The following is a 72,089-nucleotide window of genomic DNA, read 5'->3' on the forward strand; positions in this document are numbered from 1 at the left end:
GCTCCAATGAACTCCGATTTCTGACAGAATTCCTTGATTGCTGCTTCTATTTCCTCATCAGTTAACCCTTGGCTACTGATCAAATCACACCATGTAGCAGCTTTGACGTCAGCCTGCTCATAAACATCTAACGCTTGGAGTTTCTCCTGCAATAGTTCGGTCTCAAGAAAATCTTGGACAAGGGGGTCAATCACATCAACATAACACAAATTTTCAGAATCAATCGGTTTCTTCATGGCTTCATTGATATCAAAAGTGAATTTCTCTCCATGAAAATCAATGCAAATTGTCCCCTCGGCCATGTCCACTATTGTCTTAGCCGTTCTAAAAAATGGCCTTCCTAACAACACTCCACTAGATTCCCTAGCTTCATGCTCACTCATTTTGATCACATAAAAATCAGCAGGATGGGTAAAATCATGCACTCTTACTAACACGTTTTCTAAAACTCCCTCAGGACTTATGCACGACCTATCAGCCAGTTGGATCAACACCCTAGTATTCGACAATCTAACTCCCTTCAATCGGTTATAGATAGACAATGGCATGACATTTATGGATGCCCCCAAATCACACATTGCATGTTTGACCTTCACATCTCCTATAGCTATAGGCAGAGTGAACATACCTGGATCGGCTCTCTTGGGTGGCAACTTCTCTTGCACTATTGCTGACGCTATCCCTTCCACCATAATCTTGCCATCCTTCTGGGCTCTCCCGGCTATGAAGTCCTTTATGAATTTCCCAAGAGGGGGTAGCTTCACGGCTTGGAGGAATGGTATGGTGACATCCAACTTCCCAAAAATCGACAAGTAGTCAACCGGGTTCTCTTTCTTCCTCTTTGTAACAAATCGGAATGGGAATGGTTTCTCCCCTTTTTTCTCCTCTATTGGTTCCTCAGCAACCTTCTTGGAGTTTTTCTTGGGTAGTCCTGGGTCTGAGCCTCCATTATGGGCTCTACCTCTTGAGGAGGTTCCTTCCTGGTCAGTAGGGTGTCGGGTTCACCTCGTACACTTGGTGTATCATCCAAGAAGAATGGATCTTTCATCCGAGGCATAGTTCTCCCTAATTCTTCCGCTGAAATGGTATCACCTCCTATCTTCGTTCCATTGGATCCTCCACCAGGTTGTTTCGGTTGAGGCGCGTCATAAGTGGTTCCTGACCTCAACGTAACCTTACTCACATTTGCCTTTTCGGGCATTTGGACTGTAGATGGGAGTTTCCCTGCATTTCCCTTCAAATCACCCACCGAACTGGCCAGTTGAGCTAACTGCCTATTCATCATATCCATGTTCGCCTTATGTTCCTTCTGGGCGTTTTGCATCCCCTGCACGACCTCATTATGGGATTGCAATTCTCCTTTGATGCTCTGTTGTGACGCTAGCATTTCACCCATCATGTCTTCAACGGATCTCCTTGACCTGTTCGGGTTTTGGAAATGACTTGGCCCTTGGTGTTGATAGTTCTGGGAGTTTTGCTGGCCTTGATTAGGCGGGTACTGGTTATACTGGGCAAGATGGGTGTACTGATCTTGAGGATATTGATTCTGGTGCTGGCCTTGGAATTGATTTTGGTTCTGATGGTGTTGGGGTCCTGGGTTCGGCTGATTTTGGAAATTTTGGAAGTTTCTCTGGTGGGGTGGCACATAGACAGGGTTCGGGTTCTGGTTTTGTGGGTTTTGGTTTTGGGAATGTTGGTTTCTTCCTGACCAGTTGGGCTGGTAGTCTGGGTTTGCTGGTCCACGGTTAGGGTTTTGGTTCGGATGAGGGTTATACTGGTTCTGACCTTGGTTCTGATTTAGGCTCCCGTCACCCCATCGGAAGTTTGGATGATCCCTCCATGGTGCATCCCGTTGCCTACCTTGAATCCAATGCCCACTAGAATTGAAGTACCCCGCAGCATTAACTTGCTCCATATTCCCGAAGTCAGTAGGCTGATCATAGTTTGGTCCTTGATTTCCCTGCTCTGCACCCTTGTAATTCCCAGTTGGGGGGGGTGGTGGAGTGCTCTTCTCGATCGCACTCAGAAGTGACTTCTTCAGCTCATCCATTTTCAAATCCATTTTCTGCTCCAGTGTATTTTCCTGATCAGTAACCGAGGCAACAGCAGCCCGTTCTCGGTTGTATCCTTCCCTTGAATGGTCATACTCTTTCTTTGCATTCAATAGCTTCCTTAGGACTCTCTTTGCTTCGCTAACCTGTAATTGCGTGAAGCTTCCTCCTGACGATGAATTTGCCAGGTCCTTGGTTACCGCGTTCATGCCTTCGTAGAAAGTATGATGTACTTCAATGTCCGCCATGCGATGGTTGGGACATGATTCCAAAAGACACATGTATCTTGCCCAATAATCACTCAAGGGCTCATCATACCCTTGCTTCACATTAGTTATTTCCCTCTTCAGCGCGCTTGTCTTGGATGACGGAAAAAACTCGCCCAGAAATGCTGACTTGGAATCGGCCCAAGTCTCAATAGAGTTGGGGGGCAGGCGCATGAACCAGGTGTTAGATTCCCCCTTGAGCACAAATGGCAAAGCCTTCAGCCTATAATCATCCTCAGTTGCTCCTGCTAGTCTCCTCTGCGCCCTACAAATTTTGCAAAACTCATGAAGAAACTCATACGGCCCTTCGTAGCTCTTCCCGCAGTACGTAGGCAGGATCGCGATCACATGAGGCTTCACATCGCAGGCGGTTTGCCCTGGAGTAACGACTATGGCTTGCGGGGGTTCTCCTTCAGTATGCGCGTTCAGCGTCCCGATCTCCGGGTCCTCATCTCCCTGGTTGGCCAATTCCCTTGGGTTGCCTTCCAACCGTGGTATCTCTTCTGGTATCGGTCCCTCTATGGTGCCCTTCTCTTCGTCACTACTCGTGCCTAGGTCAGACAAGGTGGTCGACAGGCCAGAACGAGTGGTTACGAGTATAGATCCTCGCTGAAGTATCTTCGGTCTCCCCTGGTCAGGAGCCGAACTGCTTCTCATAAACTGAAATGAAAAGAAAAGAAAAAGAAGATTATGCACAATATATACGCCAAAGTATCACACACAAAAGTAACTAGTAACGCCATCCATCCCCGGCAACGGCGCCAATTGAAACGGTTATGACTCAGGGCGCTTAGGTGTCGTTCAAGCGAGGATACATCCTACTGGTCAGGATAGAGATCCTAACTAAGCCTAGACCCTGGTTTCAAAGATTCCTCAACCCACTCCTACTGATCAGTATAGTGGTGGTAAGGGTCGAATCCCACAGAGATGGTGCGTTAAAACTATTGTGGTGATATTCTGGATGGTTTGGTTAGCTACCACGCTCGGGTTGAGTCTCTACCTAGGCAAGAACTTAAAGGTAATTTCCTACTGACTAGAATGGGGAAAGAAGTGTAGAGGTGCAGCTGTGTACGTGGAAATGGGGAGACATTTTTGTAACAGAAAATATTTGGAAGGTACGGGATTCTATTTTGGGCTAGACAGAATATTCAGAGGGTAGTGGTAGTCATGGTGACTAGGCTGACAGATCTGCAGATTATAACTAAAAGTAAAGGACAAAAAGCAAAAAGCATCTAAAAAGCAAAGTGGTCCCCAACATTAGACATGGACATCTTCTTCTTCAACAACACAAACTAAAATCAGAAAATAATTCCGGATTCAACACGGAAACACAGTTTATCAATTCGCGAACACAGATCCACAAATAAGAACACCAAATCTGAAATCAAAACACAGAAACTGCAACTCCGCGTACTGGTCAGCAGGAAACGAAACGCACTCAAACTAAACTTCACATGCAGCGATTCACTCATGATCGAACAGTTCCACGTTTAACTAAAGGAAAATTGCGACGGAAACAAGGAAAGAAAAGATTCAGCACTTAAAACACCAAGGAACCTTAGATCTAAGCTAACTAGGCGGAATAGGAAGGAAAAGAAATCATCACAATAACCGAAACAGAAATCAACTTCATGGCATAAACACGTTCAGATCTTCAACAAGTACTTCAAAAGCAGAAAACATCCAAAAGCAACAAAGATCCAACGTAAAGAAAGCAAGTAAGTTAAACTACGAAAGCGAATAAAAGTGTTTTGCCACTCCGGGCTATGGAATCTCTAACTACGATTCTGCTGGCTGGAACGGACGATTTGGAACTCCGGGAACATCTAGATCTTCAAGTGACCATGGCAGTGGCGAGGAAAGAGATTCTGGACTGGGCTGAAAGACTAAACTCCGAGAGGACTCTCTAAAAGTGATGATGATGAACGATGTTATTATTTCTTTCTCTCCAAGTGGCTTCCTTTTATAGGGAGGCTTACCCTTGATTTTTAGGGTAAGACCTTGCGGTGAAATGACTTCTTTGCCCTTAATTGTGATTGAGCAGTCCCAGCTATCCTCCTTCTCCATCACGAGCCATTTTTGCATGTATACTGGTCAGTACGTAATCGTCCTGACGCCCTTTTCACTTGAAGTGTCTGAAACTCTGCCTACTGGCTAGAACGCTTACCTTGCATGCTTAAGCAACTAGTTTCGCAGATATAATTCAATTATGCACATCATACTGACCCGTAACCTAGGCCTAGAATACGACTTATCAATATCCAACTTTGACAATGAAGGAGCTGTTGCATCTGCTAATGGATTAGCTCTAGCAAAGATAGGAAGCACTGTACGTTACCGGGCTCGAGACTATTTGACTTCTTTGTATACACTAATTGAAAGTTCTACATCTTCCCTAAACTATGCTGGATGCTATTAAATTGGAAGTCATGACTCCTACTGTAGAGGCACCTGATGGGGATGCATAGGTAACGTAGTATTTGTATTAGTTTATCGCATTTTAAACGTTATTTTCTTTGAGTAATGTCAATAAGAGCGTCCACTATGGAGTGGCCGTTTCCGCATGTGGCGACCGTTATTTCTCCACATGGCAAATACATTAGCGGTCCGGGAAGAGTTCTTCCAAGAAAGGTTTGACGCCGTCGGCCGTCCCAACCACACGATGCTGCAGAAATGTACTGCAGCAATCCGTCAGCTTGCGACTGGACAAACGGCGGATGTGTTCGACGAATACCTCCACATTGGAGAAAGCATTGGGAGATTGTGCTTGATCCAATTTTGTAAAGGCGTCCGGGCAGCCTTCACCGACGAAGTGCACGGATTCCCCGGGATGCTTGGCAACGTCGATTGCATGCACTGACAATGGAAGAATTGCCCGGTGGCGTGGAGGGGGTCGTACACGAGCGGCCACAAAGGCACCCACCCCACCATTATACTCGAGGCCGTTGCCGACTACCGGCTATGGATCTGGCATGCGTACTTCGGGGTCCCCCGCTCGAACAACGATATAAACGTGTTCCACCAATCCGACCTCTTCGCCAAAGTTATGGATGATAAAGCGTCGGCCATCAACTTCACCACTAACAACCGGCGCTATAAAATGGGGTACTATCTTGCCGACGGCATATACCCGAAGTGGCCAACCTTCGTGAAGACGTGCACCAGGCCTGTGAACGCAAAGCAAGCTCTTTTTGCGCAGAAGCAGGAGGCTGCTCGGAAGGATGTGGAGCGGGCGTTCGGGGTTCTCCAAGCGCGCTTCAACATTATCACAGCCCCAGCTCGTACGTGGTTCATGGAGAGCATGGTCGACATCATGTATACGTGCATAATCTTGCATAACATGATTGTCCAAGACGAAGGACCCGAGGCGGGAAATTGGTTCGACCCTGAAGCCCCCGGAAGTTCAACCGCAAGTAGTCCGCCTCGAAGTGGAGTGCATCCGTCTATACAAGAACGGTTGTCTATTCGGGCAAGGACACGTGACTCTACCGCCCACGCCCAATTTCAAGATGATCTAATGGAGCACATTTGAGCAAACTTTGGCAACCGGTAGACGCACATCATCGCCGGTAGAAATTAAATTATGTATTTTTCATGTTTTAGGATTTTTAATTATGTTTTGTTTTATTGTTTTAAGAATGTAATGTTGTAATTTTATTTTATTTAATGAAATGTGTTTTTATTAATTGAATTTGTTAGAAATAAAAATAAAAAATGAAAATGAATTTAGAGCATCAAAATATACATAGTTGATGACCTGACGTGGACTTCATCAATCAGCGATCGATGACGTTTGCTTTTTCTCATACGCATCTATTATAAATTTGGTTTGACTAAGATTTTCTTCCGTTTGTGGAATTTTTATGGTCAATAATTTGCATTTTAATTTCTAATATTTTAAATTATGTCTTTTATTTATTTATTTTGCCACGAATTTAATTATGTATTTTTTTAGGATTTTAAGTTGTATTATTATTTTATTTAATGAAGTGTGTTTTTATTAATTGAATTTGTTGGAAATAAAAATAAAAAATGAAATTGAATGAATAGTAATTTAAGAGATGAAGGGTTGCAGGTTTCGTCTCTTAGTTAAGAGATGGAGTAAAAAAGTACAGTTGGCCCATGAATAGTAATTTAAGAGACGGTTAAGGGACGGATAAGAGACAGCGTTGCAGATGGCCTAAAGGCGTTTACTGTCTGTTCTCGATTCAACACACTTCCACTGTAGTGTCCGAGTAGATACTGTTACTTTCTCTCGAACCATAGTAATAATATTTTTTTATTGAATTATTTATATCCACATCCTCCTATTTTGGATTATACTTTTTCAATCACATTAACCCCACATCGCCACATCACTTATCATTATTTCCTATAAATTAAATAACATAACAAAATTCTTATTAATGCTCCATATTTATTTAAATACTATAATATGTTCAATAAATTGCACATTTTGCAAATTAAAACACATTAAAACATTTTATTTGGCTTGTTATTTTAGAATTTATGTAGTATGCATTTTTTTGTTATTAATATAATTATATAATTAATATTTTGTTAAATTTCATATTGCATCATGCAATTTATTTAAGTTAGTCCGAATAAATCCATTGGTCCATAAAATAATAAGATAATTTAATTATATAGGACTATTTAGTATATTAAACAAAAAAATCATCTTAATCAAATTTATTTTTATTTTCTTATTGAAATTAAATAATACTCCCTCCGTCCCGGATAATTCGTCTCACTTTGACCGGGCACGAGTTTTAAGAAATGTAATGAAAAATGAGTTAAAAAGTTAGTGGAATATGTGTCCTACTTTTATATATTTGTTTTATAATAAAATGTGAGTAAGAATGAGTTAGTGGAATAAGGGGTCCACTACCAAAAATGGTAAAAGTGAAATGAGAGAAATTATGTGGGACGGACCGAAATGAAAAAAATGAGACAAATTATCCGGGACGGAGGGAGTAATAATCTAAACTCCTTAATTAAATAACTGGGCCCAATAATTAAAAATTATTACAAAGTCCATCACTAATCAAGAATTCATTAGAGTTTAATTTGCTTCGATAATAAATTAGTGGATTAATTATAAAATAAAGAAAAGACTAATATGTAATTATGTAGAATAAAATGAAGAGACTCTTCAATTCAATTGATCCTTCCAATTGTTTTCGATTTTTATTTTATTTTATTATATTATAATATTTATAATTACATCAAAATAATTGGAAACAGATCAACGTTACAAAACGCCTAAATTCAATTACTCTCTAATTTAAAAATCAATGCGGAAAATTACTATTTGAAATAATTAATGGGCTCTAAGATTAATCCATGGCAATTACTAAATTATCATCTTTCTTCCGAAGCATCACCTTTGTGATTTGTCCGTAAGCACATAATATACGTACACGACGTATCAAATAATGTGTGCCCATAGTAGTAATATATAAGTGACATGATACTATTTGAAATAATTAATGCATGGGCTCAAATATTTAATCAAATGGCAGTTACTACTACACGAAAATGTAATACTACTATTTGAAATAATTGTGCTCAAAATTTTATCCAATGGCACGTCCAATTTGTAACTGAACATATTTATTACTGAATCAATTATCCACACAATTATTTACAAATTAACCGAGATGGTGTAGTACTCAGTTCATTAGGTAAATGTCATATTAAAATAAAATACTCATATTAGTTCAAAAGTTATCAATATTTAAATTGAAATCCAAACGTTAGTAAATATTCTAAACCAAGGCCAAAACTCACCTTTGTATAATGTATGACATCATCAATGTAGAGAGCGGAAGGTTAGAAAACAATATTATGTACATTTAATATTATAGTTGATTGGTGACACTACATATTCACTAATAATATTTAATTGTAAATGTTTCAACTTTCAATCATATAATTTATATGATCATTGTAAACGTTTCAAACTTTCAAGAAATTAACAATGATTCTTAATGTGATCAAATTAATTCAAAATAAAAAAAATTGGAATATGAAGTGGAAGTTATGAATTTGTAACGGTTACACTAATTATGTAACACCATATACAATTATGAATACTATAATAAAATAAAAAAGCTTTGTAAAAATAGTATAAAGAATCATAAATTACATTAACACATAATTAAACTACTCTATACACATGTAAAAAATCTTAAAATGAAATTAACCGTAAAATCTAAATTGAAAAGTTTATTTGTGATGCAAACCGTTATTAACATTAATATTGGTGACAAATATATTTATGTACAAAAGGAATAAAAAAGTTTAAACATTAAAATTAATGCATTCAAACGTTTCATAGATCAATTAAATTCTTAGCTTAGCATTTATGCCATTAATTTTCTATACCTCTTCCAATTTATTTCCACTCTCTATAAATTTACATGGTTTGGCATCATCACATAACTCGTCGCAGTTCTCTTACACTTGCGGGCCATCTCCATTAACATGGTTGGACAAAGAATATTTAGTGAGTAGAAATACAACTTAATCTGAAAATGGGGTTTACCTTTTGATCGGAGAATCAATGAAACGGTATATGAGAGAGGGCTGGCAGCAATGATCTTAACCGAACCTATCGGTGAAAAAAGGGAACATGGAAAAGGAACCTGTCAATCAGGGGAAGATAAAGCTTAAGATGAACAGTCAGTCGTTCTCCTTAACACGCATACTTCACATGAATCATTCTGTGTGAGATCATTTCTTTCGTACATCGAGAAACGATTAGATAGATGAAGATCTCAGTCCGATGTTGTCATTGTTTGGACCTATCAAGCATGTTTGAGCTATATATTGATTCATGTAGCAATGCTTATTGAAACAGCTCAACTTGCATCTCTTCATAAGAAATTTGTTGGCTGCAGGATTGCATAATATTAGCGGAAACGAGTGAAAGAACTTCAGCACATCTTGAATGAAGCAATTTATGATATGGAGGTTGATTGAGTTTTTGGTGAACTTTATTTTAGTTTGTAGTTTTTTTAAACAAAATTATTTTTTCATTTTGAGGTTTTATATATTTTGCTTTTTTTAGTATGTCTTTTGTTGTTGTTGTAGAATAGAATGAGGATGCAACTAAATTAGAAATATGTTCATACCAATGTTTTAAAAACCAGTCGGTTCGACCGGTCGGACCGCGAACCGGTAGGTAGTCCGGTCCGGTTCACCCCTTTAAACCACCACTGCATTGAACTGCTGTGAACCGGTGAAACCGGCCGGTCGGACCGTTTGGACTGTGAACCGGAAACCGGTTTTCTATTTTTTTTCAAAATTTTTTAAAATTTTTTGTTGGTAGAGGTTGAACTCATGACCTCTTTTCTAGTTAAGAAGACCTCCACCACTCCATCACATGGGCTCATTGAACAATTTGAACATTAAATATTTTTATACATTAACCATTAATTTTATCTACAAAAACTAATAATTCATTTTAATTTTATTATTCTTTAATATAATTGTTAATTATAATATATATAATTATCATCCTTTATATTTTAATGATGCTCTACTTACCACCTATATTATTATTAGTACCATATAAGATTCATTATTTACTATAAATAAATTTTTTATATTACATACTTAATTTATATACCCTAGCTATTGACATTAATGAATAATCTTATCTAAACTAATTAATAAGTACTTAATTCATATTTAATTATATATTATTTTACGAAATAAATTTTCTTAAATTAATATAAACATTATCTATTTTAATACATGAAATATTAATTTTTTTATCTAGACTAACTAATATTAATTATATATATCTGAATATATTTACTAAATTTTAATATTATTTATATTTATACATCACTAATTATCTATAAGGTTTAATGTTTTGTGATATATTATTAATTGGAAATCATTTACTAAATTTAATACTATATTTTTATATATATTTGCAACAGTAAAACTGTTAGACCGGTGGTTCGACCGGTTGAACCGTGAACCAGTAACGTCACCGGTTCGCTTGCCGGTCCGGTTTTTAAAACATTGGTTCATACTCTATGCATTTTTTGAACTTAGTTCTTAATTTCTACTATTTTCATTTTAAAATTTTTGGCCTTAATTCGACTTACTTTTTGAGCATCCTTAACGTCGCGGGCCGGACTGCACCTGGGTCCCAGCCCACGGCCTAGCGCGACGGAGGGGAGCACGGAGAGGCCCAAGCCGCGCCTGGTGCCGCAGCTCAGGGTTGGAGGATGTGGGGCCGTGCTCCGGTGCATTCCAGCCCGGGGATGGAGGGGGTTCGGGCCGGTCCCGGGCCCCAATTTCTGGGGTTTTTTTTTTGCATTTGGAAGAGGAAGAAGAGGGAGAGAGGCGACGGAAATTTTTGCATTTCTGATTTTTATTTTTTTGCATTTTTTTTATGTTCTAATTTTCAATTTTTTTTAGTTTATAGTATAATTTATAATTATATGTTGGAAATTTGGAAGTGGAGCTCTCATTTTGATTTTCTTATTTTGATCAATTTTTTAATTTCTAGTTTATAATTTATTATTTTTGAATTAAAAATGAATTTCTCGTGTTATAATTGTTCAATGTGTTTAAATTTTATAAGAAAAATAGGTCGGGGTTATGAATAGTGCAATTTAATAGTTGGACCTGGATGGGACTACAGGGTTATAGGAGTTGTGATCTGGGCCTGAAATTTAGGAGAATGATGATGTGGAGGGGGCTTGGGGCCTGAATCCGGGCTGGGGTTAAGTATGCTCTTAGCTCCGTAATAATTGCAAGAATTTAGGTTAGTTCGGTGATCTGAATAGTATTTATGAGTTAACACGGTCATAAACGGTTAAGTTATGTGGTTGCATTATAATATTGTTCAAAACAGGTAACTCTTTATAAAACAATTCTATTCGATTCGATTCGATTCGATTCATTTATGTAAAACAAATCAGACGATGCAAAATTATCGTCATTGTGTTTGTTTTTTTATCGATAAACATACATTTAAATACTGCCTTATGTTGAATTCGAATTTAAGACCTTTTGTTTTTTTATCGATAAATAAACATACATTTAAATACTGCCTTACGTTAAATTCGAATTTAAGACCTTTAGTCTCATTATTAATTACTCTACCGCTAAATTGCACGCCATTTGTATTTTAATCATTTTTTATTGGTGTTGTCCTTCAATAGAAAACGATACAGTACTCCCTATATTAGTAAATTTTAGCACTACTACTATTTACTTAGAAAATGATACTATTAGAGCATCCACTATTGGGGCGGGGCGGCGGCCGCCCCGGAGGCGGCTAAGCCGCGGCGAGCTATAGTGGGCGGGGCATCCGCCCGTAGCGGACAGAAATGGCGGGGCGGATGGGCGATCGGCGCCGAGTCGCCGAGAACGCGTCTACCGCGTCGCGGCATGCCGACGCGCCGCCCAGGGTCGGACAAATAATTTTTTTTTCGTTTTTTTTTAAATTCAATTTAATTTACCTATAAATACACCTCATTCCTTTCATTATTTTCACACCATTCCAACTCTTCACTCATATTATCTCTCACTAAAATTTGTGGATTCCATTGATATTAAAAATGGATAATTTGTGGAATGACACGTGGAATTCTATGATTCAAGAGGTGCAGAACCAAGCCGACGAGGATGATGCGGCGCGCGCGGCGGAATTGGCGGAGGGCGCGACCCCTCATGAGATTACTCATCGTCGGACCATCCAACGAGACCATAGCGGAGCCCACCAGCGGCTAATGGCGGACTACTTTGTGGATAACCCCCGTTATCCACCCGAGATTTTCCGTCGGCATTTCAGAATGTCGCAACGGCTCTTCACCCATATAGCGACGAATTTGGCGGAGCGGTACCGGTGCTTCTCCCTCCGGAGTGATTGCACTGGCCGGATCGGGCTGTCTACTTTTCAGAAATGCACCGCTGCAATTAGGCAGCTTGCCTATGCCGGACCGGCTGATTTGTTCGACGAGTATCTACAAATGGGTGAGACGACTAGCCTAACGGTGCTCAGACAGTTTTGTAAGGGGATCCGGGAAATCTTTGGTCTGGAGTTCCTACAAAAGCCAACCTCTGATGAGTGCCAGAGACTACTAGATATGCACGGTTTGGTGCGCGATTTCCCAAGGATGTTAGGGAGCATCGATTGCATGCATTGAGAGTAGAAAAACTGCCCGGTGGCGTGGAAAGGCCAGTTCACTACTGGGCGGAAAAGAAAAGGTCCATCAATGATTCTGGAAACCGTTGCTGACTACTGGTTCATGCTAATTTAGCATTCAAAAGCGTCACCCGCAAGTGTACGAGTTAAGTAGCACGTGGCAAGCTAAATTATCGATCCACGAAGACTAAAAGCCGGTTTGAGTACTATGATGCAACTTTGAACACTATCTAGACTAATAAAAGGGGTTTTTGGTTTTCTTAACCAAGATCAAATAACAATTAAGCTAGTAAGACAATTAACAAACAAACAAAGATAGGTTTTCACACAAATTGGGAAAGTATAGGGAAATGGATCCGTTAGATTGGATCAAGGATTTCATCTACGGGTCATGCTCATCTATTGGGCCTCAAATGTGGTTAGGAAAGTCAGGATAATCGGTTAGACCCCCTCTCGGGTGCATCTAACACGTGGGTCAATCTCTAGTGTAGGAGTCTCGTCCATACAATTCGAGATTGACTCCAAAGCACAACGGACCCAAGCCCTCTCTCTAGCTTATGCATCTCTCGACTACACATAATGCACGGAGTTGTTGATTACACATCTATCCTAATCATGTATTTCTCAATAACATCAATTAGGTACAAGATTTATCTAATTGGTAGCTAAGCAATTAGATATTAAAAGACCAAGGCTCAACAAAACTAACAAAAGAGATAGATATGCATTCAACCATAGATTCAATCCATACAATCCATTCAAACTTCACCAAATCCCTACTAAAAGCTTAGCTACTCATAGTCAAAGCTAAAATAAAAGCAAAAACAAGGAAAACAAAGCTAAACATAATAGAAATGATAACTAGAACTCCCTATGGTGGAATTGATGGTGGAGAGTCTCCTTCCTTCAATCTCTTGAAAATGGGAATCTCTTTGACTTCAAATCCTCTCAAAACTTTGCTTTCTTGCTCAGATTCGTAGTGTGGGAGTTAGGGTTTGGAAATGAGTGAGAGCCCTTTTATATCCGGAGTGAGAAAGAGGCAAAAGTGGGCAACAGCAGCTATCGCCCGGCCGGGCGATTTGTAAGTGGAAACATGCCCGCCGGGCGTTCTGGGTAAATCGCGACGAAGCCTTCAAACGCCCGGCCGGGCGTTTCGTTGGATGAAAACCGCCCGGTCGGGCGAACTTTCTGTTGTCTTCGGTTGTCCAACCGGGCGTTTTTTATATGAAAATCGCCCGGTCGGGCAAAATTCCTGTGATCAGCCCGTTCGCTCCGTTTTGCCCGTTTTAGACCTGTTCTTGCATCAAAACTCCGACAAACTCGTTAACTCTAAAAATAGCTGAAAAGTGGGTGAAACATATACTTTATACCTCAAAAGATTCAACAAAATGTGTTAATCACCCATCTAAACATCCTAAACAATGAGTTTGTCAACTACCGATTGAGAATCTGGCATGCGTATTTCGGTGTTGCGGGTTCGAACAACGACATCAACGTTCTGCAGTCATCGTCTCTCTTCAATGATGAGTGTCGGGGGGAAGGTCTAGAAATCAGCTTCGTAGCCAACGGAACGCAGTAGTACCACATGAGATACTATTTGGCAGATGGGATATACCCTCGTTGGCCCGTATTCGTCAAGACAGTTCGCCAACCGGTTGGACCGAAAAAGCAATATTTTGACGAAAACAAGAGGCTGCTCGGAAGGATGTTGAGCGAGCTTTTGGTGTGCTCCAAGCGCGATGGGCCATTATACGGTGCCCGACCCGAGTTTGGCACGAAGATGATGTCGCGAATATTATGTTAACATGTATCATATTGCGCAATATGATAATAGAAGATGAAGGCTTTGCTGCGGAGCGCTGGGCACCGGAAGATGGTGCAAGTTCAAGTTACGGTGTTGCCTCCGTGCCGATACAGATGGGTGTACCACGTAGTAATGAATATTTGCTCCAACGTTTCACTGATATGCGCAGGAGCACATCACATACCACACTCCAGGCCGATTTGATTGAAGAGGTATGGGCACGTAGGGGAGGGGGCGCACCGTGAAGAAGTGGTGTGGTTTTCTGTAGATTAAATTTTCGTTGTATAATTTTACATTACTTTAATACAACAAAAAATTAGTAGTCAATTTAATTTATTTAATTATAGCCGTTTTTTCTAATTATTTACATTCCGATAATTTTAATTACAATTGATTTAAAATAAACGAAAAATGAAATAAAATGAAAAAGTGGCTAAAAAAGTGGCGGGGCTATTGGAAGTGTCCGGCTTATAGCTACGGACACTGTTTTTTATGGGCGCGGACAAATAAACTGGGACTGTGGACAAAAAATGGGGCGGGGCTATTGGAAATGTCCGTCTTATAATGGATGCTCTTATATATTTATCATTCATGGGAGACTGTGTATTCAATCATCCCTAAGTTACAGTGATACATTAAAAAGGTCATAGTTATTAATTATAAATTTTTGTTGCTTTCTATTAGTAATTTGGTAGTCTTTTGGTCAATTTTATAACTTTTGAAGTTTTAATACTCCCCTCGTTCCACTTTAGGAGTTCCAATTTATCATTTTAGTCCGTCTCACATCAGGTTCCAATTATAATACTATATTTAGGGATATTAGTGCAACCCGCAACCCAGCGTGGGCTGGGCCGAATAGCCCGCCAAATTTGTAGAGTTAGGGTTGCAAATTTCTAACTCGATAAAATTAAAATCCAATTAGCCCGCACCGATAAACCCGCAATCCGTTAGGACCAGACCCAAAAACCCGATGGGCTGGCCCAAAAACCCGATAAAATTTCTATTATTCTATTTGTTATACTCATATTTCTGACACTTAATTGGCTAATTTTATAATATAACTAAAAATAACTTTTCAATTTTTTTATATAAAATATAAAAATTATATATTAAATTTTTAGTATTATAATATAGATAGATAAATTACAATTTTCAAATTCACTAAAAATATTTAAATTTCTAAAGCATGCATCAAAAATTCTTGAAATATGTTTATGTTTTATTTTGCACAAATCTCAAATATTAGTATTTGATCATATTTATGTTTGAGTTTAAGTATTACTAAATTTCATTATTATTTATTGGAGTGATCGCATATTAATTTTATCGGTAGATCGGAAACCGAGCTTTTAGGGTTACGGTCGAACTTTTATAGACAAATAAAATACAACCCGATTAGCCCGCAACCCGAGTAGGGTTGACATAGTATATTCCATAAATGGTACCGCATTACACTACCCTCATTCCACTCACATTTATATAAAATTAATACTCCTATATAAAAAATGAGCATCATATTCCACTATTATTTTTTCGCCAACTTTTCTTTACATTTCTTTAAACCCGTACCGAATTTAATTAGGACTCCTAAAGTGGGACGAAGGGAATATAAACTTATAAATTTATTAGCTTTTTACAATAGATCTACAATAATTAATTAACCTTAATATGAGAATCGAATATGTTGTGACAACATAGCAATGTTCTTTTGGATAAAACAATCTCATTTTATTTAGTGTGTTACTTAAACAATGTCAATTCAGCCGAATCGACATTTGATTACATCAATTTCGATTTTGGCCATTGTTTTACAATAGCGTAAAGTGAAAAAATTACAACGTATGTTTTATATTCGATTCAAAAAATTGCGAAAAGTCAATTAAAAATTACTCCTTACAAAAGTAATTTCTATTCCTTTCAATAACAATTACTACTACTATTTCTTACAAAAGTAATTTCTACACACGGAATAAGGACTGTAATTCTGAAATTGATAAGTAGATTTACAGAATTATTTACCAATCATAAGATGAAAATACATTTAACAATCAGATATTAGTTAATTTATTATAATTTAATTGTCTGAATATAAAAGAAGTGTGCCCATGAAGAGTTGAAATTAACCAAAAAGGAAAAAAGAAAGATCAGAATTTTTGCTTAAAGAAATTTACAGCTTAAAAAAAATGCAATGCGCGTTTATTTTTGCTTACTACAAATTTTATAATACTCCTACTATAAATATTTCAGAGAAATCTGAAAATAACCAAAAAGGAAAAAAGAAAGATCACAATTCGAAATTGTCCCGCCATTTTCAAATACGAAAAAGATAAACACAAACAAATGGATTCGAAAACTGTGGAAGCTTCATTTCCTTCAAACATTGAGCGCAGCGTCGCCTCCGCGCTTCTCAGTCTCTCTTCCTGTCCTTCCTTGTAAGAAATTCATCGCCGTTCACCTCTATTTATCGTTTATTTTGATGATTGAATTTCCATCGTTGAATTTGGATTTGACTAAGTTTTTTTCTTCACAGGGGAATGAGCTGCGGCGACGGAGACAGTCCGGAGAGCCTCGAGAGCACGGCGATTTCCGCTCTCAGAATCGGCGGATCGCCGGCAGAAGCGAGTGCGGATGATGAGTCGTCGAGCGCTCGGCAGCTGATGGCGGCGGCGTTTGTGTCCAGATCGCATGATCTGAAGCTCAAGGTGATCCTCTGCTTTGGTTTTTAGGAGATCTCAGTTGATTGTGGTGTTTCTGTGTTTGAAATTTCTCTTCGTTGCGTCATTTTGATTATACTGCATTCGATTTTATGTATAATCCGTATTATTTTTAAATTTCGGTCGTGTAATGCAACTTTCTGCAAAACGCTGCTATTAGCTGATTGAGATCTGATTTGCCCTCAGATTTCCTCTGAGCTTGAAGCTCAAGTCAAGTTGACGAGCTGATTGTTTATGACATCCGATGTGTTTACTTCCAAAATTGAACCGCCAGTTGATTTTCTATGTATATTGATCCATCACAAATTTACCGATTAGGTCTGAATTAGTATTTGATTCCTCTCCTGTTGTAGTGCTATTTGTCCTCTCCGCTGTTGGTATGATTATATTGCTTGTGAAGATGCATTGATATCTATGAAAAGTATGTGAAATAGATGATGTATATACAAAATGATCAAGCCCTGAAAAACTCCGTTTCTCAAATTCATGGATGCAATGTTTAGTTATTTAAGCCTTCTTTAACAATGAGATCACCGTCGGTTCAATTTACTGTAGCAATCAGTCGGTGAAGATTTCTCACTGTGTGTTATGTTCAGAACTTATCTCTAGTTACTTATTAAGTATGCTGAAACAACATTTCAACATTTGCTTTGTGCACACACTGGTGTAATGCTAGTTAAAATGACCATTCAATTTGGATCTTCTCTAGCAATGCTTCTCTACATTATTTTGCTCCTCCTCCATAAAAATAGCTAAATTTTCTGTCCTGAATCAATTTTTCAACAATTCTCAGATAGTGCAGAAGAAACGCTCAAGAAGTATCTACATCTCCAATGGCAAGAAACTGAAAACCAGCAGCAAGCCAATAGCAACTCCTGCTCCTTCTGCGTCATCCGAGACTTTCTCTGAGATAACAACTGAGGTTTCATCTTGCTTTTCTAGCAACTCCAGGCAGAGTCTTAGTAGCAAAACTAGTGCTATTGCTAAGGCGAGGGAGCCAGTTATCCCCGATCACATGGGCCACAAAGCTGCAGCCATTATGAGGTTTCTTGCTGATGGAAGTGCTTCTGAAGTGATGATTCGTCAGTTGCTTGGAGACAGCCCGTCCACGAGCAAAGCCTTGCGAATGTGAGTATCATCAATTGACCCCTTCTTATGTTACAGTCACACAGTTACATATTTTCTGTAGATTATATCAAATAAATGTGATTATGCTTATGCTTATGAAAACGTTGGTGTTTTGATCATTTGCATGGATTAGCGTCTATATAACTCAGGAAAAGCAACACTTGCTTAGATGATCACTGATAATCTATAGTGTTGCTATTCGAACCCTTCACTCTCATTCTTGATTTTTGGATTTTTAACGTAAGTACATCACAAAGTCTGCTGAAGGCAGATTTTCATTTGGTGTGACATTGTATTCAGTGATAACGATCACTAGCATAAACAATTGGTTGTTATGAACAGGTTGCTGAAGTTGAAAGCAGTGAAGAGATTTGGAGCAGGAGGCCGCTCTGATCCATATATTTACATGGTAACTAACTACTTCAGCTTCAATATTCTCATCTAGAATAAAAGTATATACTGTAGTAGATAAAAGGGTATAAATCACGTGAACAAGTAGTCTATTTTCAAAATTAAGTCCTGTTTTCTAAATTTTCGTTTGTAAATATTTGTCTTGTGTTTATTTTTTGCAGATTGCCTAGTTAGTTACAGAAATGGATCGAGTTATCTGCCCAGTCAATAAAATAAAAATCAAGGTAACAATTTATAAATTTCACCACGTAATTTGTCCAATATCTTAGGTATATTTGTTTGTATTAAAACTATTTCTTTACTTGTAAATTGTGATTGAGATTTCGTTACACGAACCTGAATAGCAGGAATTTTTGTGCATCGCCCAATTCTTGTCAACGGTGCCAATTTTGCTTTAATGTTTTAATGGATAAATAAATAGAAATGTTTAAAGATCGTGTCTCTATTCCTTAGTAGTAGAACTAGTTTTTTCTAAGTGGAGTCAATTGGCCACCCACACAAACAAAATAAATTACTACTAATAAATAGAGAATAATAACATTGATTTTACAAATTAGGAGTATAACTGAGATTCTGCAAATCATCAATTTCCATTAATCAATTACTATATCCCCACAAAATCCAACGGCATTTCTCATTTAATACAATTTCCCAAACATGAAAAGCAAAATGTGGAAGCATGAGTATAAATGAATGAGAATAGAAAAGAAAGAAAGGAAGAATAATAATGAATACAAATACAATGGCCTCACTCTCAACAACCATTTGTGCCCTTGTGTTGGTATCGGCAGTCTTAGTCTCAGTCTCGGCCATCTCTTTGCAGGAGATATGCACTCAAACCCGAACCCCGCGCTTCTGCTACGCTCTCTTAAACGGTCACGCACTCGACAATCTACGACAACTCGATGAAGCCGTGATCGTCGCAACCGCAGACAGCGCTTCAAAAACAAGCGCCAAAATCCAATTCCTTCTCTCCCAAACCGCCGATCCTAATCTCAAGGTGGTTTACAGCCTTTGCTCAAACTACTACAGCGCCGCCCTGGCTGCGCTCTCCGCGGCCAAGGAGAAGATCAGATCGGGTGATTTCGGCAGCGTCAGGTCCGCGGCGGATACAGCTGCCAACGACGGTGCTGCTTGCCGGATTGCGTTTTCGATGGCGCCGACGAGCCCTATCGCCATTCTAGGGGAGAACGACGAGTTTATGAATTACTGCAGTGTTTTTGTCGTTCTTTCTCAGAAGCTCTAGTCTTGGATTATGTTTTTCTTTTGTTTACTAAAATGGCTATATTTCAGAATAAGGTGTTTGTCAAATTAAAAATGTGATGTTTGGGAAATCCACTTTAGACTACATCCATCGGTAACATTACAAGCAAGACACATAAAAAGACAAAATAGCAAAAATAAAAATAATTCTATAATCAATTACTCCAACCCCTTAATTGTTTAATAATTAGTATTAGCCTGTCGACCCATAGAAAAAGTGGGGGTCAAGTGCACATTTCTTACTTTTATTGGTCGAACATTAAAATGTTTTATTACTTTTATTTATTAATTTGTTTTATTCAATGATTATTATTCTTCCAAAAAAATAATGTGAACCACTCTTCCAAAAAATGATGTGAACTTCATTTTTTTATTTATGTTTAATTTATTATTTTTTATTATAAATTTGAATTATAAAATAATTTATATAATTTTTATATGAATTTTTTAATATATTTGAATAAAATCATAAAATTTATATTGATTAAAAGTATATGAAAAAGAAAAACAACATCTAAAGGTCTTTGTACTAATGCATTTTATTTCACTAGGTCTTTATGTAAAATTTTTATTTCATTAGATCCTTATGCTAATGCATTTTATTTCATTAGGTATTTTTGTAATTTTTAGTTTTATTAGATTCTTGTACTAATACCTTTTTATTTTTAAGAGGTTTTTGGATTGAATATTTATTTAACTAATTTTTTGTTGTTAAATTTACTTATTTTCTTTTCTGTTTTGTATACTTTAAATTTAATTCAGTTGCAATATTGACTAAAAAATTATTAAAAAAATTCTAGTTTTGTAAATTGATAATGAAGTATATCAATAAATTTCTCATTTTCCCAATAATTCTTGAGTCGATATTGTGTACATTTTGATGCTTTTGCTAACCCCTATTTGTCGGTGCGAAAGATAAGGTTATTAAGAGAGAAGAACCATTTAAGAGACGAGGGATAAAAAATCAACAGTTACTATCGGCGGAAGAAACGTCGATATTGGAAGAACCATTAGTCTACAATGTGGGAGTATCGTTGTTGTTATTAATAACACTACGATTAAAAATTAGAACACCAAATCAACTTTATACTATTATATTTCTTTTTTTCACCTATCTATTTATTGTTATTAATGATTCGAAATCGTATTTGATATTCATCCAATAATTGTTCTAGGCATCTTTAATCAGAGATTTCCACAATGAAACTCGATATACGATAACGAAATTCTTTCATGTCATTCAATTTAATTCTCATCAAATTATAAATGTGATGTTCCACTCTATTATTAGGCTTAACTCATTTTAAGGAACCTATAAATAACACAAGAGTACTAGGAGTATTTTTATAGGGCAATTGCAAATACTCTTATATAAATACAACTGATCAAACTCTAATTTTTGTATTATTGATTTATGTTATCATATTAACCCAATATATAATAAAGAGATATTGGTATCTAAAATCATAAATTTTTGTTAATATTTAGTATTTTCCACGCACTTTTAAATTGGGGTAAAATATCATAAACTTTATACTTTGTTTGTTATTTTCTATGGTAGATCAATCACCATATCCGACCAACTTTTGTGCATTTTTTTATCCTACTTGACACTACAAAATCAATGTGGTTTTCTACATAGCTTTTTATCCTACTTATTACGAACTTAAAAAATAATCTAAAATATCATAAACATTTCACGGTTGCCCACGTATAATAAGATTTTTGCTGAAGATATCTTATTTGGACTGGTTGAGAAATAACAAACAAAATGTAAAGTAAGAAAGAGAGTGGGAAAATGTAGCGAAAGTAGAATTAGTGGATTGTGGAGTCTACATTATAACTTTGCATAGTTTGAAGTACAACACAAAATAGTAAAATTAGTTTTTTTTAAGAGATGGAGGGAGTTACTTGTACGGATGCATACTTCGATGGGGATGGATCCTCGGCTGCATTAAAAAACACGGCAGAGGGTGTTGTGCTTAAAACGTACGACAATGACTATGAAATGCAGCAAATCTAATAAACTCAATTCATTATGTAATTTACTGTGGGCCGACCCATATACAACCTTATGTAAAGTAGATATACAACATGTACACGTACTCCAGGCCTGCTATATACATTGCCCTTTTTCTTTAATTTTTATTTCTTTTGTTTTCCATATTAAAATACTTATAAATTGTAATTATGACGTAATAAGTATTTGTTTTTATATACGAAGCACTAAAAATATTATGAAATTAAATATTTTATATGTACATGGTATATTACTTCCTTCGTCCCGCAAAAATATACATTCTTTCTTTTTTAGTCCATTCCACAAGAATATGTACTTTTTAATTTTGAAAACTTTTTTTTCTTTAATAAGTTGAGACTCATTCTCCACTAATAATTATATATTTATTTTTTCTCTCTACCACTCTCTTACTTTTTCAATCTTGTTTTAAAATTTGTGCCGAACTAAATCGTATATTCTTTGGGACAGAGGGAGTATTATAATTGTAAATTGTAACTATGATGATAAATATTTGTATAACTCAATTTATAAATATTTTATTCTTTCATATTGATTCACATAAATTTTTTAATTTTATTTGGAGATGTTCATATTTGCTACTTCCTCCATCCACGATTAATTGACACTAATTTATTTTTTGTCCAACTACAATTAATTGATATCCCTACTTTTTACTATTTTTAATAATAGACTTCACATTCCACTAACTTATCACATTCACATTTTATCATAAAATCAATAATGTAAAAGTAAGACTCACATTTTACTAATCTTTCCAATCCATTTTTCGTTATATTTTTTAAAATTTGTGTCAAATCAAACAAGCTCAATTAATCATAGACACAATAAGATATTTCATACTCCTATTAAAAAAATGAAATACGCAAATATTTATATCATAGTTACAATTTATAAGTATTTTAATATACATATAATATTTGATTTTATAATATTTTAGTATTAAAATAAACGAAAATATGTAAAATAAAAATAATATTTTGCATTACTATAATATATCATGGAATGCGTGTACATGTCTATCTACTTTACATAAGGCTGTATATGGGCCGGCCCACAGTAAATTAAATAATGAATTGAGTTTATTAGATTTGCTGCGTTTCATAATCATTGTTGTGCGTTTTAAGCACAACACCCTTTGTTGTGTGAGGATCCAGGATCCATCCCCTTAAGTCCAGAGCCTTATCCTAGCGGCAAGAAGCTTAGACATTATTGCATGAGGTGCCGAGTTCGAGTCCTCTTTCTCCTATAGTATAGCTGTATAGGAGTTTATTTGTAATTTTATTTGTAATTTCTTCCCTTATATAGAAGTTAATTTAAATAAAAAAAATAGGAGTTTATTTGTAATTTTATTTGTAAGTTCCCTCCTATAGTATAACTGTATAGGAGTTTATTTGTAATTTTATTTGTAATTTCTTTCCTTATATAGAATTTAATTTAAATTTAAAAAAATAGGAGTTTATTTGTAATTTTATTTGTAATTTCTTCCCTTATATAGGAGTTAATTTAAATTAAAAAAAAATCCATCAGAAATTTATTTATAATTTCTTCCCTTATATAAGAGTTAATTTAAATTAAAAAAAAAATCCATCCCCTTAATATCCCTTTAAGTGAAGCGTGGATTTGGATTCCTCACGTCTCATTATTTTATAAAAAAAGAAATTAATGTTTTTATATTTTATTTTATCAAAAAAATAATGAACTGTGAGGAATGTTGTGTTTCTTTCCACCGGAATCCAAATACACAACCATCTCTCTTTTATTTTGTCCAACACCCTAATAATCACAATGGGCTAGTTGATAACTAAAAAATCATGAACTTTAATTTCATAATAATATAATTTCTATTTAAACATTATAATTTCAATGTACACAACCGAGATTTTTTATATTTAATGACAATATACAAGGATCAATTTTTGTTTTCACTACCAGTAAATAAAAATATTCACAACTCTGCAACTCTGAAGTAATTGGGGTTGTAAATTTATGAAACCCATTAGCAATAAAAATTTGGAGAGTGGAAAACACACATTTCAATTGTTAAACCCTGCAAAATATTTTAGGGTTTTAAAGTATAGACATCCAATCCTTCACCTCCGAAGCAAATTGATTAGCAATGGCATCTTCGATTTGCAAGCACGCCGCCTTCGCACCATCTCCGGCCACCTTCCGCTCCACCAAATTCCCCATCCTCCCAGTCTACCTCATCCGAAATGGGCGCCGTCCATCCTCCGCCGCCGTCTTCTGCTCCCTCCGCCCTCACTACATCCCCAACCACATCCCCGACCCTAACTACGTCCGCATCTTCGACACCACCCTCCGCGACGGAGAGCAGTCCCCCGGCGCCACCATGACCACCAAGGAGAAGCTCGACATCGCGCGCCAGCTCGCCCGCCTCGGCGTCGACATCATCGAGGCCGGATTCCCCGCCTCCTCCGACGCCGACTTCGAAGCCGTCCAATTGATCGCCCGCGAGTTCTCCAGCGCCGATTCCGGCCTTGTTCCGGTGATTTGCGGCCTCGCGAGGTGTAATAAGAGGGATATCGAGCGGTCGTGGGAGGCCGTGAAGCATGCCAGCAAGCCTCGGATTCACACATTCATCGCCACCAGTCAGATTCATATGGATTTCAAGCTGAAGATGACGCCGGGTCAAGTGGTTCACAAGGCCACCACTATGGTTGCTTATGCTCGGAGTTTGGGCTGTCGAGATGTTGAGTTTAGCCCCGAAGATGCGGGAAGGTCACGCCTTCTCATTTCATTTATCTCCTTCTATAATTAATCAATTATTTGATAATGAATCGAATGAAATTGAAAAAAAATTAGGGAGAAGCTTCAAATTAATACTGCAATTCTAGCTCAAATTAAACTTTTCTGAATATCTAAAACAACAACAGCAGCAATCAAAGGATTCAAACTGCTACCACAACCAATAGCAGGCATTTGATGAACTCGTTTAGTGTGTTTGATGTTTTGTCCCCCTAATTTTAATTTGAGGATCATAAATTGGTAGTTGGGGTGCACTATGAATTCTGAAAATTTTCTGATTGGAAGAGGACAATGAGTGTCTGGTATAGATTTTGCGGCCTAATGCAACCTGCTAATTTGTGAATTCATCTTTCTTTTTGTTTGGTTTCTTGCAGGTCAGACAGAGAATTCCTTTACCGAATTCTGGGAGAGGTTATTAAGGCCGGGGCAACAACTCTTAACATCCCTGATACAGTAGGCTACACACTGCCCTCTGAATTTGGGCAGCTAATTGCAGACATAAAAGCAAACACCCCTGGAATTGAAAATGTCATTATCTCAACACACTGTCAGAATGACCTTGGACTTTCTACTGCTAATACTATTGCGGTATGTATTTCTCACGCTTGGAGTGCTTAACATCTAAATTCAGGTTAGATATTGACACTGGCGCTTATCTCAATCCCAACTTCAGGGGGCATATTCAGGTGCAAGGCAAGTAGAGGTTACCATCAATGGGATTGGTGAAAGAGCTGGTAATGCATCACTAGAGGAGGTGTGTTCTCCTTCTCTTTTATTTTGCTTTTTTTTTTGGGGGGGGGGGTAACCTTAATTAATTATTTGAACGTCCTAAATCTACCCCTAGCGGGTTTTTTCTTTCCTTAGAATGAAAGGCACAAAGTAATCTGTATCATGATAGACATTTCACGGCATAAACTTTGAGAAGCTAGTTTCCTGTATCTCAAGTGGTTAGGTTTCTTATCATTAAAATTAAGAAACATGGTAGATGGGGCCCTTAATGGTTTTTTTTATTTGGCACATCATAATTTATATTTTATATCTCTTGGCATCAAATAACAGTTACCTTTCTGTCGAGAACCCAGTTGGCTCAGGGACTATCTAGGTCCCCTTATGATCCTCTGATTGAGAATATGTTTCTCTTTCTGATCCACTGCAGGTTGTAATGGCCATAAAATGCCGTGGGGAGCAAGCTCTGGATGGTCTTTACACAGGGATCAATACTCAACATATCATCATGGCGAGCAAGATGGTACACTATCCTCTGTATCATTATGATTGTTGACTTTTTCTTGAGATATAAAGTCATAAACTCACTTTACAGATATGCATGTTTTCACATTGTTGAACACTGTGTTCAGGTAGAAGAATATAGTGGGCTGCGTATCCAGCCACACAAAGCAATTGTTGGAGCTAATGCTTTTGCTCATGAAAGTGGAATTCATCAGGTTGGTGTTTGATGGTTCTCTTTATGCAAGAGTCTTCTGCATTTACATTGAATTATACCTTTGGTTGATTGGTTGATTTTGATCTACCTTTTTTCATTTATTGCAAACATTGAATTTTTAAATCAGTAAATCTATGTCTTACCATGATAAAAAAAACACACTGTCTTACCTCTTGTTTTGCAGGTGGTAACTTTCCAATGAGTTCCTAATAGAGAATAGTATGAAAAATAAATTAAAGAAACTTGGAAATAATTATCATTTTCTATCCTGAAAAGTTATTCTTTAGTTTTTGGACCTTCATCAGTTCATCTTATAATTAGTGAACTTGCCTGTTGAAGTTTTTAAGGAATATCTCAACCATTGAATTTTGAATGTGTAAAAACAAACAAATGATTATAAATGTTCGATGCTGTTTGGATCTCATAATTTTCTCTGTTTAATCTGAGTTGGACCTTTTAACTGTTTCAAAAAATTTCTTGTTTATACATTTGATCTGAGCTTTTTCTGCAGGATGGAATGCTGAAACATAAAAACACATATGAAATTATATCTCCTGAAGATATAGGACTTCTTCGTTCTAATGAATCTGGTATCGTGCTTGGAAAACTCAGGTATGCTGGACGTAAATGCTGTTGTATGCCTTACTACTCTCTTGCCCCTATTTCTGCAATCTTCATTGTTGTCCTATAATTGCAGTTTTCAAGTTCTATGATACTTATCTTCCTTTTAAATTGTTAATAAGATACATTAACTAAAATGCCATTATTCTGTGCCCTTGTCAGTTTGTATTAGTGCTGTAACTAACACTTGATTGTCACTCAGGTTAAAGATTCATGTGCAAACCCATGTGCGGCAACACTGAGAATTTGGCATCCTTTTTACATATAGTGAAAGTAGGAAATGAACAAAATACAGAGCTGCTATCTTCACTGTGTTGTCTTTGCAGTTTCTTGCTACTGAATAATCACAAGAAACAATCAAAAGTAAATTTCATATGCTAACCTGTATGTAATCACAGTTTGACCTGAAAAAGGCACAACAATTATACCGTACAAGTAATTGTCATCTATTTGACCTGAATTCACCAGGTCAAGGGGTCACAGTTTCAATAGGGTGACTTTGGTCAACCAATGACATCAAAGCTAATAGGCATGTGTGTCTCATAATATCTAGAAACATGATGATCTCTCAATCCTCATTGTCAAGTCAATCTTTGTTAGTTACTTAGTTACTTTCTAGATTATTGTTGTTTTCATGATGGTCATCAGCACATGTTATGGAATATCAGTATTCATTGTAATGTTCTATTCATTCTTTTTTCTTCAGTGGACGCCATGCTTTGAAAGCCAAAATGCTGGAGGTAAATTGCAATGTTAAGCTTATCTTTCAACTATTAAAGTAGGTTCTGCAATTGTTCCACCTATGCATCAACGTTTTTTGCAAATGAATCTGCAGCTTGGGTATGATATTGATGGAAAGGAACTTGATGATCTATTTTCACGCTTTAAAGCCGTAGCTGGAAATAAAAAGGTACTGGTTGAAATCTACCAAGACAGATGTAGAAGAATGGAAGAATGTGTTGCATATTATGACTCCTTATACTGCATATAATATTATAATCCAACCATCTCTCTCCCTCTCCTGCCCTGGTTGTAACTGATGTGCTACTCAGCCAACTATACATGCACATAAGTTAAACTTTATAATATTGACTACTATGTCACTCATGTTTATATTCTGTTGATGTTCCAGAATATAAGCGATGATGACCTAGTAGCCCTAGTTTCAGATGAAGTTTTCCAGCCGCAAACTGTTTGGAAACTTGAAGATGTACAGGCATGTCTATAACTTTCTTAATAGTGGTTAATCAATAGATATAGTTGTGGTACATTAAGATATTCCATTAAATTATTATACTTTTACCTTGTCTCGACAGGTTACATGTGGATCTCTTGGCCTTTCAACCGCAACAGTCAAGCTCATTCATGCCAACGGTGATGAGCGTATTTCTTGTTCGGTTGGGACTGGACCTGTTGATGCAGCATACAAGGCAGTAGACCTTGTTGTTAAGGTTAGAAACTTCAAAACATTTAAGCTGTTCTACACTGTTTTGCCTTTTTAATTTGATCAAGCGACATCTTCGAAATTGGTGTCTTCTGCTGCTATAAAAGGGAATAGAACTATACACGCATGTACAATGCATCAAAATTAGTTGATTTGAGTTTCTGCTTCTAAGCATTTTGTGCAAGCAAATAAGTTTCATAGTTTGTTTTTCTTGTAAATATCACTTTTTAGTCTGTGAATTAGGGATCTCAAACCTGTATTATATAAATTTTACTCTTGATTTATGAACAAAATGTTGTGAGGATTTATAGGCAGGTTGAAATTACTTGTCATCATTGGCTATTGGGGTTTAAGGGCCTAATGGCTTTATATCTCATAAGACAACACCTGGGCCTTGATGTTTGGACATCAAGATTCTCTTATTAGTTCTCTATTCGTGTAAATTATAATCGTACGAAACTAGCTTATATAGAGTTTTGCTTGCTTGCAGGTTCCTGTAACACTTCTCGAGTATTCCATGAGTGGTGTTACTGAAGGCATCGATGCTATAGCCACAACACGGGTTCTAATTCGTGGCGAAGATAGTGTAACAGCTACTCATGCTTATACAGGAGAATCTGTCAACCGCGCATTTAGGCACTGATATACTTTGCATCTTTCAATTTTTTTCTAAAGGATGATAAAACAGAAAAAGATTGATTTTTTGAATTGTCATTTTTAACACTTTCTTCTTCTATATAACCAGTGGGACTGGAGCATCCATGGACATCGTCATCTCAAGTGTTCGAGCCTATGTTAATGCCCTCAACAAGCTCCTGGGCTTCAAGAACCGCCTAAAAACTGAAGATCCCAACCAAAGCAAGGTAATGCAAACATTATAAGTGAAAAAATAGCACTTGAAGTAACATAAAGTTGGGAGCATTGTCTTCGTCTCGAGTTATTTGTCGATATTCAGTTGATCTTGTTTGGATTTTCTATATGGTAAGTGGGAAGAAGAGAGGGGTGATACATCTTTGTTATATCAAGTATCTATTAGAACTTAGAAACCTAGTTGAAGTCGGAAGATGTGTAACTGGTGAATGTGATTCATAACATTTGCAACTTGTAATGATTTGTGCTTAGCAAATAGTGAAATGATTGCAACTGTTTGTTGACTGCGACTTAGCTCTTGCTGCTTAAAGCAAACTGGAGAGTGTTTGTTTGGGAATTTCGAAATTAGGAAAATTGGTTTTCAGATAATATGTTGTGGGAAATTAATGAAGAGAATTTTGACTGTGGTCTGTAGATGTGAGTGAAATCATTGATTGTTCAGCAATTTTCGGACATTTACACCTAGCAATTTCAATAATTACAATGCATTTCCCATTCAATAATTACGATACATTACCTATAAATATATATATCCAACAATCATGCAACAGCGAATTACAGAAGGACGACCATTTTTGAATCCCTATCTCACCACTGAATTTACCATTATTTTATTTATTCTCCGCTTGTTTTTTGGTTTCCTTTACTTTTATTTTTGTTATAAATTTATATAAAAAATTAATTTAAAATACAAATAGTTATCTTTGGAATCTAAGAATAAATGTGTAAATATATCATATTGAAAAATATAGCAAAATTCAATTTTAAAGCTCTCTTTGCTTTTATAAAGTCTATTCTTTAGTTCGTTTATTTTTGATTTACATTGTATTTTATCTTGAGTTATTTGAATGCGAATAAAAATTAAATCTTCAGCTAATTAGATATGTAAATATATCATATACTAATATTGTTATATTTTATTTAAAAGCTCTGATTTTTATATTATTAAAAATATACCATCTATTTATCATGGAGTAGAAAATAGTAGGTAATTATGCATAATTGTTGTTAAGGACGTAATCCATTCGTCCACCATTTAAAATACCATATGAAGTAATAACAAGTATTGGCAAAGTGATGAAGTATTAATACTTGTTATGACGAAATCACGATCGATTTCCCCGACATTTTAACGATTATTATATATAAACTAGCTCCTTTAAATCTTGATTTGCGTCAAAACAATGTTCATGTGTCATATACTTAATAAATACTGTAAAAAAATGCTCCAATTATGATACACCACTTTTTTGACGTAATTTACGATCCAACTTAAAATAAATATAAAAGGGGCTGCCACAATTTTTTTGTATATCACTTTTCTGACAATAAAAACGAAAAATTAATACTATTAGTATTGCTTCCGTCACAACTAAGTTAGAGTCTTGCTTCCGTCACAACTAAGTTAGAATCGTATTCCTTTTTTAGATTGTTTCAACTAAGTTGAGTTATTTCATTTTTTGATATAAAACAAAATATTTAATCACTTTTACTTAATTCTAATCTACCTTACTCTCTCTTATTTTTCATACTCTATTTCTTTCTCTTATTTAATTTTATTTATATTTATTCCATTTAACACAATTTTTTAACATTTGTGCCTAAAAGTTTTGCCTAATTAGAACAACCCAAGTACTATATACTAATAGGGTGAACTACGGAAATGGTCTATGAACTTTGCTTTTTGCACATCAATAGCCCATGTGCTAAGGTATAGTCACATTCGTCGTAATTTTTCACTTATCATCACAATTTTGCACCAAAAATTCCCCAATGCATGAAGGACATTTTTGGACTTTCATAAAATTGGGATATCTAGATACTGAATATGATATTTTCTCTCTCTCTAGTACTGTTGAGTATGATATTTATTACTATTTGAGTGTTTGAAATGATATTTTTCACTTTGCTTTTTCAATTACTTTATGTCAATTTGTCTCTCTCTCTCTCTCTCTTTCTCTTAGACTTTTAAAAAATAAAAAATATATATATATATATATATATATATATATATATTAATTATAAAAATACCTTAAAGTTAAATTTAATTTAAATTGTGATTCATTATTTTTTAATATAAAAAATTAAAATATTTTAATAAAAAAATAATCGAATCACAATTAAAATTAAAATTAAAATAAAAAATGTAATATTATAATTTAGCTGTGATTTGATTATTTTATAATTTTTAATATTAAAAATAATCTAATCACAATTAAAATTAAATTTATAAGTTATTTTTATAATTAATATATTTAAGAATTTATAGTGATTTTTATTTTTATTGTTTACTTTTAAAAAGTTCAAGAGAAAGAGAGATAAAGGAGATTTGTGATAAAATGATTGAAATAGTAAAATAAAAATATCATTTCAGACACATAAGCTATAAGAAAATATCATACTCAATACTAGAGAGATATAGAAAAAATATTATATCAATTACCTAGATATTCCATTTTTATGAACATTTTTGGTGTACAATTGTGAAGGGAAGTGAAAAAATACCATGATTGTGATTACACATTAGTTCAGAAACTATCTTTGATAATTTATAAATTCAGAAATTATTGACGTGAAAATATAAAGTTTATGGACCATTTGCGTATTTTACTATTACTAATATTAAGTAGTGATTTTACTTTTAATTTTTACCCGTGAAAGGCAATAGTTCTAAATTTGAAATTCCACCAAAATTTGTTCTGATTCATTATTTTGTATAGCTCAAAGTACAACTATTTTCCGATGTCAGCACAATCTACACTCGTGGCGAATTCGTTGAATCTAGACGGCCGCGCCGCCGCCGCAGGTCACTGTAGTTTCTTCGATACTCTGGTGGAATCGACGCCTCACAGTCTCAGCACTCTACAATCTTCCAACGGTTCAGGCAATTTCACCGACGAAGCCGATAATTCTACAATCATCAGCGCTTCAATTCCTGTGGAAGAAAGTATCCACACCGACACCGTTCAGGCGTCCGGTGCACAAATTGGTGCGGTGAGAACCGAGGAAAAAGAGCACGAAGAAGTGCAGGTTAACTGTTCGACGAAATGCGTGAGTGAAGAAGTTCCGACGATCGACCACACTGAACTTATTAATAACGATGAGAATGGTAGTAAGAGGAATTGGAAGCAGCAAGAGGCCAAGGAGAAGAAGCCTAGACGAAGGGGGGGAAAGTGTAGGAGAAACAATTCGGGGTTGATGAGCTGTAATCCTGTTGAGAGGAGAGAAAAGAAGGGGCTGATGTATTCGAGAGGGGAGTTGGAGGCTCTGAGGTTTGATATGATTGATGAACAAAAGAAGAAGTGGTTTGAGATTTATTGCAGGCTTGGTCCGGCAGTGGTGGATGAGTACGATGGACTGCTCAAATTGGATACAGCTCGTGAGAAAGATAGCATCCCGGGCTTCGACTTTGATCCTCGCCCTCAGTTTCAGAAATATGCTAATTTGGGTATTCTCTTCTTAATTCTTCTTCGTTTGTGTATACGTTTTGTAAATGTTAGGGCCTTGTGGCTGGAAATCAGATTTTGTAATTCCTTTTATCTTGTGAATGTCTTTCTGTGGTTGTGTCAATTTGATGGGTTAGTTTTTTCCATGTGCACGGGTGTGACGGCTGCATTTGGGAAAGGAAAACATATGATTATCTTTGTGCATTGAAGAATGTTGTCTAGGATTCGTTAAAACCTTGTTTAAGAATGGTGTGTAGGATTTGTTAATGCCTTGTTTTATTTATATAGATATATTTTTCTTAAACATTTACTCCCTTCGTCCTGAAAAGTATGAACATTTGGTTCAAACCGAGTTTTAATGTATAATTGGTAAAGTAAAAGTGATACTAAAGGATAGTGAAGTAGTGTTAGTTGAGAGTGGCCTCCACATCATTAGTAGTGTTGTGTAATTGTATAAGTTGTAAATAAAATGATGTGTAGGGTTAATGTGTTGTTTAACTATTCCAAAATTAGAAAGTTCATACTTTTCAAGGACGGAGGGAGTATAATTTATTGGTTCAGATATCATTTGAATTTCATTTCACCTAGCTGCTTAAGTAAGGAATAGGAAGTTAGCTTTAGGAAGTTGAGTTGTTCTTGCCTACATGTGCAAACTTTTCTTCTTGAATTTCAGGTAAATAATTTGTGTTTTGGTTTGCATTATCTTTATTAGTTATTTGAAGGATTAGCTAATGGGTTAACATACATTTTCTGGTGAAGTGTGCCCAAAAGATGAAGGTGATCACCTTGATAACTTGAACGAGTCAGATCCTTCCTCTTTTCCTCCTATTAGCGATGAAAGAGGGTCATCAGCAGTGGAAGAAGACTATTGCGAAGATGATGATAGTGATGAAGAGTACAGTATTCAGAGGCCTGCCTTTTCTGTCACAGGAGAACCTGACTTTGACTCTGGCCCTCCGCTGGATGGACTTGAATATCTTAGGCGTGTAAGGTACCAGTTTCATCTTTGCTATTCATGTTTATTTCTCTTGTTTGTTTTTGTGATTAATACATGTAAGAACCTTGAACTTTCCTATCTGATGCTGGTGTTGCTTTTGCTTATCTACTATTTTCAAAACCTTAAAAAAAACTTATTAGCAAACGTATCATTTTGTGTGCATGTTGTGATTATGAGGATGTTCAGATGATCTGATAAATTTTCTGCATTGGCCAATTTATTTAGTTGCTGCAGTTCTGAACTCAGAAGCGCATCACTTGTTTTGTAGGTGGGAGGCTGCTAGAATCCCCAAGGTAAAAGTTGTAAAGGTCAATAAAGTCAAAGAACAGAGTGTGTATATGCCTCAAATTCCCGATGTTATCAAGTGCCCCGAGAAATTGTTGCCTCTCAAACAGTGGGAAGACAGTTTTCTTTCTGATTTTTCACAGCTGAGAGAGGTTAATATTGCAACCTTCACTTACCTTCAATACCTTTTCATCTAGTATATCTTAGAACTATGTTTTCTTGTATCTTGTAGCAGCTAAGTAATGCTACTGGTTATAATGTTTTCATGGACATGAATGGAAAACTATTTTGTCCCAGGCTTTTGCACGGCTAGACCTTGAAGACCCCAGTGCAGAAACATCAACCAAAGAGGAATTTTTGAATCAGATGGTTGAGAGTGATAACACCTCTGAGAAATATGTCAGCTTAGAATCTATAGATGGTTCTTGCATCTCGGAGACTACTGATGCCAATTCCAGCCCATCTTCTCCTCAAAGCTCCATTGATCTCCCCACCCTCTCTGCAATTCTGAAGATGGATTCTGCTGCTCGAACTTCTCTACTGAAGAAACGAGTGAACTCTGTGTTGAACGTAGACATATTAGCATACAAGGATAGTTTATGGCTGTTTGCCCTTTGTGTAGCACTAGATTGGCCCCTCCACGCAGACACAAGCGCAGCTCTTCGTTCATTACTGCGGAAGTGTGCAAGCTTGCGAGCTGCAAAAACAGAGGTAGACGATCAAGTTATTGCTCTCAACATCCTTGTGACGATAACAGGCAAGTATTTTGGACAGCTCGAGCGAGAATGAATGAGTTTCTGCCTCTCACAATGTTTGCTTCTTAGATGGATGGATGGATGCATATATTGCTTTTGTTATCACTATCTAGACGTGGATTGTGAAGAGGCAAGCTCACTGCCCATTCACTTTTTTTTAGAGACAGTATCACTGATCTCTATATTAAAAAGTATGATGTGGAGAAAAGCTCATATGAATCTTGATATCCTTTACCTTTTCTAGTTATTTTGTCTCTAGACATCTACAACTCATCTCTTAAATTCATTTCTTAACTATTGCATTCATAGCCTTGCAACAATTTTTTATCACATTTTTATTAAATAAATAACACCCACAACCCTTCTTACTTCCCTTAATCATTCACGGATCCCACTTATTTTATTCTTTTATATTTCTTTTATTTCATAACTAATTATTCTTATTTAAATAAAATACAAAATTCATTAAATTTGAAAATTATATTTTATTTAAAATAAATTAATTACATTATTGAAATCCTAAACATTTTATTGGAAGCGGTAAAATGCATAATATTCGAAGCTTTATTTGGTGTGCCCCAATTGTATTGGTTTCATCAAAGGAGCTTGAAGCGTTGACGGTTCTTCGTCTTCTTCTTCAATGGCCATGTTATGCATAATACAACACTCAAACATGAAGTCGGTGAGTATCTCCCAAAACCAAGCAAAACTCAGGGTTTTGATGCTTGTAGAATTCTAAATGCTTTTCGACATCATGCACAAAATGAACACGTTTACGTCTGCCCCTAACCCGCCCTCGAACATGACTTGAGATCCACGTTTTGAATGCCCTAACTCCTCTTTTACAAACTGCTGATGATGAAGATGAATTGATGGTGTTGGCAATTGAAACATAAAAATGAATATAATAATATCCCACATCGGTGTACACAAAGAGCTTAATCCACTATATAAGTCTCATGGGTCTCTCCTCTTATCACCAATTGGTTTTAGGATGGAACCCATGAATTTCTATCATGGTATCAGAGCAGGTCGTCGACTGTAGGTCATATTTAACTGACCCAGCAGTATATCTGGGCTGAAACCGAAAAAAATGACTGACCCAGCAGTATAACTGGGCTGAAAATTTGGGCCAGTGGTCCAACCGATCGAAAAAAACTGTCCAATCGATCATAAAAAAAAGTCCAACCCCTCCAAGATTCACCTTGAAGGGTTTGAGGGAGGGTGTTGGCAATTGAAACATAAAAATGAATATAATAATATCTCACATCAGTGTACACAAAGAGCTTAATCCACTATATAAGTCTCATGGGCCTCTTCTCTTATCACCAATTGATTTTAGGATGGAACCCATGGATTTCTATCATTCGATCGATTGGATTACTCGCCCAGTCAGCATCGGTGAATCCATAAATTCCTCGATGTTTATTCTTTTTGAACATTATACCATGTCCAACTGTTCCTTTGAGATACCGCACGATCCTCAAAGCAGCTTCAAAGTGATCTTTTTGCGGTCGATGCATAAATTGGCTCACTACCCCTACTGCATACGCAATGTCTGGTCTAGTATGAGAAAGGTAGATGAGTTTTCCCACCAAGTGCTGGTACTTGCTTTGATCTGCTAATTCAGCTTTCTCAGAGACCTGCAGCCCATGGTTCACTAGTATCGGTGTGTCGGCGGGTTTGCAATCAATCAAGCCTGTCTCCGCTAGAATATCCAGGATGTACTTCTTTTGTCTCAAGAAGATTCCTCCTTCGGACCGTAGTACTTCTATCCCTAAGAAGTATTTAAGATTCCCCCAATTTTTCATTTCAAACTCTTGGAATAAGCTCCCCTCTAGTCTTTCTATTTCTTCCGTATCATCTCCCGTGATAATCATATCATCTACATAGATGACCAGACACATGATTTTGTCCTCTCGCTTCTTCAAGAATAGAGTGTGATCTGAGTGACTTTGCCGAAACCCATATTTGGTCATGGCTTCTTTGAATCTCCCAAACCAAACCCTTGGGGACTGTTTAAGTCCGTAGATGGTGTTCTTTAGACGACATCCTTCCCCTTTTTCAAATCCCTCCGAGAATCCAGGGGGAGCTTCCATGTATACTTCTCTTTTTAGTTCCCCATGTAGAAATGCGTTTGTTACATCAAATTAGTGAAGTGGCCAGTCCCTATTTGCAGCAAAAGATAGGAGTACCCGAATGGTATTCATTTTTGCTACTGGTGAGAAAGTCTCATCGTAGTCAACTCCGTAAGTCTGGGTGTAGCCCTTGGCGACTAGTCGTGCTTTGTATCTTTCTAAGATTCATCTGGCCTTCGTTTGATAGTGAACACCCACTTACATCCAACTGCTTTCTTTCTGTCCGGGATTTTGCATTTCTACCATGTGCCGTTTCTTTCTAAGGCTCCCATTTCTTTCATCATCGCCTCTCGCCAGTGTTTGTGTCTCCATGCTTCTTCCACAGTACATGGAATCTCCTCTTCTTCATATAGGGCGGCCTCGAATGCGTGTGCCATCTCTGAGAGGTGTCCCTTAGTTAGGTTCACGACCGAGTACTTACCTTTTCTACTGATGACGTCGGGGCTATATCGTTTCGATGGAACTCCTCTGTTGGCCCTTGGAGGAAGTTTTTACCCTCCGAGTTCTTCACTGATCTGTTCTTCCAATAGATCACAAATGTCTGACTCACTTTGTGAGACTGCTTCGGCCTCATTATCTGTCTCAGGGTCAGTTTCGCCAACGCATACCAAATCAGTCGGAGTTTGAAGAGTACTTACAGGGGATACCAGTAAGGGATCTTCTTGGATGGTGTCACTATTTGGTGCGGGTTGTATTTCTTCTTCAACTTCTTCTTCTCTTGGGCCTTGAGTCGATGAGCTGTTCTGGGCTGGTAACCAGCTTAGTGGATCACTCTGACTCTCCCCCTGACCGCTAAGTTGGTTAAAAAAATAGTTTGTCTCAAGGAAATCGCAGTTCATAGTGGTGAACAAGCGATTGGTTTTAGGGTCGAAGCATCTATAACTCTTCTGTGAGATCCCATACCCCACGAAGACACATTTTATAGCACAGGGGGCTAGTTTATTTCGCTCATGCTTTGGGATGTGTACAAATACTGAGCATCCGAAAACTCGAGGCTGCAAGGTCAAAGGTAATGGTATGTGGGCTAACGTCTAGAGGGCTTGCATGGGTGTTTGCAGGTCAAGAGTTCTAGACGGTAATCGGTTTGTCAGATAGACAGATGCGGCAACAACTTCGGGCCAGAAGTGTTTGGGGGTGTTAGACTCAATAAGCATGGCTCTAGCCATTTCTAGGAGGGTGCGATTTTTCCTTTCTAATACACCATTTTGTTCTGGGGTGTATGGGCATGTGGTTTGGTGGACAAGGCCTTTATCGTGATACCATGTTGAGAAAGGAAAGATACCAAAGAATAAAAGCAATTATGGACCACAATTATGCTCCAAAAATAGAATAGGAAAATTGATAATTGATTGATACTTAATTGATCTTATACCTTAATTACATATGTATCATCCCTATACAAAGAGGGAGTCTCTGCAGTAATAGAATCATCATCGAATTATCAATTACAATACCTCTTCATTCTCCAATTATGCCTAATATCCCATTCAAGAGATGGGACATGGGAGTCGCAAAATTGTTTAAAAGAAGTCAACTTTTTGGTTCAAATTGTGTTCCTACTCTTCACCGACAATATGATTTGTATTTCGTTGTTCATTCAGTCTGTTTCGCATATGAAAAAAAAAACTGTATGCATTTTTAATTGTTACATAAATTATTGTTTGCTACATATTCCTTAGATTAAATTAACGGACAACTTGGCTATATTTGGTATTGGTAGGTAATATATTCGTTTTTGCATGGATTTCTGTCAAAGTCGTGTGATTTGTCTACTTCTAACTTATTTATATTTCCATTGCAAATGTGAAAAGCATGACTTAACAAAGTTTGAGCCCATTCTTTGGGGTTAGAGGTTGGCCTTCCTAAATTGACCAGTCTAAATATTAGTAGTATATGATAATTGCGTTACATTTTATTCTGATTTACTCAGCTCATTTTAGCCTATCTACTTTGTATTTTTTACTATGCTGGAATGAACACATTTGATGTAATTTTTCACAAAAATAAAAAATTAATCGGCTTAGTTAAGAAATCAAGCTTTGTTATAAAAGATAGAGAGATGCAAAGATTAATCCTCCAGTTTAAAACAAGAGTCCGCAAAGAGGTGCTAACTATTTACCAATATCCTTAATTATTCTTAATCACATGATAGTTGCACCTGAATAATTCAATTTCATCACCACTTTTACACTATAAATAGCACCTCTGCTTCCCACATTTCTCATCACATTCAAAGCAAATACTTCATTGCTTTTCCATCTATTTCTCTTACTTTCAAGCTTAAAAACCATAACCATGGTTGCCATCACTTATGATATGGAGGTTACTTCCTCACTCCCAGCTGCAAAGATGTTCAAAGCCATGGTTCTCGACGCCGACACTCTCATTCCCAAGATCATGCCTCAGGCCATCAAGAACGTGGAGATCGTGGAAGGAGATGGTGGCGTTGGCACCGTGAAGATCATTCATTTTGGTGAAGGGAGTCAGTATAAGAGCGCTAAGCACCGCGTGGAGGCCATTGACAAGGAGAACTTGACACACACCTACAGCATCATTGAGGGCGACGCTCTTGCAGGTGTCCTCGAATCCATTACTTATCATATCAAGATCATCCCAACGGAAGATAGAGGATGCATCTGCAAGAACAGAAGCATTTACAACACCAAAGGCGAGGTCGAGATTAATGAGGAGAAGATAAAGGAAGGGAAAGAGAAGGCAATGGCTATGTTCAAGGCCATTGAGGCATATGTTCAAGCCAATCCTGACTACTAGAACCATTCTCAATAATCATCTCTGTTTTCTGTTCAATTATTGTAATAGAATAACAAGTCTCAGTGCTGGTTTTCTGAGTGAATGTATTGAATTTGAATTACAAGTTTGCATTTGATGTTATGTAATGTTTTTTATATTGTCTTACTCTATATTCCAAAGTTGCAACTCCATATTTTTTTAGAAAACTAGGTAAAAACTTTTGCAATTGAAAATAAAAAGTAACTATCTCACCACATCGGTGTCAAGAGAAAAATGAAACTAGTATATAAATCCCACTGGCACTACTCCTATCACCAATTGGTTTTAGGACGGAACTTATGAATTTTCTATCATGGCATCAGAGCGGGTCACCAATTGTGGGCCAAATTTAACTAACCCAACAGTATATCTGAGCTTAAAATTTGGGCCAATAGTCCAACCAATCGAAAAAAAAATTGGGTCAGTCGTCCAACCGATCAGAAAAAAGTCCAACCCCTTAACCCTATGAGGATTTGAGGGATGGTGTTGCAATTCAAACTAAAAAATAATAGATTCCATGGATTTCTATCAAAAACTAGATTTCTTAGCTTTAATTAAACAAGAAAGAGAAAACAAAAGAATGATCAAACCGAGGAAAGTATATTTATATATAAAATATTACACCTTAATAGCAACACAACAAATTTGAATTCACAAAACCTGCATACAAAGCAATAGCAATTGACATATTACAAATTGAGTATCACACAAACCTCTTATATGAGAGAGATTGAGATAGGAAATGAAGGCTTCGTCAAGACGACGATTTGGTAGTAGAGGGATTGAACGGAAGCTGTTCAGCGCAGGAGAGCACTTCATGGGGTCCTGCTTCCTCTCGACCAACGCCCAACAAGTCGAGATAATAGAGGTAGTGAGAGATGATGTTGTTCATGGGATCAATGTCACCCTGCCCGCAAGTGAGCTCACCGTACAAAAGATTCATAGTGCTTCCGAATCCAGGAGCTCGTCTTGCCAACGTGTCGTTCTTGGTGGGTTTCCAGTTCCCAACAAAGACATCGTGCGCAGATGGCTGTTTCCGTTTCACGGGCGTCATCCATCTGTAGATTGCAGCCTGGAAGGCAATGGTGGCATTTTGTTCAACGTATTCCGGATGGTTCAACAAATCCTGATTTATACCTTTACCAATTGCTCCGTAGTTGTAGTTCCTGGAATGATATCACAACATACCGCATTTCTTATTTTACACGATCCTAGCAGACTCATAGCATATGACATAAAAATCGATGAAGTCTTATTCATAGCAGAGCAAGGTTAACCAAAAAATGGATAAGTTTTATTCGGAGGAAGTATGAAAATAGCTTGAAGAGAGAGACAAAAATTACCAATAGATTGGAATAGCTCCACGGCCGTAGTATTCTGCTCCAGGAGCGCATGGATACTCGTATTTGTAGAATTCATCACAATATTTTTGGCTGGGACTCATTTCTTTGTTGAAGCATAGACCCCATGCTAGCGGTCCACCCGTAGCCACTCCATAACCACCTGCATCATTCTCACACTCATCAGTTTGCTACCCGATAGATGTTTTTCGCAAGTGAAGATAAGAGTCAGTATTGTAGGAAATGCAAACTCTATATATCGTACTAACTTCAAACTATGATCTGGGCCGTTAGAAAATGTCAAAAGATGACAAAATAACATGGACAGAAAATGTCAATGCAGTATTAACGGTTGACGTTGTGGTGACATCAAAATCTTGAAATTTTACAATGTGTTCACTGTGTTGATGAATTTGAATTTTGTACAATGTATAGAGACTAGAGTTCGCATTTTATCACTACCTCAATATCGTATCTACCGTATTCTTTTTCGAAAGCCAATCAATAGCCGGATTCACCAACTCAGCCAAAAACCTTTTTTAACTTTTCCAAAAGTATTCAATATGATAGATTGCAGTAATAAGCAATAATCGCAACATAAAGCAACATTCTTCCAAAATAAGGAGGTTAGGACTCTGCACGGTTTTAACAGATTAAACGGAATGCGTGAGCCGGTAATGACTAATTTCAACGGCTTTGAAATACATAACAATCATATTATAAATAACTTAATCTGTCAATCATGCCAAACATATGGAAGTTAGCTAGTACTACAGAAAGACTAATTCCTGGCAGCTTATGGATATTATTTGACAGTAAACAACCAAATTCATACCAATTATAGACATAAACAGCATTACAATCACCAAAACATACAAAAAAAAGAATTAAGACAACCACAAACTAATCAAAAAATTATAGGGCACGATTTAGGTGGCGTTCGGTTTGTGATAAGCTAACAGTGAGATACAGCATAGGATAAGTGACTATAAGATTTGTCTAGGATTAAATTAGTCATAGATACAATCTAATCTTGACATATAGGTGTTGTTCAGTTGGCATGACTCGATTATCCATCTAGTATTAAGTTGTGGGATGATTTTAGTTGGAGTGTGTGACTATGATTGATTATCATATGATTATTCTTCTAAGATTAAGGCAGATCGGTTTCCTAGAGAAAATTGGACCAAGATATAATTAAGGTTTAAGTTGTGAGATTATTTTCGTTGGATGGAGTTGGCTATGACTAATAATTATATGAGTCGTGAGATTCAATCTCATTAACCAAACATAATACATGTAAGAACCGATCGGCTCCATATAAGATATATTGTACGGGGTCGAGCTTTTAAAAAAAACGCAATTGAACAGGAGATAATATTAATCATGATATTTAATCACAAATAATCATGTCAACGCCAACAAAACATAACAAGATTAGTAGTGAGATTAATTAATTCGAAATAGTAAAAAAAGTGAAAGGGAAGTAAGAGAAACTGACAAGAAGTTTTGCAGCCGACGTGGCCGAGGAAGGCGGCGATCTCCTTCATCTGCATGAGCTTGCCGCCGGTGGTGCCGAATCCGAGGTGCTCGAAGGTGGAGGCGGCGAGGATGAAGGAGCGGTAGTCCCAGAAGCCGACGGCGTGGGCGACGGGCGAATTCCTGTTGGAGAAGAGATTCTCGAACTGGTAGGTCTGGAATATGTCCGAGATGGTCAGATTGCAGCAATATTTGGAGTAGCCCTTGCACTCCCATCCTTGTTCGCACACCTTCTCCCCTTTCACGATCTTCACTTTGACTTCTTTGTCGGCCAAACACGCCGCAATTGCCATCACGCACATTACCAATCCGATCTTCGCGAATTCGCCGCTCCTAGCCTCCATTTTTCGGCTTAATTGCCGCAACAAATGTCAGAAATTGATTTTTTAGAAGATTGCAGCTTGTGATTTACTAATACTTTAGAGATTAAACGAAAAGGAAGGGTTTGCTACTACTTACACAGTTTCTCTCAGAATCAAGGAAAGAATTAAGATTTATTTTGTGTGCCAGAGAAGATGAGCGAGCGGAAAGGCAACCGACAACTAACTAATTATATCACTCTCTAACTCATAATTTATTGGCAATGGACGAGAATACCCTATCAACGATCAAAATCAACGGTTGTGATGAGATTTAGACACAGCCTGTCGATTCGAAGGTGTGACTGTGGGACCCCATCCATCTCTCTATTTCTGTCCAGTGCCCACCGACGCCGTCATTTACCACGTCAAATTTAAAATATTTACTACTAATAAAGTAGCTAAAAAAATTTAAAATTAAAATTAAAATATTTTTTTTCTCTTATTTTATTCTCTCTTTAATAACTCGTAAAATAATATCGCATAAAATCTTTTATCAAAATCAAATATTTCATATTTATTAACCTGGAATGAATATTAAAATAGGAAAAAAAAGAGAAATAAAATTCAAAAAAAAGCTAAAAAGACGACTTGATTACTTTATAACAAATAAAAAAATACTGCGATTATTCAACTAACCAGGTAAAAGGAGAACTAATATAAACAATTTGATTGCGATTGTCAGAAAATATAAGGATTTTTTAAAAGATTTTTACAAAAAAGTTTCTCTTTTAAATTGTCGTATTCACTATTAAGGCATAATTTAAGCTTTAAAAAAATATCCAAAATTATATTGTCCAGTTTGCGGCATTGAAGAGACGAAATGCCATGTAGTTATATATGTTGCCGACAAATTTATTACTCCCTTTATTTCATATCAAGTTCACTTTTCTTTTTAGCATTCCATCCGTGCTATGCAATTTTTTTTGCAATCATTAGTAGTGTTTTTAATCGTGTTTAGTGGTGGGCACTGATAATATATAGTAGATTGTAAATAAGATTTCACTTCGTCATAAAAAAAATACTAGAAATTTTAGAAATAGTATGGATTTTAATATACAATTAGTAAATAATAAATGTAAAGTGATTGAAGTATTGTTAATAGGAAATAGTCTCACGGTCATTGAGAGAAAGAAGCTATTATTAAGGGTTGGACCGTAATAAAAAATAATTTTAATTTTTATAGGATGGGGAATATTTAGGTATAAATACACATAAAAAAAATATCGCCACAAGACTCTGACCTTATATATAATCACATATAATGTTTTTGTAGCCAATTTTCAGACCAAAATACCCAAATGCCTTGAAGGGCATTTCAGTCATATTACCCTTTCTTGCAAGCATACTCTGCACACAGCTGCACTTTTGCAGACATTAGCTCTGCACTTTTGTCAAATCAAAGTTGATGTTTCTCAAGGCTGTGTACTGTCTATCTATATTTTAAGTGTTTGAAATTAATTTCTCTTCTCTCACTATAATTCATCCTTCCATTGTCTTTCGTCGTGTGATCCCTACCGTCGTATACCCTGTTGTCAATTCATTCTCTATAGCTGAGCTTCATATCACAATTTAGGTAACTTGCACTCTGACCGATTTGGGTCGATTTTTTGGGTGGAATTTGCAGCTGAATTTGGTTGTATTCAATTTAGGGTTTATGTGTGTTAGGCTGTGTCGTGCAATTTTTTTGGATTTCATTTCAAATCAAAGTTGATCTTTCCCAAGCTGTGTACTTCCCTCTATATTTTAAGGGCATGAAATTAATTTCTCTTCTCTCACTTCAATTCATCCTCCCATTTTCTTTCGTCTTTGATCCCTACCGTCGTATACTCATTTTTCAATTCATTCTCTATAGATGAGCTTGAGATCGCAATTTAGGTAAATTGCACTCTGACCGATTTGGGTCGATTTTGTAGCTGAATTTGGGTGGATTTTGCAGCTGAATTTGGTTGTATTCAATTTAGGGTTTATGTGTGTTAGGCTGTGTCGTGCATTTTTTTGGGGATTTCATTTCATAAATAATGACGTATAAGTTTTTAATATGTTTTGGGTTTTAATTTCCAATTCATGTCCTTGTTGCAATGTCTTCTTCAAGTTCTCAATCATTCGGGTCAAGTTTCAATTGGGATTGGCCTCATCCACAGATTGTGAACTGTAATCATGATCTTGAGGCTGAGGTTGTGATATCTAGGACGACTGCTAATCCTGGTCGACGTTACTATCGTTGTCCAATATGTAAGGAAGATGATTGCAGATTCTTCCGTTGGTTTGATGCGGGTCTATCACCAAGCCAAGACACTTACTTTCAAATAATCAAGCTCGAACGAGACAAGTTTGAAGAACAACTCTGATGCAAGAATATTGTGGAAGGTGTTCTTGAATATAAATTGTGCATGAAAAGTGACGAATGTGAAGATCTGAAGTTAAAATTAAGCATGAAGACTGATGAGTATGTACCTCTTAATTTAGAAATTGTTAAAACCAAAAAAATGTCCCGAAATATGAAGATTGTAATATTGTTGTTATGCGTTTGTAATTATTTTCCTAATGTAATGGTAACACTTTTCTTCTTCAATCAGTAAGAGGGGATTTTTTGGTACTAAACCTTTGAAGTTCCACTGTAAGTATAAGGGGTAAATAAATGATACTTTAATTATTGTACACGAATGAAGTTTTACAATCACGAATGAAGTTCTCGAATAGTTACATTAAACTAACACTCTGCAGTTTTATAATCACGAATGAAATACGCATCTTTTGGTGAAATACCACCCTACGTACAAAACTTTTTGTTGAATAACACCCGACGTACAAAACTTTTTGTGAAATAACACGCTACGTACAAAGTTAAAATATGCAGTACTCAATTAATATACGTATAGGTAGATATCAACAAATAAAGCATACACAAAAGTATAGTAATAAAATACAAACAAAACATGCAGTTAACTACAACTACATACAATAGCCTCCTCATGAAGCATAGACAAAAATATAGTCATAATGTTTGATCCTTACCAAGCATAGTATTTAATATCTGAATACAAGTGCCTTCCCATGATGATCCCTAACAAGCATAGTATTTAATATCTGAATAATGTTTGATAAAAAAAGGCTTCAGACACTAACAAAAACCAACACCATTGTTTAGACTTTTAAGGTTCCCAAATTTGATCACCGCGATATTCAATCCTGATCTCCGCGACGGCCACAACGTTGCGGCTGAGTCCTGGTCCGACGTGTGCTAGCCCTTGGACCAGTGGGATTGGTCTACAACAAACAACAAACCGGTCAAATTGACTGGCAATGTTTAGGAAATGAAAAGTGAAAAATTGATCTTGAACACTACCTCTTGGTTTGACCGCGTAGACCGACGTGTGCTAGGTCGTTCCCGCCGAGGTAGATTGGTCTGTAACAAACAAACCATTAAAATACAGGCCAACGGGTAGGGAATTCATATAATCGTACTGAATAATACCTCTTCATTTTGAAACACGTTAGACGACTCAGTCCTGTCACCACCGTCCGTCGTGGGTGGCTCACTGGGCTCACTGGGCTGTGAACTCTGTCCAACTTCGGTTCGAGCATCTACACGGGGATCATTGGTGCATGTTCTCCTGTTATGACCATCTTGTCGGCACCGACGACATCTGAGTACTAAGATTCGTCGTAGTGACTCAGATCCATCCTCATGATGACGAACCTAGGGCTCTTCAAGCCTCAGTTTCTTTGGCTGTCGACGCTGTCGCTTTGTCCTCGGGGGTGCCCGTTTAAATCCAACATCAGAAGTCTTGGGCCAATTATCCATCCCATTGATTGGGTACAAGACATTCTCGTACATAATCGACATTGTGGACCGTAAATAATAGCGGGAGACATAGTCTGATACGTCCTTCTCATTTGTTTATTGTAGCGATGGCATGAGTGCACGGGATCCCAGTCAGCTGCCATGATCTGCACGAGCAAGTAAATTCACGCATGTTCACTACATACTGGCCTGACGGTCCTGACACTTGGTACGAATCCTCTCCGTTCCATGTTGATCTCCAGGAAGAAGCCCTCATGTACAACTTATCCACAATCTCTTTGATAACGGGCGACAGTGTGTGATCGTATGTCTTGATCCACTGGCCTCTAATCTGAATCCTCTCTATTTGACTCGTCCGGATCTCCTCCAACATGGTAATAATGGTCAACTCTCGAGCAATTGCTATCTTCGAATTAAATGTCTCGCATATATTGTTGAGGATAATATCACAACAAACATGTGAAGAGAAATATACCTTCACCCATTTTTCTTTTGGAGTAACACCGAGTAGGTATTGATGTGCTTGGGGATATATAATCCGCAATGCATCCATCCGATCCACATACTGTTCGTGGGTTGTACTCGACGCAAGCTCCCACAATATTTCCTTAAAATTCTCCCCGATGAATCTCTTCTTTAAGTTGTTGTATATGTGCTGAACACAGAAGCGATGCTCGCTCTGTGCGAAATCCTTAAGGATGACTTTTGCAAGACCCTTCCAAAATTCATGTAACACAACACTCATATTAGCACATGTATAAGCCACAACACAAACACAAAATCTATAATCACAATCGAACTATTAATCTATAGGTCATCAAATCACAACTAAAGTATTATTATCTAAAAATCGCAATTACAATATACACTTTTTACTGAAATCACATTACTCGTACCTTTTGCTGATCAGACATGAAGACATATCTTGGGGCATTCTCATGATGTGAAGGTACTCTGGTAGGTAGCCGAGGAACCATTTCCACTGAGCATAGCTCTCAGCCTCAGTCACCGCCCACGCAATAGGCCACCAACCATTGTTTGGGTCAATTCTCATGGCCGTCATAAATTGGCCTCTGTACATACCTCTCAAGAAACAAGCATCCAAGAAGATAATTGGACGGCAAAAATGCATCCAACAATTTTTCAAAGGCCCGAGGCAACAATAAAACCTCAAGAATCTCGGGCCTACAGCTTTAAGATCCCTGAAGTTCTCGTAGTGTATATGCACACTCGAATCAAGGTGTGTCCATTCCAATTCAGCTTTGTAGTCGAACAGTCTCCGGTATTGGAGGCCCGCCTTGCCAAAGATACCTTCTAATGCACTGTCTCTTGCACGATATGCCTTCATCCTACTAACTTTCAGCCCGAACTCCTCATTCACACACTGTCGTATAACTGCCAATGGAATGTGAGAATTTGCTTTGATTTTCTCCATGTAACGCTCAGCTAGCCACTTGGACGTGAGCCATCTCTGATCCAACACTTGCGAGCACGTGTGAGCATGATCTCTCTGCATATTCACTACTACAAAATCGGTATTGTTGTGAGTTTCGATCTTCCTTGTATACACATACCATTCGCATGCCTTGCCTTTACAAATGGCACGAAGTCTCTTGCCATCATTTTGGGATACATGTACACGTCGTCTGGTCATTATCGCGTACTGACGAATGACCTGATAGAAGAAATCTCGATCCTTAAAAAAATCACCAGGCTTCCAAGCTGGAAGCTCATTGGTCAGCTTGAATGGGGTGTACTTGATACCCTTTCTATGCAACCCTTCCAAATCCTCTAGATCTTGTAGCTCATCCACTGTTTTTTGCTCGTATAGTGGGCTTGTATCCGACGAGTTCCTTTTTTCCAGACTTTCGCCTATTCTTGGACCCTCCGCTGCCTTCACCAGTCTGCTGTCCAGACCCTTGTGGTTCAGTCTCCGGCTCCGCACTCCACTGTTGTCCTGATTCCTGTTCCTATTGTTGTTGTTGCCGACATAACGACTCGTAGTATGAGGTAAACATCTGTTCATCTCGACACATGTTGGCCAAAGAGATAAAATGGCCGACCTCATCAGCATCATCATCTTCAATATTTCCCTCATTATGAAGATGACATCCGTCGGAAACATACTCGAAAGAAGGACAATAAACATCATCTTGGACAACTTGTTGGGGTACTTCTCCTACAACTGGTATGAGTTCTTCAGACGCTGCATCAGTTGGAGCTGACTCTTGCACATGGGTGTCAGCTTCGGACATGAACAATTCATGGGTAATGTCCTCAACGATCGGAAAGAATTCGTTGGGTAATGACTCTTTGTCGTAGTAGCCGCCACTTTGAGGAAATCCTGTAGATGTGTATCCTCAACAATGGGCATCAAAGGGCTGCCTATTAAAATCTTCCTATCATACTTCAACTTTAACACCATACTCGAGAGGTTTATGAGCTGTAAATGGTTTATGTTACAGAAATCGAAGAATGTCAAATACACACCAACATACTTTTTCTCATCTTTGGCAAAGAAGAATGAACCTGCATGATGGAAAGCAACTGAAAACTTTTCATGTTCTTCCCCTGTTAAGGAACAATAATCGGACAATCAAAAATCAAACCAAAACATCCAACAAATATTCACAAAAATTCAATTTCCGGAGCCCTAAATCACAAACTGTGGATTAAAAATCAATTTCCGGGGGACCAAAAAATATTCACAAAAAAATCAATTTCCTAAACCCTAAATCACAAACTGAGGATTAAAAACATAACCTACTATATTCATCTTCTGGGACGAAAAATCCAGCCGAGGATCTCAGATATCCTAGGTTTCTTCTTCCACATCTATGACCTCCGGTGCATGTCTCGGTGGTGGTCTCCGTGGTGGTGGCGATGGCTGGGGTGTGGGTTCCTTTTACAACGAGACGAATTTCGTGATGACGATGCGCTTGAGGATCCAGCGCGCTTCTGTTATGGCGTCATTCATGCAAGAGAGATTTTTAAGAGGGGAGTAGATAGAATGAAGAGTGAAATAAGTTTGTGAAATTTTTAGGCGGTGTGGGAGAGTGGAGAGTGAACTACCTTTTTTGTGAAATTTTTAGGCGGGGTGGGAGAGACTGAAGACTGAAAATACTGGTTGTGAAATTTTTAAAATTTATTTGATAAATAATAAATTGAGTATTGTATACGTGGCGTGTATATGTGGTATAACTGCATACAAACTGCCGCTGACGCACAGACGTCAAACCTGATGGCTGACGCACAGACGTCAAATCTCGACAGGTTGCAGGCTGCCACTGCCACATGCAGGCCGCCACTGCAGATTTCCATTTGATATGACCATAATGCTCTTTTAGGGCTGAAGGGTCTTTTAGTTAGAAAAAACATGATATGTGATTATGTTTAAGGTCAGAGTCTTGTGGCGATATTTTTTTTTGTCAGTGGCCTGCAGTGTCACAAATGGAAACGCCAGAGATTTTTTATGTAGTTCACTCAAATAAATATAACTGAATTTGCGAAAATTATGGATTATATATTGTTATACAGCATTTATTATTCTATCTTACCCAAAAGAGTGAACTGCACAAAAGGTCCCTAACTTTTTGCCTTGTAACAGCAGAGACCCATAACATTTAAAAATCCCATCACAGGTATCTAACAAAATATATAATCACAAACCTTGTGTTTTTTACCATTTTCCGGATGAAAATGCCCAAATGGGCTGAAGGGCAGTTTAGTCTCTTTATCTACCAAACCTGCATTTCTGCACACCCTATGCTGCACATCTAGTCTGCTGTGTAAGAGATGTCTCTTCAAACATAATAGACTCTATTTTTCCATTCTCCTATTTTCTTTCATCTTTCCCTCTAAGATATTTTGAATAGAATTCGTCACTCCATCCAACCCTAAAAAAAACACGAGCTTAGAACTTCAACAACTAATCAGTTCATTTCTAAACAAAAGCAAAGCCAGCAAGCAGAAATCAAAAGAGAGAGGAGCATTACGAATGCCAGGGGCGCTACCGTTGCCACCGCCAATTGCGGTGGCGCCTCTGAACAAAATGAGGCGGGGACCGTGGGTTTTTGTCGCCGCGACGGCTGTGAGCGTGTGACCACAGCGGGGACTCGACGCGTCTTCATCGGTGTCCTAATAGCTCTCCAAATGTCGATATTCCGGCGCCGGATGCAGCCACGGCTTCGATCCCATCCACAAATCGAATCAATCAACTCAGCAGAAAAGTTTCATTTTTTTCCCTTTTTAATTTTGTTTTAAGTGATGGACATATCTGGATTTCACAAATATTGCAAAGACAACTTCATGACTACTTCAAATGAATTGAGTACATCTACTTTCCAATTTGATTCAGAAAATGTTGGATATATGTAATTGATGTGAACAAAAACACACGTTCATTAATCGTGCAAAAAATATCTCAATCTATAATGTTTTGGTATTAAGTTCGTTGTTCCATATTTCCCTAATTGGCAACTCACAATAATCAGTCCACGTACATAGGCACATAGATTCATCGAATATTCAATTATCATAAGAATGGACAATAGATTAATTATTAGAGGAAATTTTACAGCAGCTGTTCTTTGAGTATTAAAATTATAAGAAAAGATCACTAATTGGTAAGAGGGGGAAGTAATTAAATATTTACTCATACCTAATAAGAAGAAGCGTCTGGGAAGAGAAAAGAGAGGACAAAAGACATGATGTTTCTGTCACATCAATTAGGATTGACGTCTCATCCACAGTACATGCAGCAGGTGGGATGCAGTGGCGGCTCACAAAAGGTCGAGTTTGCCTTTTCAAGCCCTGAGGGTGTTATGGTCCGAAAAAACAAGGTTTGTGATTATATATTTTTTAGATACTTGTGATGAGATTTTTAAATGTTAGGGGTCTCTGCTATTATAAGGCGAAAAGTTAGGGACCTTTTGTGCAGTTCACTCTACCCAAAATTCAGTTGTTCTATTTAAAAATACAAAGAATATCAATAAAATATATGAAATTATTAAAATACCAATATTTTCTAAAATTGTTGGGCCGAGGGGCCAATTATAAGTAGAATAAACATAACTATAACTGAGTTTGGTAAAATTAATTATCTAGTATTTTAATTAATACACCATAATTCTTCCATTGCTCGAAGGTAATCTCCTCTCCTCTAATCTGTTTTTACAATAATGAGTTCGCACATCTATACGCTTCAATTAATACTATCACATCTATACGCTTCAATTAATACTATCTGTTTTCTAAATTCTCATTTTGAATTAGAATTAGAGAAACGAGGTTTTTGTTTTTGATATAAATATTTTTTGTTATCTGTATTTTTTTAGCTTATCTTAATCATGATATTTTTGGATATAAAGGGTTTCCAATTTTGTTAGATAATCCGATTAGGAGACAGGGTCCTGGTCATTATAGGAATTCCTAAATTAGCTCATAAATCCCTATACAAGGCACCTATTTCAATTTGATGTAGAGAAAGAGAAATTCTGATATGCTTCTATCTCTAGGTCGACAATCTCCATCAAAAAATGAAGCAAGATGTGTTTAGATATACCTATCATCAGTGTTGGAAAGAAATCAATTAGAATCATGTATTTAAGGAGAATTACCATGTGATTAGGAAATTAATTGGAAAGGATCCTTACCATGTTTAGCTATTGTTGAACCTATTTAAAGGGGTATAAATTAGAATGTAAATCATAAGAGTGAATGAAGAAAATCTCTTCCTTTTATCATGGCATCAGAGCAAAGACTCAAAAAAATTCATCATAGCCTAAAATACCAAAATCTCGGCCAAACGGCTTCAACCTACATCACAGAATGTCAGACGACGAAGAAAAACCAAACCTCGACGACTCGAGGTTAAAGATGAGTAAAAACGTTACTCTAGCAGTCAGACTCAAAGGAACAAACTACCCACTTTGGAAGAAACTAATGAGAATCGCGATTGTCGGCAGACGGGCAAACCGGCATATCACGGGTGTGCCAACACCACCGGAACCAGGGGAAAAAGGCTACACCGAATGGGAGGAATCCGACATGATTGTTTTTTCATGGATCCTCGACAATATCGATACGGATATTGTCATGGATTTTGCTCACCACCACACTGCACAGGCTCTTTGGGAGAGCCTATCTGTCACCTTCGAGAGCGTCTCGGATCCGTACCTGCTCTACGACCTAGAGGAAAAAGCGGGAAAAATGATCCAGGGAGAACATGGGCTCGAGACGTACTGGCGCCATCTACATGGGCTCTGGATCGAGATTGATCGATGCCAAAAATGCCCAATCGATTGTTGTGATAAGGGCGTCGGCCAGTTCAGAAATTATGGAGGGACGAAGCATTTGTTCAAGTTCCTAACGGGACTAAACGAACGGTATGATAGGATTCGACGGGACATTCTAAAAGAATGCCCACTGCCCTCAGCCGAGGCCGCATACGGATGGGTGAAACGAGAAGCTACCCGGCTCAAGATCAATGCGCCGGCAACAAATTCGGATCTCCCAACCGGTGCAACCAACGATGGCTCATCATCGGGCGGAATAGGGTTGGGATTCGCAGCCCGAAATCAAACACCACAGCACCAAACCCAACCACCGCGCACCGCCGCGCTACCACCAAACCACCGAGGGTTCAAACCTGACAAATCCAGAATGTGGTGCACCCACTATCAACGACCGAGACACACCAAGGAAAATTGTTTTCTCCTCGTCGGGTTCCCAGAATGGTGGGATGAAAGCCAAAAGGCGAGAGCACGACTCGCAATCGGAGTCGAAGAAGGAGGTGGATTGTTCCAAGAAACGGCGGGCAACCGAGGAGCTGCCAACGCCCGAGGGAGAACAGGCGAGACCACCCAACAGCAGGGCGGTGGTGGCGGCAGGCGAGGCGAACAGGACCAGCGAATCGGAGAGGCCGCGTTTGCCGAACGGAGGGGGAGTTCTGTCGGAGGTAACGGCGGATTAGGGAGTGACAACCCTAATCCCCAAATTAACAAATCAATTTTATTGCATGCCCCCTCAAGTTTGGAAATGTTTAAAAAGGGACCCCCTTCTAGAAAAAATTATAAGCCCAGTCCCTGTAGTATAAATCATGTGCAAAAAGGTCCTCAGACTCAAAAAATCCGAAAAACTACCCCTATATTGCCTAAAAATTTCTTTTTAAGCCCAAATAGTTTTGCACCGTTGGAAAAAATCCCTATAGCATGTATGGCCCAAAGTAAAAATGATCCTAAGGAGAATGGATGGATATTTGATTGTGGAGCCACAGATACAATGTCTTATGATAAAAATGATTTTTCTGCATTTACTGATGCTACAAAGAGTTCGATACAAACTGCTGATGGGGAATTGACTGTTGTTAGTGGGAGTGGAACCATTGAAATTTCTCCCACCTTAAAACTCTCCAACTGCCTTTATGTGCCCAAACTGTCTCATAAACTCATGTCCATTAGTCATGTTACTAAAGAGCTAAACTGTACTCTATTGATGCACCCAAATTTTTGTGTATTACAGGATATCAGGACGAGGAGGATAATTGGGCGTGGCACTGAGCGTCAAGGCCTCTACTATGTGGACGAGATTACTCAACAAGGTGGCACCGCGATGCTTGCTCACGGATCTGCTGAAAGAGAAGCTTGGTTGTGGCACCGTAGAATGGGGCATCCATCTTCGGGTTATTTCAAAATTCTGTTTCCTAAGTTTTCTAAGTTTAAGAATATTACTTGTGAGTCATGTGTTTTGGCCAAAAGCCATAGACAATCCTTTAAATCTAGTGATACTCGGGTTAAGGATATTTTCTCCTTAGTACATGCTGATGTGTGGGGTCCAGCGCCCATTACTGGTGATCATGGTTTAAAATATTTTTTAATTTTTGTGGATGATTGCACTAGATTAACATGGGTATATTTTTTGAAAAATAAAAATGAGGTTTTCGAAAAATTTACCATTTTTTTTACTATGATACAGACTCAATTTCAAACCTCTATTAAAATTCTTAGGTCTGATAATGGTAGGGAATTTGTTAATAAGGAAATGACATCTTTTTTTAGGAGCAGGGGACTGGTTCATCAAACGACTTGTCCCTATACTCCTGAACAAAATGGAGTAGCAGAACGGAAAAATAGACTGATTTTGGAAATGACTCGAGCTTTGTTTTTTGACTCAAATGTTCCAAAATTTCTTTGGCCTGAAGCTGTAGCCACTGCAGTTTATTTAATTAATCGTCTACCTACAAAGATTTTAGGTATGAAGACTCCTCTGCAAATTCTTTCAGCCTCAACAAATATTCCTGAACCCCTGACTATTCCTCTCAAAATCTTTGGTTGTTCTGTTTATGTCCATGTTCCCAAGCATGAAAGAAGTAAATTCTCTACATGTGCCATTAAATGTGTTTTTATGTGTTATGGATTGAATCAAAAAGGATATAGGTGTTATGATCCAACTTCTAGGAAGATTATTACAACCATGAACTGTAACTTCTTAGAAAGTGAGTATTTCTATCACACCCAAATTCGGGGTCAGGGGGAGAGTGTTCCAAGCCAGGGGGAGAGTGTTCGACCCCTTCATTGGGATGTGCCACAATTAGGCAACTCTGAGGTGGAGCCAACAGAGCAAGCTAGTGTCATCGCCGAGCAGATCACGTCCACTGTGGAGCCTCCTCAGTCGCCATTGCCTGAACCAGATCCTCTTCCAGTGATATCTGAGGTAATTCCCGAAACTAGCTCAGAAAATACAGTTATTGGTTCTAACCAACCTGATGCAGAGGAAGGAGAAAATGCAGCAATTGATGGTGATACTGGGCGGTATATCTTACCTCCTAGAAGTACCCGTGGAGTGCCTCCTAAACGATACAGTCCAGAAAGAACCAACTCAAGGAGTCGGTACCCTATGGCAAATCTGGCTAAAGCAAACTTGAGTGAAATGGCCAGGGCATTTGAAGCTGCTCTTTATGAGGAAGAAGAGCTCCCTAGAACGGCAGAAGAAGCTATGAAAGTTTCCCACTGGAGGGAGGCAATGTTGGTGGAGATGAGGGCCCTGATCAAAAACAAGACTTGGGAAGTATGTTTGAAACCAGATGGGGTCAAGACTGTAGGATGCAGATGGGTCTTTACTATTAAGAGAAGACCAGATGGATCGATCGAAATGTATAAGGCAAGATTGGTAGCTAAGGGATATACTCAGACATATGGAGTCGACTATGCTGAGACTTTCTCCCCGGTGGCAAGGATGAGTACTATTCGAGTACTATTCTCCATAGCGGCGAACAGGGAATGGCCACTACACCAATTTGATGTGACAAATGCCTTTTTACATGGGGAGCTGTCCAAACCAATCTACATGGAGGCATCACCTGGTTTCTCTGGCCAGTTTGAAGGAGGAAAGGTTTGCAAACTTAAGAAGACATTGTATGGGCTGAAACAATCCCCTAGGGCATGGTTTGGGAGGTTCACGGAGGTAATGAAGAAGTATGGATACAAGCAAAGCAACTCCGACCATACTCTGTTCCTAAAAAGGAGAGAAGAAAAAATTACGTGTCTGATCATTTATGTAGATGATATGATCCTCACAGGTGATGATGAGGATGAGATCAAGCAGTTGAAGAAGAATCTCTTTGCAGAATTCCAAATGAAGGACCTTGGATTACTTAAATACTTTCTGGGAATTGAAGTACTAAGGTCGAAGAAGGGAATCTTTATCAGCCAGCGAAAATATGTACTTGATCTGCTGGCAGAAACTGGGATGCTAGACTGCAAACCAGCTGATACTCCTATGGCACAGAATCACGGTTTGCAGATAATTGAAGGATCGGAGTCTACTCATCGGACAAGGTACCAGCGTCTAGTTGGGAAATTAATCTACTTGTCTCACACCAGACCCGATATTGCATATGCTGTTGGAGTGGTCAGTCAGTTCATGCACGCACCCCAAGCAGCTCACTGGGAGGCGGCTCTTAGGATTGTAAGATACCTAAAAGGGACGCCAGGACATGGAGTGATGTTCGAAAATCATGGACACTTGGAGATCCATGGTTTCACAGATGCAGACTGGGCAGGAAACCCAAATGACAGAAAGTCAACCACAGGGTACTTCACCTTTGTTGGAGGGAATCTTGTTACGTGGCGGAGCAAGAAGCAAAAGGTGGTTGCCCTGTCTAGTGCAGAAGCTGAGTTTCGAGGAATCAAGAGTGGTCTGACTGAGATTTTATGGCTGAAGAAGCTAATGACAGAGCTAAGCCTAAAGTCACAAAAGTCGTGTAAGTTGTTCTGTGATAACAAAGCGGCAATCAGTATATCTGAAAACCCCGTCCAGCACGATCGGACAAAGCATGTCGAGGTGGATAGGCACTTCATTAAAGACAACATAGAAGCCAAGATAGTAGAGCTCCCGTTTGTGAGATCTGAAGACCAACTGGCCGATATTCTGACTAAGGCTGTGGATTCAAGAAGCTTCCGCGAAGTATTGAGCAAGTTAAGAATGAGTGATCCCATTACTTAACTTGAGGGGGAGTGTTGGAAAGAAATCAATTAGAATCATGTATTTAAGGAGAATTACCATGTGATTAGGAAATTAATTGGAAAGGATCCTTACCATGTTTAGCTATTGTTGAACCTATTTAAAGGGGTGTAAATTAGAATGTAAATCATAAGAGTGAATGAAGAAAATCTCTTCCTTTTATCAATCAGAAATCTTCACCGATATCCTGTTGAGACTCTCTCTTCGAACCATTGCAACTTGCAAATGCATATGCAAACTATGGCTCAGTCAAATTGAGAGTACCGATTTTCTCAAATCCGCCCCTGCAGTAGTCTCTCGATGCCGGTGTCTACAAATTCAAATCGTTTTCAAATTGGAAGAAAATCCTAAACCCAAGCACAAGCTGGATACAATCACTAAGTTTGATTTCCGCCAACGGTTTGCTTCTTCTAAAAAATCCTTACCGTGGTCATCTTTATGTATGTAATCCGATCACCCGTGAATTTGTCGAGCTTCGTGGGCCTCACACTAGCCCTAGGGGAGATTCTTATGGATTTGGAGTAAGCAAAATTAGCGGGTAACATAAGGTTATTTATCTTAACCCAAAATATGGATGTTACGCATACGCTCTTGAAAAGGGAGCTTCTTGGAGAAGCGTTGAAGCCACTAGCCTCTCGTTTGATAGCTGCCTGCACGGCCCTGTTGGTGCATTTTTTAATGGAAATCTCCATTGGTTGGTTTCAAATAATGGGATGTCTTCTATATGTTGTTTTGATGTTGAAACGGAATGATTTAGCACCTTTACTCCGCCTTCGGAAATAAGATATGGGAAGTTGCATACTTTGGGGATTGCTTGTATTTTATTAAAGAGTTAATGGTTGTGTCAATATCTGGTTGTTTGAGCAGTATAAATGTTGGAGGAAGTTGCATACTCATATTCCTATCAAGGATTATAGTATATATGGTGAATATGCATATGATTATTTTCAGCCTATTAAAGTTTACAAGAATGGTGATGTGTTGATCATGTTATGGAAGGAGAAGCTTTTTCTACACTACTCCAACATGAAGAGAAGTGTTAGACAAATTGGTTTCTTTGGTAAAATGGATGATGATTGTTCTTCTATCGATCCGACTCCAAGTTTACTCTCACAAAATAGAAATTTCAACATTAGTTCTATTCTTCTCACTCCAAGTTTACTGTAACTCAATAGAAATTTGGGCATGGAGAATGTAATTTTATTTTAATTAGTATGCATACATCATTTTTTTTCCTTATCATAGGGGTGGTAATTTACTTATATTTGACTGTTTTTGTTTACAAATATAAGAGAATCAGTTAAAAATAAAGACAGCAGCTAAAAGAATGATTGAAAATTTATATAAAATTTACCAAAAAGTAGTTCGACATCCATTAGCAATATGCTTAATTTCCTCAAGTGACCTAAAACGAAATATCATGGCGGTAAATGAGAATCACTAACTTCTAATAAAAACATGATCATCCTAACTGTATGACTTGAAATAGGGTTATGAAGCCTATTTGGATACAAAAGAAAATTGTGTAGGCGAAAAATTCTCCCTACCTTATTTATTGTACCGAACTTTTTGCGTAAAATTCGAGGAAAAGTTCCTTGAATTTTAACGCCCTAAAGAAAAAACAAAGGCCATTATTAATACTTTCAAAGAATTAGTTTGGAAACATAAAAAAATAAACAAAATAGTATACTATACGGTCATAAAAACACATTCCAAACTGATGACATTCGTTTTGTTTCACGGAACAACAATTTCATAAACACGAACACAATGACCTTCGTTCATCAAATATAATATGGAAGTCTTCAGATCATTGAGCAAGGTATGGAATGATTCTATGATATACATAGAGAGAAATAGACAGTGAGAGAAAGAAAGGGAAAGAAGTTAAGGTCAACATCGAGAAAGAATGAAACATGCGCTTGCCAAAAATGAGACAAACAAAAAAATACAATAATCTTGAAAGGAGGATGCAAAGCGGGTAGCGATATTTTAGTATAGTACATTGTGTAGTATTGATATGGGCGGACGCAGAAAAAAACTCGTGCAGGGGCTATATTTTCCAAATACTAATGGAGTCGGTTTGTTTTCTAATCAAGAACATAGAGAGTTAATAGACTCAATTGCAGCCATGCTAGACTCAATTGCAGCCATGCTAAACAGTTCTTCCTTAATCAATTTTGACTAAAACTAAATTCGTGTATACTTTGCAAACTAAGAAAGTAACAAATGTGAGCATAAATAATTGAATGAAGCCAAACATATCAACATATGGATTAGAAATAATTTTCAAACGAAGGCATTCATACAACAAATGTAGCTATTAATTTAACCTTTTTTTTTACCAATTCCCACGTACTCAGATAATATTTACCAGCCTCATTATCAGTTGGAACAACTTAATCTAAGAGAATCAGTTAAAAATATAAAAACTATCAACCTGAAAAAGCACAAAACTAATAAGTTCCGAATGACTCCACCTAGTCAAAGCTCACAATGGTCATGCTATTACCAAACATATAACAAAAAAGCATCATTTCCCAATCTCATAAAATTTTTATATGCTTCAAATATCTAAAAATCCATTTGAGAGTCTACCCATGCTCATTGCCATGTGATCAGTATAATTTGGAACCATATATATAGGTCATTTTGTGGAGCTAAATTAGTATAATCTGCCGATGTTAAAAGGTGACAAGTGACTAAGTGAGGATGCTTTAGGCTTCATGAGAGAGGTTTATATCTATTTTTTAATATTCACACCGTTTTTTTAAAATAATATCTATTTTTATTTTAGTTCATTCATTAAAATTTTAAAAAATTTTAAAAATAAAATTTTATTTTAAAAAACTTTTTCTCACTAGTTAGGTAGAATTCATTCTTCACTAATAATACTCCTACTTCAATCAATTTTTTTGTTTATATCTCTCTTACTTTACCAATTATGCATTAAACTATATTATTTAAAAAATTTATATTTTTAAATGACAGAGAAAATATATTTAATAAAAAGATAATAAAATAGATATAATGATATTTTTATTTTAGAAATGTGTCAAGTCATTTGTAGTTAAATTGTTTTTCTTATAATTTGATACATTCTGTGTTTAACTTAATTTGGTAGTGTCTCCATATATTGTCCTGGAAACATTCGCGAGTACTCAGAGCATCAACAGTGGTTATAGCCAGCCATAGCCTAGCCACAAACTCCTTCTGCCACATCATCAATACTAAAAATCCTCCTGCCACATCAGAAATAGCCCAGCCATAGCCTAGCCATATCATAAATAGCCCAGCCACATCAATAGCCACATCACTAATAACACAATATACGGAATTTAATTTACGAGACATATACGGGAAACATTAATAATACTATTTTAATTTTTTAAAAAAAGTACAATAAATTAAAAAAAGTACAAAAATTTTTAAAAAGTACATTAATAAAAAAAACTACATTCAAAATCGCAAAAAATTACATTAATACAAGTGGTGCGAATGAAAATGAAGTGCAAATCGCGTATATATAGTGTTTCGAAAAAAAAAAAACCGCTAGGCTATGCGCTGGGCGATCCGGGCGCCTAGCGCTAGGCGAAATTCATTTCCGAAAAACCGCTCGGCGGTTTTTGGCTCCTGCAATGGTTCGCCTAGCGACCGCCTAGCGCCGGCGCTCGGCTAGGCGGTGCGCTAGGCGCCATTGTGGATGCTCTCATAGGGATGTTAGTTCAATTTATTTTGTCTTTACAATTAATTTAATAAATAATAATATAATTAATACTTTTTAGTATGATGGGCTAACCTGAAATTCGAACATTTAGAATTAGAGTTGTAAATTTTAATCCAATAAAATTCCAGTCATATCAGCTCTCGAAACCCCTTAGACAGGCACGATTAGAGTGTCCACAGTGGGGGAGGCGCAGCCCGTGGCTCGGGTGCGCGGCCCCACTGCAGAGAGCCACGACGGGTGGCTGGGAGCCGAGAGCCGAGAGGGAGCCGCGGCCGCGGCCCACCACTGCAGCGGGCCGAGAGCCGCGGCCCGGCCACCGAAAAATATATATATATATATATATATATATATATATATATATATATATATATATATATATATATTGCTTCTTTTTTTTATAAATACACACCATTTTCCTTCATTTTTCTACCCCAATTCAATCTTTCCAATCTTTCCAATCTGTTTCAATTCAACTTCTGAAATATGGATTCCGACGATGAACGATACCAAGAAGCGGTAGATCTGGAGTTCCAAAACCTGGTTGCAGCGGTGCAACGTGAAGCTGACGAGGCCGAGGCCGAGGCGGCGGTCCCTCGGCCGTTCTATCATCGGCGGTATAAATATGGGTTTTCGGGTTGTTGTTTTTAAACTAGAAAAATTTCGTTGTATAAATATCATAAATTATAGTCTAATAAAATTTATTGTAGTTAAATTAAAAAATATCATTAAAAAAGCAAACAAATTAATTTTTATTTTGAAGCGGGCCACATTTCGTGGCCCTTGTTATTTACCATTATGGAGAGCCCAGGAGAGCCACATTTGATAGCCGGACCAACTTTGGTGGCCTTTGAGGGCCATCATTGTGGACACTCTTAACATCCAGGTGTACTATGTACAACTTACAAACAAAATCTCGTGTAAAAGTACAAATTTAAAGTCGGTATCATTTTTTAATACGTGAATTGATCTCATGCAATTTTATACAATCAAATAAATTCTTAAATTTATTCGATAAAACTCCATTTTGACATAAGGAGTGGATATACGATACTCTCTTCGTTCCCAAAGAATATGCACTTTGAGTTCAGCACGAGTGTTTTAGTGTAAAAATTGATAAAGTAAGAGAGAGATAGAGAGAAAAAAGTAATTAAAATATTGTTAGTTTAGAATGACTCTCACCTTATTATAAGTTTTCAAAATTGAAAAATGCATATTTCATATGGGACGAATTAAAAAAAGTATATGTTCTTGTGAGACGGAGTGAGTAGTTAGGTTGATGAAATATTTAAACACACTAATTTTCAGCCATACATGTGGATTCACGATAAAAACATTGACATAAAAAATACAAAACACGTACATGATGAATTGATGAGTATCAATTGATCGATCTAAATTGTGGTCTACATATTTTTGTGAATAAATAAATAAATTTGTTGCAGCATGGTCGTTTTTTTATATACTATATCCGTTCCATCACCAAATTTAGTAGTACCAAAAAGTTAATCAAACCTAATGTGAAAGTAATGAGAATAACATTGTGATAATTCACAAATTAACAACTTAAGGTAGTATCATTTAAACGCCGGTATTTTTGCGGAATCCTACCAATATAAATTAAGGTGAAAATAAGTAGTACTCCGTACGTACTAAGTATAATTTAGTTGATCAAATGATAAATGAAAATATAGTTTTTCTGTTATGGATTAAAGTGTTGTCCGACATCAATTGTATGTAAAATATAAAAATTTGAATTTACAAAATAAATGAGTCTTTTCTTCTAATAGACTAGTTTATTAGGAGAAATTTTATATTTAGTAAGTATATAGATGACATATTGGTAAGCTCTAAAACATGCCACATTAGACATTATAAACCTAACTCCGACATCTGTTTGGGAACTCGCAGGCTAAATTATGTGGATAATGCATGAGGTGTCCATCATATAAAATACTACTAGTATTAAGAGCATCGTCCGCCCGATACATCGGGCGTGCTATCGTCCGCCACTGTAGCTATGCGGACGATGCATCGCTCCATCATATAAAATACTACTAGTATTAAGAGCATCGTCCGCCCGATACATCGGGCGTGCTATCGTCCGCCACTGTAGCTATGCAGATGATGCCCGATGCATCGTCCGCGCCCTATACATCGTCCGCGGACGATAGGCCTCCCGACATGCATCGTCCGCCCCATTGCGGGTCACGCAGACGATACCGCGAACGATAGCACTCGTTTTCTATTTTCTTATTTCTTATTTCTTCCAAAATCTATATCTATTCTACAATTCAACACTTCCATTTTCACTCTCCTATATTTCACTCTATTTTCACTCTTCTCTTCCTCAATTTTCAATTATGAATCCGGGTGATTTCCCAAATCCGAATAGTCCCGACGGAACGCCGATGTTCGGCGGTGGTGCAAGGTGGCCGGGTATAGAACCCGACGATTACCGCCCCTTCAACTCCAACACCCAGTATGATCCGGATTTCAGCACGGATTCGTACGGGCTCTCCGACATGGAGCCATCCCCCACCCGCGCCCCCGCCCGCGGTCTTGCGGCTGCTGCCGTCGACGCCTCGGCCTCCGCACCCAAGGAGATGAAGAAGAGGAATAGACACAGAGCCTACAAGTTGCCGCCTCCGGAGGTGAACGAAAAATTCGCCTCAGGGAGGACGAATTACAACCTTAAAGAAAGCGTTCTTTGACGAAGTGTAGGGTTGATATTTCAGAGGATCCGGTGTTTGCCAACAACCAAAAGAAAATCGTGTACTGGGAGCGCACCGCCGATCGCTACAACGAAGCCAAGTCGGCGACCTCGTACAAGCGCCATAGGGAGCACCTGCGCAAGCATTGGGATCAAATCAAGAAGCATCTCAACTTGTTCTCGGCGGAGTATACGAAGTGCTTGAGGGGGCAGGGCGGCGTCGAGAATTTGAACGATGTGCGCGATAAATCGCTCGCGTCGTACATTTCACTGTACGGCGAGTTCAAGCACTACTCCTAATGGCTTATCGTGAAGGACAAACAGAAGTTCCATGGAGGGATTCGCCCATATCGTCTGCGTCGAAGAGGACGAAGAACACCGCTGCCGGTGATTATACGAGCAGCGACAGGGGCGCACCTCCGCTGGACCTCAACCAGCCGATGTACAAGGATGAGAGCTCCGGCACACCAGTGTTCTCCCTGCTTCCCATTGGCAACAAGGCTGCCAAAAACAAGGGCAAGGTGAAGGCGACGACCTCACAGAACCCGGCCCCGACACCGACTCTGACTCCGATCCCGGCCCCAGCCCCGACTTCGGCTGCGGCACATGCATACGGGGAATTGGTGAGGGCCGCAAACCAGAGGACATTGTTGGACACGCACAACGCCCTCGGGCAGACGGACGACCTGACTGAAGCCAAATACCTCAAGCAGATGATCGAGAATCTCCGTCGCCAGTTGGGAATGCTTTAGACTAGCCTCTTTATCTGTAGTGCACTTGTTTTTTATTTCTACTTTTGTAACTTTTTTTTTTAATTAAGTAAATGTAGGATTTGCCTTTAAATTGTGATGTTTTTTTATTTATTTTGGTTGACATATTTGCAAACATAAAAATTAATTATAAAATAGAAGTATAAAATTATAGGGCGGACTTTAGGGCACTCTAAAGCATGATATAAATAGGTGTTACTATGCATGATATATAACAATAATTTAGTAAAGCAGTTGTCGTGTGTTCAATATTCTTAAATAACTATCGAGAGCATCAATCATTGGGTTGTTACAACATAATAAAGTACTATCGTATCAATTTCAATAAGTAGGTGTGCTTAGGAGTTAGGAAAAAACATGCATGTGGAGAGAAAGGGAAATTTAAACCACAAACTTAATCAACCACTAAAACAAATTAACAAGTTCTTGTTATTGTGAAACGTAACTTACCAAATTAAAACAAAATCAGAACCTGTCAAAGTTCGGCATTTTGATACAATAAGTCATTTTCACATTACATAAACTAAATATGGTACGTTATTATTTCCAATTGTTCATTGTATTTGTGACATAATTTGTGAAGGCATTAAGGGCATCCAAAACCTCATTCCGGGGCCAGGTTCCATGTATATTTCAAGATCATCATTCTCCTTATTTTTTACGTCAGGCCACAACTTTCAAATCCTGTAGGCCTCATCTAGGCCACATACATTAAATTGCATTATTCATAACTACAAACTATATTTAGTCATAAAATTGAAAACGTTGAACAATTATAACATGGAAAATTCATTGTTATTTAGGAAATTAAAAATTACAGCCCTGGAAATTAAAAAATTTACAAGTCTTAAAAAAAAATCTTGAAAAAATTAAAGAAAAAAAAACACTTTTTCTTTCTCATACTTGAGCAAATGAAGTCGATCATCTCATTGTGCTACTTGAGTTCGAACTCCGACATTGGCGACATATCCTTTTTTCGCCAAGTCCTTCAGATTGCCTAACTGCAATGAAATACTCATTGTTGTCATAGAGTCGGACATCTTATCTAGCAAAGCGTTGGGTAGCGGCACGGGCATACTATTTTGACTCGTAGTGGTTTTCCTCTTCGCCGCTTTAGTCCCCATCGGACGACTTTGAGTGTCGAGGACTGAGAAGTTGTGGTCCTCGTCAGGCATGTTGAGGTCGATTGTAGGACCTCCATCGCTTTTAGAGTAGAGTCCAAGGGCGGAAACTTTGGTTCTCTTCTGCACCGCACTTCTTGCCGGCTCTGCCCCTCCGCTGAATTTCAGGCTCCTCTGGAGAAGCTTCCAGACGCCGTAGTACTTGAAGTGCTTCTTCCCAGCCAGATAGAACTCCTATTTGGCCTTCAACACGAGGTCCGTCTTGCTACATCCATTCAGCCACATCCGGACCATGTTCGTCCATTTGTCATTCCACTTCGATATGTCCCTCTGAACTCGTTGCTAGTGGTTCTGAATCTTCACGTAGTCACGCTCGACAGTCCCTCTTGGCTGACCTGCGTTAAACTTCTCGGCGACCGGCTCCCAATACACTTTACTCACCTGATGATTGCCGATGATGGGGGTCCTCGGAGACATCGATGAAGAACTTGGCCAAAAACAAGGTCTCCTCGAGGTTGTACTTCTTCGGCCCGCTATCATAAATGCTGCCGCAGCTTTGCCCTTGTCCTTCCATTGGGCGACGGGATCCATCTCACCGATGTCGCATTTATCAGTACTAGGCGGCAACTGTATGTCGGTTGGGGCGGTGGTGGACCCCGTGGCCGGACTAGGAGTAACAGGATCGGCCGATATGACCCAATTTTGGTGCGAATGAATTCATCCATCCGTAGTTTAACATACTCCATAGTATAAGAATTGAGAGGGATATGAATATGGTATTTATAGGAAAAAAATTAATTTGAAAAAATTGAATTGGAGTCCGGCCTGTGCTCCCGCAATGTCGGGACAAGCAGCAAATACCCCAGGCCTCTCCACCATCTTGAGTCGCGTCCCAAACCCCTCCCTTCCCACTTCCCCGCCGGCCCCGCGCTAGACCCCAAGGTCTGGCCCCTCGCATTGGCGATGGCCTAAGGCATGCATTTCAACATAAGTTTGATTAATTAAGAATACAACCCCAAGAAAATAATACTTTTGACAAGATTAACAGTAGTATTAAATAATAGAGTACTATTTTTGAATTAAATTTTTTCTTTATTTATCTTAGTTTATCAATTTTACACTAAAATTCATATAATCAAATGAAGACTATTTTTAATGTACAGAAATAAAAAAATTTAAGCCATCTCAGATGTATATAAATATAAAAAGAACGACGTCAATTTTCATGTAATTATTGGGAAATAATATATTATATCCATTCACAAAAACAATGTTGGTAATTAACTTTTAATACAAAATTAATAAGTAAAATGAGAAAATAATTGAAGTATTACAGTGAAAAAATTTAGACCCGTCTCATTAAAGATATAAACTTGCCATAAATTAATTTTGGTGTGAAAAAAATAAAAACATGCCATAAATTAATTTTGGTGTGGAAAAAATAAGACTTTTTTCCGCAAATAGTGTAGAGTGTTAGCATGCGCTTGCTCTTTTAATCTCCTAATTAATCATACGTTCTTATTAGTTGTGTAGAAAGTATAACTTAATGTCTTAATCAAACAATACATTTGATTTTAAAGCATTAGGCCATCCGCAACGGGGGGACGATGGCAAGCCCGATGGCGCGCATCGTCCGCGCCCGCCATCGTCCACCCCATTGCAGGTACGTGACATAGGCCGCGGACTATCGTCGCGCCCTATACTAAGGGCGCGGAGTATAGCGCGGACGATGTCCATCGTCCTCGCCATCGTCCGCCCCATTGCGGCCTACGCGGACGATGGCACGCGTTTTTTATTTTCTATTTAAATCTCGTGACAATTAGGTGCTGATGTGTAATTTATATTTTCTAACAAAAGAATACTATAAGGGCATCAGCAGTGGGGGGCCCTAAGGCGCGCCCTATGGCGCGCCATATCATCATTTTTTTAATATTTACAAAATCCATACGAATTTAAAAAACTTAATAAATTAAAATACGAATTTCAAAAACTTCATTTCATTTAATAAAAATTAATACATTACAATGCGAATTAAAAAAACGCAAACTCAGTGACGGCGGTTACGAGCCCACACTTCTTCAATCATGTCGCTCATGAGCTGCGCATGATCCTGTTGGTTGCGCATTGAGGCCTGTCTAGATAGAACCTCATTGAAGCCTACGGTAACCCTCTATCGGGTGTCTCGCTCGACGTGCCGGACGAGCTAGATGCACGGTCATCTTCATTTCAATCGGTGATGCTTCCGCCTTCATTCTCGACTATCATGTTGTGCATGATTATGCACGCATATATGACATCGGCGATGACTTCCTTGTACCAGGAACGAGCCGGCCCTTTCACAATTGCCCACCGTGATTGGAGCACACCAAATGCCAGCTCGACATCCTTCCGCGCCGACTCCTGCTTTTGCGCAAATAAAACCCTCTTCTCACCAATTGGGCAGCTGATCGTCTTTAGGAAAACTGGCCACCGTGGGTAGATGCCATCGGCCAAGTAGTACCCCATATGGTATTGGCGTCTGTTGGCAGTGAACTCGATGGCCGGGCCGTTGCCGTTACATTGCTCCGTGAAGAGGGTGGACGAGTTGAGGATGTTAATGTCATTGTTCGACCCGGCTACGCCGAAGTAAGCATGCCAGATCCAGAGTCGATGGTCAGCGACGGCTTCGAGGATCATCGTCGGGTGGCTGCCCTTGTATCCACTTGTGAATTGGCCTCTTCACGCCGTCGGACAATTCTTCCACTGCCAGTGCATACAGTCGATGCTCCCGAGCATCCCAGGAAACCCGTGCGCCGTCTCGTGCATCTGCATCAGACCCTGGCAATCAGTGGCAGTCGGCTTGCGCAAATATGTGTCGCCATAGGCCTCTACTATCCCCCGAGAAAAGCGCTTCAGACACTCGCGGCCTGTAGAATCCCCGCAGTGGAGGTACTCGTCAAAAAGGTCCGCCGTGGTGCCGTATGCCAACTGACGAATAGCAGTCGTGCACTTTTGCAATGGTGTAAGGCCGGGTTTGCCGATGCAGTCCTCCCGAAGCGTGAAGTATTCATCACGTGAAGACAATGTCCGAACAATGCTGAGAAAAAGGTACCGCGACATTCTAAACCGGCGACGGAAAACAGTCGGGCCCCATCGTGGTTGATCGGCAAAATAGTCTTCAACCAGACGTCTGTGAGCTTCCGGGTGGTCGCGTCGGACATACGTCCTATGTCGAATAGGCCTATGGACTTGCTCAGCCGCCGCTGCCTCCTCCTCGCGCTGCATTGCCGCATAGCATGCCGCCATGACCTCTTCAACGGCTGCATCTAATGCTTCTGATGTCGAACTACCGGACTCAGACGAACTAGAACTATTGGTGTCGTCGCCGAGATTCATTTTGGTTGGATGTTGAGAGAGAATATGTAAAAAGATAGTCGATATGTTCGTATGTACAAATGAATGAGAAACGAGATTTAAATAGAAAATCAAAAATGCGTGTCATTGTCCGCGGCCATCGTACGCGTAGCCCACAGTGGGGCGGCCGATGACGCGGCCGATGGTCTATCGTCCGCATAGGCCGCAATGGGGCGGACGATGGCGCGGACGATGGACATCGTCCGCGCTATACTCCGCGCCCTTAGTATAGGGCGCGACGATCATCCGCGGCCTATGTCACGCACCCGCAATGGGGCGGAAGATGGCGGGCGCGGACGATGCGCGCCATCGGGCGTGCCGGATGGCCTTATCCAATTCTATAAACACGCATTAATATAACAATCCATTTCCCCTTCCATTTGTCCTAAAACCCCAAACTTTCCGGGCTCCAATTTCGCGGCCGAGTTGATTTCATTTCATTTCATTGTTTGTAAATCGTTTTCTAATTTAATCGCTGCGTCAAAAACCTCGCAGTATCTCAGAATCAGCCCATCCGTTTCGTTTTTTATTGCGGTTGGGGCTGATTTCTCTGTAAAAATTGGTGACGGGAGATGACGATTCAGTCATTCGGGGAGAGTTCTGGTTACTTGAGTGAGAGTCGTCGGAAGATTACGTATTTCAGCAATTCTTACGTGCTTGGATTGACTGTAGTTGCTGGTATCGGCGGTCTGCTTTTCGGCTATGATACTGGTAATTTGCTTGCAAATGCATTTTTCTTTTTCTTCTTTTTTTTAATTTAAAAAATCGTATTCATTGAACTGCATCTTTTCTGAGGTTTTCCGTCTTTTTGAACTGATTTCTTTTAGAATTAATTCAACTAACTAGTCTATATTTAGTCGGAACTCCAGTTTTTTGGTTTGATGATCAACTGTAGCTGGTAGGTGGAGTTCACGTTTCAAATTTATTTAGAAATCGTGAATTACAGAACCAGAAATTGTGCACTAAAGTCAAGCTCTCCCTGTTTTTTGTATTAGAGTGATAACGACATAAATTTCTACAGAGCCACAAATCCGACAGTAGGAGAGAGAGAGAGAATGGAAAATACTACTGTATTTGTTTGTATACATATATAGATATAGTAGTACTATTAAATTTTTGTTGGGACCATTTGTAAGGTTCTATTATCCTGAATTGCGATGACGATAATAATACTAATACTAAAACGAATACTATTACTTCTAATAATAATGATAAGGAGTAATAATTTGTTTCTGTCTCATGGAAACAATTCTTTGTTAATAGCAGTCCCAATCTATCAAACGAAGCTTATAATTTAGAGTATATATTGTTCGTATAATCATCATACCCCATCGGAGAACAAGGGAAGTTAAAAACATTAGTTTGGGGCATTTGGAGCGACCCAAGTCTGTGCAGGCTAGGCCAAAACAAACAATATCAAACTAATGTGCAGTCGACAATCCTAATATGGTGCTGATGTGCGTTAGCTATAACATGCATTATATTTAGTGTACTGTCTTGTTCAGGTTTTGCAGCTTTAACTATCTTTCTTGAATCAGATTTTTTTTATTTACATTGGGTTTTGATGTAGAATATCAAAATATTGGCATGTTTTCCTCCACATCTTCTGAAGTTTCTGTTTTGGTGACAGGAGTTATATCGGGAGCACTTCTATATATCCGTGATGAATTTGAGGAAGTCGATCGAAGTAGCTTTTTACAGGTATGCAACTGTGTTCCTTGAGCATTTTATGTGTGTTATACATGGCGAGAATATTATCCCGGAGGTGATTTTCCGAATCGAATGCTTCTATGTTTAGATCGTGGAGCTATGGTTAAATGACTAAGTTTTCACTTATAGCAGTTATTAATTTCTTGTACTCCATTAGGGCCTTTTAGATAATTAATTTCCTAATGTTCTTAATTCAAATTTACAGGAAACGATCGTCAGCATGGCTTTGGTTGGTGCCATGATTGGAGCTGCCGCAGGGGGTTGGTTTAGTGATGCTTTTGGGCGTAAGAAAGCTACTCTGTCCGCTGACGTTGTATTCGCACTTGGAGCCATTGTCATGGCCGCAGCTCCAAACCCCTACGTTCTTATCGTTGGAAGGTTCTTTGTTGGCCTGGGCGTAGGTATCGCATCAATCACTGCTCCTGTATATATTGCAGAGGCCGCTCCATCAGAAATTAGGGGTGGCCTAGTGAGCACAAATGTCCTCATGATTACTGGTGGACAGTTTCTCTCTTACCTTGTGAACCTTGCTTTTACTGAGGTCAGATCTTTTGCCTTTGCTGTGTATCTCCTCTTAGGGCCATCACTAAATAAATATTCATATTGTTATTCCTATTATTTCTGAGGTACAGTTGAGTACTTGAGTTAGGATATTCCTTCCCATGGTCTCTTGACTCATATATGTCCTGATGGACATTGTGTGGGAAAAGTCTATGGTGCATTAGATGACTATTCGGAATCATCCTTACTTATACTTGGAGTCGACTTTTTAAGGGCTTTAACATTAGAGAGATTGTATCGTCGGAGCAATGGCCAGATTTTCTGAACTTGGAGTAGGAATCATGCTGAGTGAATTTGTGATGTTGCTGGTCTCTACGTGTTTGCCTAAACCACTACTTTGTTGCATTTCCTGTCATTAAAGGGCAATCTCTTGGTAGGAGTATCATTTTCTAGCAGATAGCATGGTCTCTAGTTCAAGTAGGATTTTGAAATTGTAACAGCTGCATTAGTGCATTATAGTGGACAGGCTTTTGAATTCGTTAATTATTTTCTATGGGGATAAGTGACAAACTGCTGTGGGGGAATCAGACAGCCTAAATTGCCTAGTGGAGTAAATCTATTTTAAAACCATTTCTTGATTATGATAATGAGATTATATTTAGCCATATTCATCTGCATTGTTGTTCTGAAAGGTGCCATTTTTCTGATCTGAAGTTTCACCTCCAAGATAGAACTCGGGGGCTGCATTTAAGTTTTTTCTAGGAGTAATTTCAAAGGAGAAACTGTAGTTCCTGTTGGGTCCTTATTCTGTTTGTGATAATTCATGTTGGTAACTCGATCCATTCTCTTCTGTAGTTGTTAATAACTTGATGCTTTATCTGTAATCTGTTAGTGATATTTCATTGGCCAGCTCATCACATGTATTTCATGTATAATCTGTTCTTCTTTTGGCATAAAACTTTATTAGCTTGTCCTGGACGCATTTTTCGCACTCCTCATTTTTCTATATTCTCATTAGCTTAATACCAGGTCGAGCACTTAGGATTTTGACTCGCCACTTAACATTGATGGCCAGAAATGCGGTTTAACTGATAATGGTTTTGGGACTAAATGATGTGATATATCCGAGAATATTGCTTGTCGGTCTATAAGAAACAAAGCACTTCTCATTTTGATTTC

The 72,089-nt window shown here is 38.1% G+C and overlaps 7 protein-coding genes across 7 annotated transcripts in view; 6 read left to right on the top strand and 1 right to left on the bottom strand.

Moving 5' to 3' along the window:
• The first annotated feature begins 16,594 nt into the window (after positions 1-16,594).
• LOC121804636 lies at positions 16,595-18,977 on the top strand. The gene is made up of 5 exons (XM_042204268.1): positions 16,595-16,730; positions 16,829-17,000; positions 17,806-18,140; positions 18,483-18,549; positions 18,713-18,977. Exons 1-5 carry the CDS (start codon positions 16,639-16,641, stop codon positions 18,719-18,721), a joined length of 675 nt encoding a protein of 224 aa, XP_042060202.1. The 5' UTR covers positions 16,595-16,638; the 3' UTR covers positions 18,722-18,977.
• A 316-nt stretch (positions 18,978-19,293) lies between these two features.
• On the top strand, positions 19,294-19,797 carry LOC121810788 (pectinesterase inhibitor-like). Its single transcript, XM_042211536.1, has one exon. The coding sequence runs from the start codon at positions 19,294-19,296 to the stop codon at positions 19,795-19,797; it is 504 nt and encodes a 167-aa protein (XP_042067470.1).
• Positions 19,798-23,875: 4,078 nt separating this feature from the next.
• Positions 23,876-29,290, top strand: LOC121744550 (2-isopropylmalate synthase A-like). The gene is made up of 12 exons (XM_042138136.1): positions 23,876-24,594; positions 24,996-25,209; positions 25,295-25,375; positions 25,778-25,870; positions 25,980-26,066; positions 26,577-26,677; positions 27,393-27,426; positions 27,522-27,596; positions 27,819-27,902; positions 28,003-28,137; positions 28,621-28,766; positions 28,876-29,290. Exons 1-12 carry the CDS (start codon positions 23,972-23,974, stop codon positions 29,009-29,011), a joined length of 1,809 nt encoding a protein of 602 aa, XP_041994070.1. The 5' UTR covers positions 23,876-23,971; the 3' UTR covers positions 29,012-29,290.
• Positions 29,291-31,676: 2,386 nt separating this feature from the next.
• On the top strand, positions 31,677-34,752 carry LOC121796872. Its single transcript, XM_042195646.1, has 4 exons — positions 31,677-32,448; positions 33,206-33,437; positions 33,712-33,880; positions 34,026-34,752. The coding sequence occupies exons 1-4, from the start codon at positions 31,743-31,745 to the stop codon at positions 34,515-34,517; spliced, it is 1,599 nt and encodes a 532-aa protein (XP_042051580.1). The 5' UTR covers positions 31,677-31,742; the 3' UTR covers positions 34,518-34,752.
• A 4,024-nt stretch (positions 34,753-38,776) lies between these two features.
• Positions 38,777-39,537, top strand: LOC121744631 (major allergen Pru ar 1-like). Its single transcript, XM_042138230.1, has one exon. It carries the CDS (start codon positions 38,917-38,919, stop codon positions 39,391-39,393), a length of 477 nt encoding a protein of 158 aa, XP_041994164.1. The 5' UTR covers positions 38,777-38,916; the 3' UTR covers positions 39,394-39,537.
• Positions 39,538-39,992: 455 nt separating this feature from the next.
• Positions 39,993-42,898, bottom strand: LOC121744607 (chitinase-like protein 1). The gene is made up of 4 exons (XM_042138207.1): positions 42,750-42,898; positions 42,253-42,641; positions 40,755-40,914; positions 39,993-40,577 (listed from the first exon to the last, which is right to left on the bottom strand). The coding sequence occupies exons 2-4, from the start codon at positions 42,632-42,634 to the stop codon at positions 40,166-40,168; spliced, it is 954 nt and encodes a 317-aa protein (XP_041994141.1). The 5' UTR covers positions 42,635-42,641; positions 42,750-42,898; the 3' UTR covers positions 39,993-40,165.
• A 26,185-nt stretch (positions 42,899-69,083) lies between these two features.
• The window catches only part of LOC121744558 (inositol transporter 1-like), a 4,936-nt gene continuing 1,930 nt past the window's right edge, over positions 69,084-72,089 (top strand). Inside the window, exons 1-3 of the mRNA XM_042138146.1 lie at positions 69,084-69,410; positions 70,330-70,400; positions 70,615-70,950. Coding sequence (XP_041994080.1) covers positions 69,272-69,410; positions 70,330-70,400; positions 70,615-70,950 — 546 coding nt within the window. The 5' untranslated portion in view covers positions 69,084-69,271. The remainder of the gene's footprint in view (positions 69,411-70,329; positions 70,401-70,614; positions 70,951-72,089) is intronic.

This window comes from Salvia splendens, chromosome 1, assembly GCF_004379255.2.
Source record: "Salvia splendens isolate huo1 chromosome 1, SspV2, whole genome shotgun sequence".
Lineage (NCBI taxonomy): Eukaryota > Viridiplantae > Streptophyta > Magnoliopsida > Lamiales > Lamiaceae > Salvia > Salvia splendens.

Coding starts and splice junctions, on each gene's coding strand:
- LOC121804636 (XM_042204268.1), top strand. CDS start 16,639: ATGGATTCGAAAACTGTGGAAGCTTCATTTCCTTCAAACATTGAGCGC. Junction 16,731..16,828: donor CTCTCTTCCTGTCCTTCCTT/GTAAGAAATTCA, acceptor TTTTCTTCACAG/GGGAATGAGCTGCGGCGACG. Junction 17,001..17,805: donor CGCATGATCTGAAGCTCAAG/GTGATCCTCTGC, acceptor AACAATTCTCAG/ATAGTGCAGAAGAAACGCTC.
- LOC121810788 (XM_042211536.1), top strand. CDS start 19,294: ATGGCCTCACTCTCAACAACCATTTGTGCCCTTGTGTTGGTATCGGCA.
- LOC121744550 (XM_042138136.1), top strand. CDS start 23,972: ATGGCATCTTCGATTTGCAAGCACGCCGCCTTCGCACCATCTCCGGCC. Junction 26,678..27,392: donor ATCGTGCTTGGAAAACTCAG/GTATGCTGGACG, acceptor TTTTTTCTTCAG/TGGACGCCATGCTTTGAAAG. Junction 28,767..28,875: donor TCTGTCAACCGCGCATTTAG/GCACTGATATAC, acceptor CTATATAACCAG/TGGGACTGGAGCATCCATGG.
- LOC121796872 (XM_042195646.1), top strand. CDS start 31,743: ATGTCAGCACAATCTACACTCGTGGCGAATTCGTTGAATCTAGACGGC. Junction 32,449..33,205: donor TCAGAAATATGCTAATTTGG/GTATTCTCTTCT, acceptor TTTCTGGTGAAG/TGTGCCCAAAAGATGAAGGT. Junction 33,881..34,025: donor ATTTTTCACAGCTGAGAGAG/GTTAATATTGCA, acceptor ATTTTGTCCCAG/GCTTTTGCACGGCTAGACCT.
- LOC121744631 (XM_042138230.1), top strand. CDS start 38,917: ATGGTTGCCATCACTTATGATATGGAGGTTACTTCCTCACTCCCAGCT.
- LOC121744607 (XM_042138207.1), bottom strand. CDS start 42,634: ATGGAGGCTAGGAGCGGCGAATTCGCGAAGATCGGATTGGTAATGTGC. Junction 40,915..42,252: donor CGTCGGCTGCAAAACTTCTT/GTCAGTTTCTCT, acceptor AGAATGATGCAG/GTGGTTATGGAGTGGCTACG. Junction 40,578..40,754: donor GGAGCTATTCCAATCTATTG/GTAATTTTTGTC, acceptor ATATCATTCCAG/GAACTACAACTACGGAGCAA.